This window comes from Triticum urartu, chromosome 5A, assembly GCF_056163025.1.
Source record: "Triticum urartu cultivar PI428250 chromosome 5A, HENAU_Tu73, whole genome shotgun sequence".
Classification (NCBI taxonomy): Eukaryota; Viridiplantae; Streptophyta; class Magnoliopsida; order Poales; family Poaceae; genus Triticum; species Triticum urartu.
Window position 1 is genome coordinate 682,665,355 of NC_141877.1, and position 68,270 is coordinate 682,733,624.

Genomic DNA, 68,270 nt, shown 5'->3' on the forward strand with positions numbered 1-68,270 from the left:
CACGAGCCTCAACATTCATCGGACCACATACATCTGTATGTATGATTTCCAACAAATCTGTTGCTCTCTCCATTGTACCGGAGAACGGTGTTTTAGTCATCTTGCCCATGAGGCACGGTTCGCAAGTACCAAGTGATTCATAATCAAGAGGTTCCAAAAGTCCATCGGTATGGAGTTTCTTCATGCGCTTTACACCGATATGACCTAAACGGCAGTGCCACAAATAAGTTACACTATTATTATCAACTCTGCATCTTTTGGCTTCAACATTATGAATATGTGTGTTACTACTATCGAGATTCATCAAAAATAGACCACTCTTCAAAGGTGCATGACCATAAAAGATATTACTCATATAAATAGAACAACCATTATTCTCTGATTTAAATGAATAACCGTCTCGCATTAAACAAGATCCAGATATAATGTTCATGCTCAACGCTGGCACCAAATAACAATTATTTAGGTCTAATATTAATCCCGAAGGTAGATGTAGAGGTAGCGTGCCGACCGCGATCACATCGACTTTAGAACCATTTCCCACGCGCATCGTCACCTCGTCCTTTGCCAGTGTTCGCTTAATCCATAGTCCCTGTTTCGAGTTGCAAATATTAGCAACAGAACCAATATCAAATACCCAGGTGCTACTGCGAGCTCTAGTAAGGTACACATCAATAACATGTATATCACATATACCTTTGTTCACCTTGTCATCCTTCTTATCTGCCAAATACTTGGGGCAGTTCCGCTTCCAGTGACCAGTCTGCTTGCAGTAGAAGCACTCAGTTTCAGGCTTAGGTCCAGACTTGGGTTTCTTCTCCTGATCAGCAACTTGCTTGCTTTTCTTCTTGAAGTTCCCCTTCTTCTTCCCTTTGCCCTTTTTCTTGAAACTAGTGGTCTTGTTGACCATCAATACTTGATGCTCCTTCTTGATTTCTACCTCCGCAGCTTTCAGCATTGCGAAGAGCTCGGGAATAGTCTTATTCATCCCTTGCATATTATAGTTCATCACAAAGCTCTTGTAGCTTGGTGGCAGTGATTGGAGAATTCTGTCAATGACGCAATCATCTGGAAGTCACTATGTGGCCGTCAAACGAATCTTTTGATATTTGGCTCATACCCCAAACTTTGGCTTATGGTACCCAAGAGGATCAAACTTCAAGCTTGTAGGGTACTCGGATTCCGATTGGGCGGGAGACAAAGTGGATAGGAAGTCCACTTCCGAAGGATGCCAATTCCTTGGTTGCTCGTTGGTAAGTTGGTCTTCCAAAAAGCAAAGTTGTGTGTCTCTCTCGTCCACCGAAGCGGAGTATGTTGCGGCCGGTAGTTGTTGTGCACAACTCTTATGGATGAGGCAAACTTTAGAGGATTACGGTGTCACTTGTGACAAAGTGCCTCTTTGGTGTGACAATGAAAGTGCCATCAAGATTTCTCTCAACCCGGTGCAACACCTCAAGACGAAGCATATTGAGATTCGGTATCACTTCATCCGGGATCACATTAGGCGAGGAGAGATCGAGCTCAACTATGTCAACACTCATGACAACCTTGCAGATATTTTCACGAAGCCCTTGGATGAAGCAGGATTTCGCGAGTTAAGGCATGAGCTAAATATCATTGATTCGAGCAATGTTGCTTGAACCCGTGCACACCCTACCACGCTCAATTTGTTGTCTAGTTTAGGTGTAGGCATGGACATAGGGGGAGTGTTGTTCTCTCAATGAACTCTCCCTCCCCCCATTATGCATAAATTGATCAAGTCTTTCACTTTAGCCATTGTTGATGGCACGTGTGCTTCAAAGACGAGTTTTGGTCATGGGCCCAAGGTTAAAATCTTCGCGGCGCCATACCTCTTGACTCAAACATAGGTGGCTTCGGCCACCGCCCTCTCTTGAAGAGAGGTTTCTTGGCCTCTTGCTGGTGTGTTCTTTTGCTTTTCGTTGCGGGTTTTCTTTTTTTTTAGCTAAGCCATGTAGTCTAGTTGTCGCGGTGTGCTGGGTGGTACTGCCGCTGCTGGCGAGCGGTACTACCGCTGATAAGCGGTACTACTGCTGGTGATGGACGGTACTACCGTGGTAAGCGGTACTACCGCCACACAAGTGTCGTACTACCGCTTATGAGCGGTACTACCGCTACCCAGCGCTGTACTACCGCTGCGGGGCGGGGCCAGGGTTTTTTTATCGGGGCAGGGGGAGGTTTTCTCTTCCCCATACCCATTCGCTCACCCCCTCGTGCCTCTCCCTCTCTCCAGCACCGTTCTGCCGCGGAAGGGCTCCGGTGGATCTCCTCCTCCGGGGCGTTCCTCTCCATTTCCTTCGGTGGAGTCAATCCCCACCTCGTCCTCTTGCCATGGATGCCGGTATTGCCCCCGTTCCCTCTTTCTTTTGGTCTTGCTTTTAGATCTTGTGCTTAGGGGCAATGGTGGTTGCATCTCTAGATTTTTGGCTAAATCTAGGCTTGAGTTGGTTGGAGAAGGCAACTAGATCATCTAGATTGATGTTTGGTAGGAATATTTTTGAATTTGGTAGCCCGGTAGTGCCGGATCTGTCCACGGTAGTAGGAAACCACTGTTTCACCGGCTCGCGCTTTGAAACTGCTGAGTATCCGCCTCAAGCCGTACTACCGCTCCTTTGGAGCGGTACTACCGCTTGGCCTAGAGCGGTACTACCGCTCCCTTTGGGGCGGTACTACCGCTTGGGGCGGTACTACCGCGGGCAGGTCACGGTACTACCGCTGCATGCCAATTTCCATCATTCTCCTACCTTCCCTTGATCTTTTTGTTGTGTTTGTTGGCTTATGCTCGTTTCTTCTGGTTGTTTTGCCTCCTTTTGTGTTTGGCTCCAGGTGATGACATTTCCGAGCATCAAGGTCGCCGTATCAACCCTGGGCGTGCCACCTCCAAGTGCTACCGGACCTCAGAGCCTGTCGGTGGTTCCTCGAGCACCCAACCGCCTCCAGCAAGTGCTTCTGCAAGTGTTCCTCCACCCCCTCAGCAATCGAAGCGAGCCGCCAACAAGCCAAAAGGGAAGGCTGTGACCGAGATGAACAGCAAGGAGTTTTGGGAGAAGCGTCGCCACAACCCCTATACGGTGGACCAAGAACCCACTTTGGTCAACCGTCCGTTCTGGAACCGTTTTCAATTTGCCATCTACTTTGATGTGATCAAGGCCAAGAAGAATCTCTATGTTGATGTTCGCTCCATTGACACCGATGCTATGGAGAAGGATCCAGAGTACTTTGGAGAAGCCTTTCAGATGTGCACTCAGCTGAACATTCTCAGGATCATGCAGTTCAACAAGGACTTTGATGCGGATTTGTTGGCTCAATTCTATGCCACCGTCCATCTTGGAATAGATAGCGACAGGACTCTGACTTGGATGACCAATGGCAAGCGGCTTTCTGTCACGTGGCGGGCATTCATGGAGTTACTTGATGTGGTGGATAACGGGCTTGAGACTCCTGTCGGTTTCCGTCCTCACCGCCATGTTACTTCCACCCACAAGCAAGCCCTTTGGCCCTACTGCACTGTGAAGGTTCACCCTGTCACTGAGAAGAAGACCTACGAGCTGTGTCCGTATCTGGACATTCTTCATCGCATATTCCGTGAGACTCTCTTCCCTCGCATTGGGAATCTGGATCAGGTTCACTCCTACCTCGTGGACATGCTCCTTTTCTGTCAGCATGAGAAGGAAGCAAACACTGGAGAGAGCCTGGATATCTCTCATGTCATGTGGTCTGAACTTGTATCTGCCGTGTCTGAGCGCAAGTGTCCTATCTATGGTCCCTTCATCATGAGGCTCATTGAGAGGGCCTGGGCACAGACTTATCCCAGAGTGCTGCTAGAAACTGGAGAGTTGGTGTCACATGAGATCAAGCGTCTGAGGAAGAAGGACAACTAGTCAGCGCCTCACACAGGGGGTCCTTCTGCTACTGCTGCCACAGGGGGCCCGTCTGCTGCTGCTGCTGCTGCTGCCATGGGAACTGAGGGTGAGGCTGCTCCTGATGCCCACGATGAGGACGTTAGCCACTCCAGTGCAGAACCATCTTGGGCCCAGAAGCTCAAGCGCAAGATGAAGAAGCTCTTCTGCATGGAGTCCCATGGTCAGTACATGACTCATGTGGCGGAGAAGAATGCCAGGACGCGCCACAAGGAGATCATGCGTCAGTTGGGAGCCACAGTTGTCAGTGGGTCTGAGGGACAGATCACTGAAGAGGAGGACTGGATTCATCAGAACTGTCACTGGACCGATTCCGATGCCAAGCACTTTTCAACCCACGATGAAGATGCAGAGATGTGATGTTCAGGACCTTCCTCGCCCATCACCTGGAGTTGTAGTGTCCCTCTCTGCCCTTTTTGGTGTCTCAATGCCAAAGGGGGAGAGAGTTTAGGGGTTTGTGTTTGCGAGTGTGTCTTTGTGTCGTTCGTTTGCTTTCTCGTTGTTGGTTTTGTGCTTGTGAGACCTAAGTTCCAGACATATGGTGTAAGACATATGCTACCTTTGTTATCTTATCTATGTGTTATGCACCTCGGTATCTTATAGCTTGCATGCTTATCCTATCATATATGTTGTTCTCATACATCTTGCTTAGGTTGTTGGTCTCTAAAATATAGGGGGAGCCGTGATCCTAGTATGTGTGCCGTGCAGTCCAAAGCACTTATCTAGTGTGCACAACATCTAGGGGGAGCCTGTCTATTTTTTAGAGGCGTGGGTTCTCTTGCATTCTATGTCATTACACTTTTCTGTGCAAATCCCGTATTGTCATCAATCCACCAAAAAGGGGGAGATTGTAAGGGCATATTTATCCCTACGGTGTTTTGGTGATTGATGACAATGCATTTGCAGACTAATCGGGTGCTTTGAGTTCTTTCAGATATTCATCCTTCGGCACGAAACGATTATTTCCCCTCGGCGCTCTACTCAAGACGGTGTAGCTTCCTTCGTGACTTTGTTGGTGGACTAAGTTTCGTAGTAGTCACCGTACTATCAAGAGGGGATCTGCTTTGGTATGGTTTGGGTGGAATCAACACGTACACGTTCTTCTCTCACCCGCCGTTTCTTTCCGTCTCTCTGGTGCTCCTCTTTTCTCCTTTGTGCGTGTTTTCCTGGACCCAGCGGTAGTACCGCGGGCCATAGCGGTAGTACCGCTGAGACTCACTAAGCGGCAGTACCGCTCCTCGGAGCAGTAGTACCGCTTTATGGCCTCAGCAGCAGTACCGCTGCGGCTCCGTGTTCCTACTGCCTCGACTCGAGTGCGCATTTTCTCGTGTCGGGTTTTACGGCACTAGCTGCAGTATAGCGGTAGTACGGCTGAAGCTCAGCAAGCGGTAGTACCGCTCCTCCGAGCGGTAGTACCGCTGGATGGCCTCAGCCGCAGTACCGCTGTGGCTCCGTGCTCCTACCGCCTCGACTCGAGTGCGCATTTTCTTGTGTCGGGTTTTACGGTACTAGCTGCAGTAGTAGTGGCGGTAGTGCTGCTTGGGAGCGGTAGTACCGCCCTGCCTCCGCGGTAGTACCGCTCTGGGTCCCAGCCCCAGCCTCCTCTCTTCTAGCGCGGCAGTACCGCTGAGGTGGAGCGGTAGTACCGCTTATGAGCGGTAGTACCGCCCTGCCCCCGCGGTAGTACCGCTCTCTGCGGGGCTGAGTGGGGGGTAACGGTTGGATTGTTCCCCCCACTATAAAAGGGTGTCTTCTTCCCCCCTTTGACCTACCTCTTCCACCATTAAAGCTCCATTATTGCTCCAAGCTCCATTTTCGCCCGATCTCACTCCCTAGCCAACCAAACTTGTTGATTTGCTCGGGAGTGGTTGAGAAGGCCCCGATCTACACTTCCACCGAGAGAGTTTTGATTCCCCCACTCATCCTTAGCGGATCTTGTTACTCTTGGGTGTTTGAGCACCCTAGACGGTTGAGGTCACCTCGGAGCCATATTCCATTGTGGTGAAGCTTCGTGGTCTTGTTGGGAGCCTCCGATTAAGTTGTGGAGTTTGCCCCAACCTTGTTTGTAAAGGTTCGGTCGCCGCCTTCAAGGGCACCAAGAGTGGAATCACGGCATCTCGCATTGTGTGAGGGCGTGAGGAGAATACGGTGGCCCTAGTGGCTTCTTGGGGAGCATTGTGCCTCCACACCGCTCCAACGGAGACGTACTTCCCCTCAAAAGGAAGGAACTTCGGTAACACATCCTCGTCTTCACCGGATCCACTCTTGGTTATCTCTTACCTTTACTTGTGCAAGCTCTTTAGTGTTTGTTCCCTTGCTTGCTTGTGTGCTTGTTGTTGTTGCATCATATAGCTTGTTCACCTAGTTGCACATCTAGACAACCTACTTTGATGCAAAGTTTAATTTGGTAAAGAAAAGCTAAAAATTGGTAGTTGCCTATTCAACCCCCCCCCTCTAGTCAACCATATCGATCCTTTCACCATCTCTGGCCACCTCTCCTCTCTTCCACTAAGGCCCACTAAGGCCCATATACCTCCCAGGGGGGTTCCGGTAACCTCCCGGTAATCCGGTAAAATCCCGATTTCACCCGGAACACTTCCGATATCCAAATATAGGCTTCCAATATATCAATCTTTATGTCTCGACCATTTTGAGACTCCTCGTCATGTCCGTGATCACATCCGGGACTCCGAACAAACTTTGGTACATCAAAATGCATAAACTCATAATATAACTGTCATCGAAACCTTAAGCGTGCGGACCCTACGGGTTCGAGAACAATGTAGACATGACCGAGACACGTCTCCGGTCAATAACCAATAGCGGAACCTGGATGCTCATATTGGCTCCTACATATTCTACGAAGATCTTATATCGGTCAGACCGCATAACAACATACGTTGTTCCCTTTGTCATCGGTATGTTACTTGCCCGAGATTCGATCGTCGGTATCCAATACCTAGTTCAATCTCGTTATCGGCAAGTCTCTTTACTCGTTCCGTAATCCATCATCCCGCAACTAACTCATTAGTCGCAATGCTTGCAAGGCTTATGTGATGTGCATTACCGAGAGGGCCCAGAGATACCTCTCCGACAATCGGAGTGACAAATCCTAATCTCGAAATACGCCAACCCAACATGTACCTTTGGAGACACCTGTAGAGCTCCTTTATAATCACCCAGTTACGTTGTGACGTTTGGTAGCACACAAAGTGTTCCTCCGGCAAACGGGAGTTGCATAATCTCATAGTCATAGGAACATGTATAAGTCATGAAGAAAGCAATAGCAACATACTAAACGATCGGATGCTAAGCTAATGGAATGGGTCATGTCAATCAGATCATTCATCTAATGATGTGATCCTGTTAATCAAATGACAACTCTTTGTCCATGGTTAGGAAACATAACCATCTTTGATTAACAAGCTAGTCTAGTAGAGGCATACTAGTAACACTCTGTTTGTCTATGTATTCACACATGTATTATGTTTCCGGTTAATACAATTCTAGCATGAATAATAAACTTTTATCATGATATATAAGGAAATAAATAATAACTTTATTATTGCCTCTAGGGCATATTTCCTTCACTCTCGCCTTCGCCCGCGTGCAGTACCCTCTATACAACTACTCGCCGCCCGCCTACGTTTCCTCCCCGACGCCCCAGCTACGCCGTGGCCCGCTGCCCTTCTCGCACCTCGGCGACACCGACGAGACCGAGGCCGACATGGACGACATCATCGCGGCAGGTTCGGCCGCGGCCGCCGCATCTCCCGGGTTCGTCACCCAGGACGAGGTGGTGGATCTCAGCGGCGGCATGGATGGCGAGCTCGGCTACGTCTACGGCGAGGACGAGCAGGAGGAGGACGACGAGGAGGAGTAGGAGGAGCCGACGCCGGCGACAGCGAAGGGGCGCAAGAAGAAGAAGCGAGCGGCCAGGACAGGCGAGCCGCACATCAAGTGGGCGTCCAAGGAGGAGGAATGCCTCGCCGAAGCATGGAAAGTCGCCTGCCTCGACCCGACGACCGGCACGAACCAGAGCATCGACACGTATTGGGACCGCATCAAGGCCGAGTTCGACGAGCGCAAACTCGTCGACCCCTACTTCAAAGGCGTCTACATGCAGTGCGGCTCCAAGGCGATGGCGAACCATTGGGGGCGTATCCAGGGGGCGTGCAACAAATGGCATGGGGTCGTCGAGGAGGTCGTGGCTCGCCCGGAGAGCGGCGCTAGTGTCGAGGATCAGGTATGCCACGCCAGCCTCCCGCCTCTCTTCGCCGTGTACGCGCGCCAACTGTTTGCCCCTCCGCGCAGTTGCTGCACATGTTCGCCCTGTACCGGCAGAGCAACAGCGATGCCGAATTCAAGTACATCCACGTCTACAAGCGCATTGACAAGTGCGAGATGTGGGCGGAAGTACGGCGTACCCTTGACAAGGCCAAGGAGACCTACAAGCCGGACGCGCCGACTCCTGACGCATCGGAAGGGCGGCCGGACGGCAACAAAGTTGCCAAGAAGGGGAAATACGTCGACGCGGCCACCGCTCGAGTGCAGGAGTCCATCGAGCACTGCCTCGCCGACGCGCAGGACTGGGCCGTCCTTCGTGAAGAGAAGACCGACGCGCGGTGGTCGGCGTTGATGTCGAGCAGCGCCGTCAAGCTCGACCTGCTCCGGACGAACGTCGTCGCGAAGAAGAGAAACACCGACCTGGCTTTCCTGTTGGGCGGGGCGGACATGCTCCAGAGCACCGACGAGGCGGTCAAGGCATGGTACTTGGCGGAGCGTGGCCTCATCCTAAACCAGCTTCCCTCGACAAGGCCGCCGACGCCGACGCACACGCCGACGCCGCTGCCAAGCCCGCGTGACGACGCTTCCACGACGCCCTGCACCACCGAAGCCGCGCCGACACCGCCCAGCGGAGAGGCTGCTCCGACACCGCCAAGCCCACGCACGCCAACTCTGCCGACGCCTGGGGCAGAGCCCGCCGAGTGATGCGCACGCGAACTTCTGCCGCTCTATTTTTTGTACGCCGAACTGTGGCTTGCGATCACCCGACTTGTGGCGTCTTTTGTGAGCGGGAATGACCAAGTTCAAATTTTTCGCGTCCTGGAGGCGGCTCCTGGGGGCATGACTGGGAGCTAGGTCACCCCCAGGGGCCGACCTAGCGTCGCTTCGCCCCCAGACCGCCCTTTTTTAGCGCCCTGGGGGGCCGAACGGCTAGAGATGCTCTTACTAACTTCATCTAACTACCCGGGTGAGATCCGTGGTCGGACACGCTCACGTACTGCCCAGTTGCACCGTGCCCTTAGTGCTACGACTACTGTAGGGTCCCGGGAGGACCCGTTAGGCGAACATCTTTGCGCATGGCACTGGCTGCCATCTAGTGGAGTGTCGGGTCATTATAGTGGCATCCTTCTAGGCGTGAAGGATGCGACCTTTGAGGTGGGATCCATGGACCGTGGATCCCACTTCGTTAGCATGGAGGTGTGGAAGCGTGATGTGAACTTCAAGTGGGAGATCATTGTGGTCTACGGCCCTGCCGACTATAGTCGCTCGGCCCCTTTCTTGGTCGAGCTCCAAACCAAGATCTCCTCCGCGACCCTTCTCGTGGTAGTAGGGGGAGATTTCAACCTCCTCCGCTCTCCAGAGGAAAAGAGCAACTCTCGTGTGGACCTTGCGGAGATTCATCGCTTCAACGACTAGGTTGCGGACCTGGGTCTCCTTGAGCTGGACAGGGTCGGGGCACGATTTACTTGGACCAATAGACAGGTTGCCCTAACTATAAGTGTGATGGACCGTGTGTTTGTCTCCCCCGATTGGGAGCTCCGATTCCCTTTGGCCTCTCTCCAGGCTATCACACGCATCAAGTCCGATCATGTCCCCATTCTCCTAAAATCTAGGGATGCGCGACCTCGCCTGCCTCCGCGGTTCCATTTCGAGGCTTTCTGGCTCCGGCAGTCAGGCTTTGTGGCTGCCGTCCAGGCTCACTGGGTCTCCGCGCTGGCCGAGTCCCATAGGCAGATGTCGATCCTGGACGAGTGGCATCACCTGTCCAAGCGCTCCAGGTAGTACATGAAAGGTTGGGGTGCTAATATAGGGAGGGACCTTCGGGTCCAGAAGGCCTCCCTCCTCGAGGAGATCCAGGCCCTGGACCTCCGTGCAAATATTGCTGGGATTTCCGTGGAGGAATGGGCCCATAGGTATAATTTGGAAGACTCTCTCATGGAGATCTACTCCAAGGAGGAGGAATTCTGGCATCAGTGTGGCTCTATGAACTGGGTGCTGTTTGGGGACGCCAACACTGCTTACTTCCAGGCCATCGCTAATGGTCGTAGGCGACGCTGATCCATTCCCCTCTTATGGGAGGGAGGGCAGTTGTTTTAGGACCCCAGGAAATCCGCTTGTTAGTTGACGACTTTTATAAGTTGCTATTTCAGGGGCGCCCTCGGAGTGGTATCGCCCTTGCTGACCACATTTGGTCGCCCGAACAACAGATTTCCCCGGATGAAAATGTCGCCTTGCTCGCCACTTTTGATGCAGCGGGAGTTGAGGCCTTTGTAAAAGCCATGAATCCGGCCTCAGCACCAGGCCCCGATGGATTGCTTGTCCGCTTTTTTCAGGCTTTCTGGCTAATGGTTAAGGAGATCATCCTTGAACTATTCCGGGAGTTCTCTAGGGGAACACTAGACATGTCCCGGCTTAACTACGGGATCATTTCCATGATCCCCAAGGTGCCGGGTGCGGCAGATATTAGGAAGTTCCGCCCTATCACAGTCCAAAATGTGATATTTAGGATTTTGGCAAAAGGGTACGCCACTAGGGCGGCCCTCATCGCTCCTCGGATTCATCATCCGAACCAATCTGCCTTCACGAAAGGCAGATATATTCTCGACGGGATCCTTGTACTTCATGAGATGATTCATGAGGTCAAGAGCAAGCACCTACGCGCGGTGTTCTTCAAGATTGACTTCCACAAAGCTTATGACACCGTTCACTGGTCCTTCCTGCGGGAAGTGTTGCTTAAACATGGATTTGATCACCACTGGGTAGCCCGCATGATGTAGTTGGTCACGAGCAGTCGGACGGCGGTAAACATAAATGGGGAGGTTGGACCATACTTCTTGACGGGCCAAGGGGTCCGACAGGGCGACCCGATATCCCCGTTTCTATTCAACCTTGTGGTTGATGCCCTCGCCTCGATCCTTGACTTGACAAAGCGCGCCGGCCACATTTGGGGGATTTGCCCCCACTTGGTGGCCAATGGAGGTCTGACCCACCTCCAATATGTTGACGACACAATTATGATGGTGGAAGGATCAGACGAGGATATTCAGAACCTCAAGTTCCTACTCCTTTGCTTTCAGGAAATGTCGGGCCACACAATTAACTTTGCCAAAAGTGAGGTGATGGTCCTGGGATACTCCCAGATGGAAGCTCAGCGAATTTCCAATCGCTTGAATTGTCGTTTGGGAACATTCCCAACCACCTACATGGGCATGCCACTTAGTGACATGCGTCTGCTAGAGAAGGACTTTCGTCCAATAATCGCCAAGCTCCAACCTAGGATGGAGCCCTGGCGGGGGAGATGGCTATCTAAAGTCTATTGATGTATGTCATGGGATTCTATAGTCTGCATGAATCCCTTCATCATGAGGTCACCAAACTCCTCTCCAGATTCTTCTGGGCTGGAGAAAACAATAAACAGAAGTACCACATGGTAAAATGGTCTGAGATCTGTAAGCCTAAAGACGATGGAGGTCTTGGGGTTATTTCTTCCAAGCGGATGAATATTGCCCTCCTCTCCAAATGGATGGCAAATTCAGACCGATGAGGGCGGCTTGTGGCTTGAGATTATTCGTGCGAAGTACCTGCGCGGGCGGCTACTTGCATTCGCTCCTAGAATGGGTGGGTCCCAATTCTGGCAATCGGTGATCCGTCTGATGCCAGTATTGCGCATTGGGACCTCCATTAAAGTAGGTACCGGAGCCGGCACCTTGTTCTGGCTAGATCGATAGGCAGGGACTCGTCCCTTTGTGGAGCGCTTTCGTGCGTTCTTCGCGATTTGCGTTCGTCCACAGCTCTCGGTGGATGTGGCCTTAGCTGACTTGGGCGCTATTGCCTTCCACCGTACCTTTGGGGCGATGGAACTCGAACAATGGGATGAATTGCTCAAATGTATTGCCCTTCACCCCCCCCTCCCTAGAGCCCGATTCGCTATCTTGGCATCTCGAGTCAAGTGGCAGATTCTCGACTAAACCCCTATATCAGGCGATTGTCCCCACTCCTGGCCCGGTGGAACTATCGATGCTCTCGGAGATCAAACTCCCCTTGAAAATCCGCATATTCCTCTGGCAATGGGTCCGCGGTCGCCTCCCTTCAGGTACGGAGTCCGCAAACGTAATGGTCCTGGGGATGGCCTCTGCCCCATTTGTTTGGTATCGGAAGACTGCAACCACATCTTCTTCCGGTGCCCTGCGGCGCAGTTCCTATGGAGCTACTTCCGGGAGGTGGTTGGTGGCAACTGGTGCCACGACAACCTCCCGGACTTATTTGGGGAGGTTCTTAGGCTCCCCGGCTCTAGTCGCCCCCCACGTGGGTGGCTTTGGGCACCCTAGCATGGACCCTTCGGTGTAACCGTAATAAACTAGTCATAGAACGTGTGATTCCATGATGTGTGACTGATGCGATCTACAAAATGTGTGACTTCTTACAGCTTTGGAGACTGCTTAGCAAGCGGCGAGATCGGGACGCCATCGACAACATCATAGCTGGTCTTCGTTCTTCGGCGTCGGCATTTGCTCCTCCTCCACCACCACCACCACCACCTCCTGAGCCGGATTAGCTTATGTTTTAGCTTTGTTTGGGGATTGTCTCGCTGTGCCCCCAGCGCGACTTTATGACTTGATTGTACTCTATACTGTGATGTTGGATGCTCGGTTCGTTGCTTTATAATATAGAGCGGGGGGAACCCTTTTTCGTAACTAGGATGAAAATGTAGTTAATTGTAGCATATGTGATATGCATGTGGTTGTAGTGTGGGTAACTACCCAGTGGAGTAATTTGTAGATGCTGGCATTCCAGTGGAGTAGTACAGAGTAATCTTGAGAAATACTCACTGGCAATGAACCGAAATGGCCTTTAGAGTAAGCAATTTAGAATTCCATGAAACAACTAGATCTAGAGAAAAATCTTCATCGCAATCTTATATTGCTCATGTCAGCCGAAAGGTGGCATCAAATATTCCAAGCTGCACATGCACCTAGAACAATGCGACAACATGATGAGTATCTAATCTAGTAGCTTAAAGCCCTAACCTCGTTGATGGGATTACTAATGCAAAACAAATATACAAGGCATTTGTCCTCTTCTCGTGCCCTCTTCAAGTTTCTACTTTCCAGCTGGTTGGTCCGGCCGGCACAGTTGTCTTGTATTTGCACTTTTGATTTGAAGCCACTTTCCTGGGATTTGCTTGCGTATCTAATCTAAAGCTTTTAGGCTCAGCATATAGAATACAGCGCCATGATCACATGGGCCTCCAAAACAATTGACAAGATGATATATATACACTATGGTATTAGTGTATGCACACTAGTGGAGTTCATAATTACTGTACTTAGTGACCCTCCAACAAAACTAAATTCATCCAGATATACTTACAAATTACAGGCGCTTTCGTCACGAGCCTTTTGCTATCAATCAGGACGGCTTTGCCCAGCGTGTGCGTGTTGTTCACCAGCCAGGAATCTATCAGCTAGCCAAAATTAAAGCACACCCGCCAGAATCGATCAACATCCACGAGTTAGGTCGGCCAACCCACGCCACTATATATATGTATGCTAAGCATGACAGGACGCTGGTCAAGAAACAAGAGCAGCAGAGAAGAGAACGCAGGTAAAATAACGGAATTAGAGGTTTCAGGTAGAGTATTCACCAGAAACTCTACTACTTCTCCATGCCCAATAAGCTTGGTGTTCTTGGGTCTGCGCTTGTATATATTTAGTGATCAAAAAACCTTCTTGTGCAGGCGGTTATGGAGCAACCAAACCAATGGCTTGCGCAGACGGTAGAATATAAGCACATGCATTTGTTTCAAATATAATTACTTTTGACATCTGAAAGTTTAGATGGTGCGAGTTAATGGTATTGCATTGGTATGTAATTTAGTATGAAGTAATTAACTCTTACTGCAATGGCTCATGTCATGTCAGCAAGAGGAGGAACTAGTTTACATATACCAGCAAGAAGGGGGTCCCGTACCTCTACCTCTACCCGGCATGGAGCAGCAGTTCGCAGAGCCACCGCCGCTGGCTGACCATCAAGAGCGGTACTACACGCCACCATTGCCGATCCCGTCGTCCAATCCATCTCGCAGCTCCAATTTCCCGAGCTTTGGGGCCTCATCGCCGTTGCCCAACCTACCGTTCGGACCGGCGCCGGTGGAGAACGAGCTAGGGCAGCTGTCTCAGCCGCCATCGTCCAACTTCCTCTCCTTCGGCAGCGCCCTCAACTTCTCCGAAGGAGCCTGCTGGCGGCACAACGGTGCCCAAGGGACGATGCAACAGCTGCAGGTGCCACAGAGGCGGGGCAGGGCGCCAGCGAACGCGCAAGAGCATGTCATTGCCGAGCGCAAGCGGCGGGAGAAGCTGCAGCAGCAGTTCGTGTCCTTGGCCACCATCATCCCCGGCATTAAGAAGGTGCGTTTATGTGAACACCAGGTACCTGCAGGCTGCAGCTTAAATAGTTAGCCATTGCCATTGTATTCAGACAGACAAGCTCTCTCTGCTGGGGAGCACCATCGACTATGTGAAGCAGCTAGAGGAGAAGGTGAAGGCCCTGGATGAGCAAGGCTCACGGAGATCGTCAGAGTCCATGGTGTTTCACAGCAAGTGCCGCATATCCGCTGCCGACAATGGTGCAGCAGGCCCCAGCGGGAGCGGCTCCGGGCACTCGAGCCCGGACATCGAGGCCAGCATCCTAGGGAACACAGCGCTCCTGAGTATCTGGTGCAGAGGGAGAAAAGGGGTGCTGGTGATGGCCCTCTCCGAGCTCGAGAACCAGGGCCTCTCAATCATAAACACCAACATCGTACCTTTTACCAACTCCTACCTCAACATCACCATCACAGCAAAGGCAATGGCCCCTCTACCTTCCTACATTGTGCAAATGCGTTATAACTTGTGAGAGAATATATAAACCGTGATTTGCGAGGAGAACTCTAATGCATGCATGATCAGAAGATTGACATTTTCAGCTTTGTGCAGATCGAAGAGGGGTTTTCGTCCACAGTTGAGCTGGTGAAGAACCTAAAAATGGCTCTCAGAAGTTTCAACTGAAAGTAGAATGCAAGCGATTTGTACAAATGACAAATGGTTAGGCCTTTCCCAACTTCTATCTATTATAACAAGAACAGTAGCTCCGGCCGTCTTGGGAAAACCATATTTAGTAGTATCTATTATAACGAGTGTTGTGTGAAGTCTGTAACCATTTCAGTTTACCATTAATGTTTTCTCTCTCCAAGCAACCTGCCGAAGCACTGCCTTTTCACTAAGAAAGTATAGGTATTTACCATATATTTGAATCAAATGTATTCTGTCGAGAAGCGCTGATTTTTTACTAAGAAGAAAATGGAGAGCCGTATATGAATGTTCTAATCCACTCCCTCCGTTTCTAAATATAAGCCTTTTTAGAGATTCCAATGCGGACTACACACGGAGCAAAATAAGTGAATCTACACTCTAAAATACGTATATATACATCTGTATATGTAGTCCATATTGAAATCTCTAAAAAGGCTTATATTTACAAATGGAGGGAATAGAAGAAAAGGAAGATAAATGTTCTGAAACTTTTTTGTCTCGTGCATGTCCTGGAGTACAGGTACAGGCCTTATTCATGATTTTTCCTAAATCAACCTGAACTGCAAAAGAGAGGAACAGAAATTCATCAATGAAGTTGAAACTACTGGGAGAATCGACCATACAAACACTGTCTGATCCGAAGTGCTCTTATTTATGGATTGATGCCTACAGATTCATAGGAGAAACTTGCTTCCAAGGCTAATTTGTACCCAAGTTTGTTTATGAAGTTCGGACAATAACTAGTCCCTTAGCAGAAGCTCTGTGCAAGAAAGAAGCCATTTGCAGAAGCAGAATAGTTCAAGGAAGAGAAGGGGTCAGGATTTATATACCTCAGCTGGTTAGGGCGGTGGTGACCGGCTGCAGTCGTTGCTACCGCCTTTCCCATGGAAGAAAGGAGAGGATGGGGGACGAGGAAAGTGAAATGATTCAAGAGCCCGCACCCACCGGCCGGCAATGGAGGCGCCGCCGCCGCCGTCGCCGTGGAGGGTCTGGAGCATGATGCCATTGTCACCGAAACATCCTCATCTCGACTTCCTCAGGCCCAACTACACGGCCCATGCATGTTGACTCCCATATTCCGTCAGTTCAAAACGGTCGTGGCCCAGGTCGACCTTGGCTCAGAAATCTTTAAACCATGATGAATTTGTTCGAGTATAGTTTTTTTAAAGCGTCAGGTCTATTATTAAAAATTAACTGAAAGTATAAAACATCTCAAACATAATAAAACTTACATTGACATTCCGAGACCCCCGAATGACCACTACTGCCGGCAGAATGTGGCGCCAATGCGCTGCTGTCGCCGCTCCCCTACGCGCCTTTGTGGCCAGAACAGTTTCCTATAGAAAGACGGATATTGCAGATTTTGAAATATAAGATATAGGTTGCTATAGAAATCAGAAAGTCATGGTAAAATGGTTAAAAAGAAGTGATCAATAAAACCATGATCTGAACTTAATAAGTGATCATATGATAAATAGTGGTACCCCGCAATTCAGTATCAGTTGTTTGAATTGTTTAAACGTTTGGATTTTTGCTTGAATAAACCTGTACTATAATGATGGTTTGGACCCCGAATGTTTCTGTTATATACTTTGAGGGATATAAACTTCATAAGACGATGTCTAATGAGTGTTATATCAACAACTGGCATACTACATCATGCAGTGGTATTGCTGAGTCGCCGCAATGATCTTGCGATTAAACATGGTGCTCACCCATTATTAGCATGCCATGAATGTGGCAAGCCAGACACCAATGCAAAAGCGGACGGTGATGTATCCAGTAGGACCGTCGATGACGGACATCTAGAAAACAGCTGGTACGGAAATCGTGACAAGGAAAGAGCAACCATAGACAGGGGCGTAGCTACGTACAGCTAGCCGGTGTCACTGGCACCGGGTCCAATCTACACTTGCTTAGGATAATCCATTGATTTAGTGTGTAGGTCATTGGTTTTTTGATGTGTTCTTCTATGTGGACATCGGGTAATTTTCAGTCTGGGTCCGCCCCTGACCATAGAGCATGTCAAGAAGGTCACAGATCATGCCATGGCTAGCCTCAAGAAGATGCCACCGAAAGCAGAGGCGACTCGGAATTGCCGATGTCGGCCTTGGTGAGGTTAAGTTGTCACAAATGATGGTGATGAGCGGCTGGGCAGCGAAGGTTGGGACAACGCTTGTGAAGGACATCCATCCGAGATGGAAAGCGAGCATGTGAGAATTGCCGATGGAGAACTAAAGATAGCGTTTCAGCTGTCTACTGCATTCAGCTTGGTCCTCCGCAACAGAAACACCAGGCATTAGTTAGTACTCCCTCTGTAAAGATAAGGCTCCAGGGCCGGATGGATTTCCGGCGGAATTCTATAAAAAGTGTTGGCATATTATTAAGGGGGATTTGTTACCGATGTTCCATGATCTATTTTCTGGACAGTTTCAGTTATTTCATTTAAATTTTGGAACAATAACACTGTTTCCTAAGAAAACGGAAGCTGTGAGAATTGAGTAGTTCAGGCCGATCTGCCTTCTTAATGTTAGTTTCAAAATCTTCACCAAGGTTGGGACTAATAGGCTCACATAGATTGCGCATTCTGTGGTGCAGCATTCCCAAACTGCTTTCATGCCAGACAGAAACATCCTAGAAGGGGTGGTGGTCCTTCATGAAACGCTCCACGAAATTCACACGAAAAAATTAGATGGAGTTGTTTTTAAGGTGGATTTCGAGAAAGCGTACGATAAAGTCAAATGGCCATTCCTTCAACAGGCTTTGCGTATGAAAGATTTTGATGAAGCCTGGCGACGTCAGGTAGAATCGTTCACGCAAAAAGGGAGTGTTGGAATTAAAGTGAATGACGACATAGGTCATTATTTCCAGACACATAAGGGCCTGAGACAAGGGGGTCCGATGTCTCCTATCCTGTTCAACATTGTAGTTGATATGTTGGCAATTTTGATAGGAATGGCTAAGGAGGCTGGTCAGGTGGGTGGCTTGGTACCTTATCTAGTTGATGGAGGTGTATCTATCCTTCAGTACGCCGATGATACGATCATCTTTATGGAGCATGACTTGGCCAAAGCGAGAAATATGAAGCTGGTGTTATGCTTATTTGAACAATTGAACGGGTTAAAGATTGACTTTCACAAAAGCGAATTGATCTGCTTTGGTAGAGCCAATGACGAACAAGAGGCATATAGGCAATTGTTCGGGTGCGAATTGGGGACTTTACCTTTTAAGTACTTAGGTATACCAAACCACCATTGTAAACTGACAAACAATGAATGGAAGTGCATCGAGAACCGATTTGAAAAGAAACTGAGTTGCTGGAAGGGCAAGCTCATGTCATACGGAGGCCGATTAATTCTGATTAACTCGGTTCTCACGAGTATGACTATGTTTCTTTTGTCGTTCTTAGAAGTCCCAGTTGGAGTTAGGAAAAGACTGGACTTCTATCAATCACGATTTTTCTGGCAGAGCGATGAATTAAAAAGAAAATACCGACTCGCCAAATGGGATATCATCTGTCGACCGAAAGACCAAGGGGGTCTTGGTATTGAGAATCTTGAGGTCAAGAACATATGTCTTCTCAGCAAGTGGTTGTGGAAGTTATCGATTGAGACGGATGCCACTTGGGCGCAGATCCTGCGTAGCAAGTATCTTCACTCCAAAACTTTGTCTCGAGTGAAAGCAAGGCCGACTGACTCACCTTTTTGGAAAAGGCTTGTATTGAGAAACCTCTAGAAATACAAACCGAGCATCGTCTCCCACCTTCCCTATATGCACATATAGGTGATCTTTCTTCCCCAAAATAGTACGCATCTCATGCAAATAGATGGTATCTACCAGCAGCCAGTTGCCCCCCTTGTGGAGCCATACACAAAGTTGAAATTCCTTGGGACGGACATGAATGAGATATACACCAGAAGCATCATTGGTCCGTGACAACATGATTTCTGAAGAGGCATACTCCACCCCATGTGGGAGGTGAATCATGGAGAAACTTAAGTCAGTCAAATCCAAGATAATAATGTCCTCACTTTGGGCGGCCGCCATATAGATTTTGTTGTGGACGAGCACAGGCTTTGGCCTTGGCCGCGGATGATGGAGCTGGTTTGTGACCAAGATAAGCATGCACCATGACCTTCTTTGTCTCCTTGGCAGGCTCCACCAACAAATAGAAATAGGACAGCCCATCGCCTTCTTCTCTGGGGAGGATTTCAGCGAGAATGTAGTAAATTCCGGTCTCGACACAAGGGAGTGGTGGGATGATGGGCATATCTCTATCAGGGCACAACAGGTGGTAGACTTGATACGTCCATACTCCCCCTCGTGGGCCGCTGGTTAAGATATTGCCGTTGCGGCAGTCCTCAATGTTGATGTAGTAGGCAAACCTGCAGCTCGCAAGGTGGCGGACGACGACAGCAAGCTCCGGGGGTTGAGGCTGCATTGGGATGAAGCGTGCACGCTCGAAAAAAGCGTAGAAGCCAAGGAGGCGGGGCAGGTGCAATGGCGGAGCTGGGGGTATTCCTGGGACTTCCCTGGAATACCAAAGAATTTTTTGCAAAAAAAATTACTACATGTATTATATACGGTATGAAGGCTGACTTGGTCTTGGCCCAGCCCAAACGCACCACGGCAGCGACGCGGGGCGCCAGACAAGAGCGAGCGAGCGTCTGGTCATGCGCGCGAGGAGCCGACCGCTCGAGCGGGCATCTCCCGATTCCAGATCGAACGAATCTGGCGCCCTATCCTTTTCCCCCAAACCTAGCGCTACCTGAAGGCTCTGGCGGCGGCGAGCGACTCTAGGTCCGGCGGCCGGCCTTCTCCTCCCTCAGTTACCCGCTTCCCCCAGTGCCGGCCATCTCCCTCGGTCCGTCCCAGTGGCGGAGCCAGAAATTTGCTGATGGGTATTCTTTTAAAAGAAAATTGTGCCAAAGCAGTGCAATAGAACAATAAATGTATAGCAAGATGATAACATCAATGACTCAATGACCATACATTGATAATAGTAGCAAAATATCATTGTGGCAATAACTCTAACAATTAAGAAGATTACAAATAGCGAAGGAAATTACAATATAACTTTACGATCCCTTTTTGGAAGAGATTGATGACATCCTCATCTTTCACTTGCCTGAAGAATTCTCTCTCAACGAATGTAACCAAGCAATCGTTCAAATATTCATCATCCATTTTGTTTCTTAGTGAATTTTTCACGTATTTCATCGAGGAAAATACCCTCTCAACGCTAGCAGTGGCTACCGGAAGAATGAGAACCAACTTAAGAAGTTTGTAAACAATATAATATTGTTCATTCTTTCTTGTCTCAACCATCAAAACTGAAAGCTCACATAGATTCTTCAACTTGCTAAACCTTTTATCCTTACGCACATGAGAAATGAACATGCTTAATTGCCATGGAAGTCTTGACAATTCATCGTTTGTGAAATCCTTAGCATAAAACTTTCAAGCAAGCCTAACCAACTTCTCTTTATCATAAGCAACAAATGAATCACGTGGACTGAATGCTGCCATGCAAGTAAGTAGTTCAGTGTTTACCTCATCAAATCTTGCATTCAGCTCTTGAAGTTGCCTATCAATGACACCCACAAACATTTCAACCTTGAAGCGTTGGTAATTCTTTGCGCCATTGAAGAACCCTCTTCTTGGTCTCCCAGCAGGATAGTAAGGAGCCTCCATGTCAACAACTTTGATCTTGTGCTTTACACAAAAAGAAGTGACATTCTGAAGAAAATCATTCCACCCTTCATCTTCTCGCAAGCATTGCAAGTGCAGCTTTGTGAGATCAACAATCTCCATAGCATTAACAATGTCTTGATCTTTCTTTTGCAAAGCTCTACTCAAGTCATCGGTGTATTCAAATATTTCTTGCATCAAGTGTGCCATGAAAACAAATTCAAATGTCCGAAATGATGTCAACATAGTCATTGCTTCTACCGCCTCTGTGCCGTTATACTCTTTTGCAATCTTGATGAGAACACGCCTTATTGCGGGATACATGGAGATAACATGGTTGATAGTCTTGTAATGAGAGCCCCAACGAGTATCACATGGTCTTCCAATACCCATTTCTTGATTCAAACCCGTCCCGGTTTCTACTTCTTCCAACTCTAAGGCAGCACTAAGTTCCTCAGCTTGAGCTATTCGAAGCATTCTCATCTTTTTACAAGAATAGCCTAGAACATTTAGCAAACATGCCAGCTGTTGAAAGAACCAATTACAATCACCACTCTCCTTTGCAACAGCAACAAGAGTTAATTGTAGTTGATGGGCAAAGCAATGGACATAATAGGCATAAGGAGACTCATCCATAATTAGTTTCTTCAGGCCATTAGCATTACCTTTCATATTACTAGCCCCATCATATCCTTGCCCACGGACCATTGCAAAGCTCAAATTGTATGTCATAAGCATGTCCTCAATTGCAGCTTTAAGTGTCAAAGAGGAAGTGTCTTCAACATGGGCAAGACCAAGAAATCTCACAACTGTCCTTCCTTTCTTATCCACATAACGCAAGCAAACAACTAGTTGTTCATTCTGGTACATATCACTTGACTCATCTACAAGTATTGCAAAATGTCCACCATCAAGATCTTCAATAAGTAGTTTAGTAGTCAGTTGGGCACAACACTTGATCAACTCTTGTTGTATATCATGGCAAGTCATCTTACAGTTTTGTGGAGCATTCTTTAGAACCACCCTATCAACCTCTTCAAAGTTTCATGCTAGCCAATTTAGAAGCTCAAGGAAATTTCCTTTATTTAGTGAGTCATCACTTTCATCATGCCCTCTAAATGCCAAACCTTGGTGCAATAGGAATCTCAAACACTTGACTCATCTTGATGCCTTTTCTAGAGGGCATGCCTTGCGGTCTTGTCCTCTCCTCAGGTTTTTTCCCCCGCAACTCCCGGAGCGCCTAACCTAGGCGATTAGGGTTTGCGGGTGGAACCCGGCGGCGCACGCTGAATCTCGGCGAGGCGATCAGACTGGAACCTGCTGATGGCTTCGTCGTCGATGCAGGACCAAGGGAAGGATCCCTTGTCGCCACGAACGGCGAGGGCAAAGTTAGCGGAGGCCTTGGGGAAACTCGACATCACCGAGGAGGAGGCTACGCCGCTGGTGCTAGATGATGCGGATGAGGGAGCGCCGGAGAAGTGGATGTTGGCCGGGAAAGTGCTTCACAGGAATATTCTCCACATCCAGACCATTACCAATGCGCTTCGACCAGCATGGGGAAACCCTAGAGGTTTGGACTTTAAATCTGTAGGGGAAAACACGTTTGTGGCTGAGTTTGCGAACTGGAGGGATCGTGATCGAGTATGGCAAGGGGCGCCATGGCACATTAGCAAGCATGCCGTCATCCTCTCAGATTTCGACGAGTGCATGCGCCCTTCTGAACTGCGGTTTGACAAACTTCAGATGTGGGCTAGGGTTGTCAATCTACCCTTCAATCTAGGCAATGAAAAGTGGTGCGCAGCGATCACTAAACAGATTGATGAAGACGCATCAGATGTGATCTTCGATCACACCAATGGCTATTTGAGAGCCAGAGTGACAGTGGATGTGAATAAGCCTTTAAGGCGCTGGATCCTGATCGAATCAGCGAGAAGGAAGAGCATGGATCCCTATGACATTCAGTATGAGAACATCCCGCACTTCTGCTTTTCGTGTGGTCGTTTAGGCCACTCGGACTTGTACTATCCAACCCCGGGGGCTAGAGATGCCAATGGTGAACTACCCTTTGGGAAGGGACTGCGAGCTTCGAATGAACGCAAAAAAGGTGGTTCTAGTGAGAACACGTCCAGAGAGCACCCTGTGAATCAGAACAACAAGGCTGAGACAAGAGGCTCGACCATTGATGCTGATAAAGGAGCCGAGGTAAACTCCCCAGTTAAAACCAGAAACCAGAACAAACGGAAGGGGGGGCCGCCGGCGAACAAACAGGTGTACAGGAGGGTCGTTGTACCCTTGCTGACTAATGAGGCATTTGAGGCTGCACCTGGTGACCAATCCGCTAATGCTGCAGAGGAGGATCCCAGCGCCTCTTCTGTCGATGAGGATGGGGAGAGAGTTCCCAAGAAGAAAAAACCAACTCCGGTCAACTCTGGGCATTCGGCAGAGGCTGCGGTGCAGCCCTGCCCTTCGTAATGAATTGTCTCAACTGGAACTGCCGCGGGCTTGGGAACCCGGAGGCAGTTCGAGAGCTTCGCAGCATCGTGAACTAGGAAGGACCCGGTCTCCTCTTTCTAATGGAGACGAAAATTTTGGCAAAAAGAGTTGAAAACTTGAAGACCACACTTGGTTTTGCAGGCTGTTTTGCTGTAAACAGTGAGGGATTGAGTGGAGGAGTTGCGCTATTCTGGGCAGCCGACGTCAAGGTTGAGCTCAAGAATTATAGTTCTGGCCATATAGATGTTATGGTGCAGACAAATGAACCGGACTCGAGTCCGTGGAGATTTACGGGATTCTACGGAGCCCCTAAAGTAGCAGATCGACACCATAGCTGGAGGTTTCTGTGTACGTTAAAAGCAGTACCACACGCACCTTGGCTGTGTGTGGGCGACTTTAATGAGACACTCTTTGCCTCGGAACACTTCTCGCGAGCTGTTCGTCCGGAGTGGCAGATGCGAGCTTTCCGAGAGGCTACTGATGATTGCCTGTTCCAGGATCTGGGATGGACTGGGGCAGAGTACACCTGGGATAATGGTCAAATGGGTGTTGATAATGTGAAAGCGAGGCTGGATGGAGCCTTTGGGAATCCAGACCTTCTTCACTTGTAAGGTTGCACACGAGTGAGACACATCAGTATGACCGAGTCAGATCATTGCTTTGTGCTCGTGGAGCTTAAGAAACATGTGTCCACGTACAGAATAAGAGGAGCGAAACCTTTTCGCTACAAGGATGTGTGGCAAACTCATGCAGACTACGACCAAATGGTTTTGGAAAATTGGCAACGGGGGTCGGGTCAGCAAGGTTTGGCCGGTGTGCTCACCGCACTGCAGAGCATGCAAGAGTCCTTATCTGCATGGGGTGCGAGAGAGTTTGGCAGTCTCACTGCCACCATCAAGAAACTGCGGGCCAAGTTGGACCGCCTGCGATGCCAGTCTGTTGGTCGAGGCCCATCCGATGAAGAGAAGGCCACAGTAAAAAAGTTGAGAGAGGCTCTTCGTCAGGAAGAGATATGGATGTGCCAGAGGTCGAGAGTACCCTGGCTGCGTCAAGGCGACCGCAACACAAAATTCTTTCATGCCCAAGCGGCCATGAGAAGACGCTTAAACAAGATCGAGAGACTTGTACGTGATGACGACTCTGTCTGTCAAACTTCGGAGGACGAACAGAGCGAAGTCCAACAGTTTTACCAAGCCCTCTACACGTCCCAGGGGTTCAATCCCATGGATGGGCTTTTGGACTTAGTTCCAACCCGGGTTTCTGATCAAATGAACGCACACATTGATATGGCCTATACTGAACAGGAGGTCAAAACAGCGATGTTCCAGATGGCGCCATCAAAAGCACCGGGAGTGGATGGCTTCACCGCGGGCTTCTTTCAGAGGCATTGGACAATCCTTAAGGATGACATTATTCCAGCGGTGCTTGGATTTCTAAATGGGGGTGAACTACCGGAGGGGATGAATGACACATCTATTACACTAATCCCTAAGGTACGGCATCCTCAAAGCATCAAGCAATATAGACCCATCTCCCTTTGTCCTGTTTTATACAAAATAGCAGCGAAGTGTATTGTCAACAGGATAAGAGGTTTTCTGAATGATATCGTCAGTGAGGAGCAAAGTGCCTTTGTACCGGGGCGACTCATCATTGATAACGTACTCATAGCACATGAAAGCATGCATGCAATGAAAAGGAGGAAAAAGGAAAGAATTTCGGTTGTGCTGTCAAACTGGACATGATGAAAGCATACGACCGCGTCGAATGGCACTTCCTGGAGGCCATCATGTCTAAGCTAGGCTTCAGTGCCCCCTTTGTTCGGCTGATTTTGAAGTGTGTTTCGTCAGTTCGATTTGCAGTTCGCGTGAACGGTGAGCTCTTGCCATTCTTCACCCCTTCCAGGGGGTTGCGACAAGGATGCCCAGTGTCACCCTACCTCTTTCTTCTTTGTGCAGAAGGCTTCACAACTCTACTCAACAGATTTGGTGGAGCTCAGGTAGACAGAGGAATTCGTGTCAGCATCCACTCACCTTGGATAAACCATGTGCTATTCGCAGATGACAGTCTCATCTTCATGAATGCAAAGGTGGAGAGTGCTGCTAGGTTAAACCATATACTGGATATTTATGGATTGTGTTCGGGCCAACGTGTGGACAGGGACAAAAGCTCCATATTATTCAGCCCAAACACGCCTGATCCGGTTAGAGCTGCCCTGAAAGCAACATTGGGTGTTTCGGTTGAGGCGTTTAGTGAGAGATACTTGGGCCTGCCGACTGCATTGGGTCAGATCACTTCCGGAACCTTTGCTTACATTGGCGAACGGGTGCGATCGAGGATGAATGGCGGGACTGAGCACTTGGTTTCTTGTGTGGCAAGGGAAGTCTTGCTCAAGTCAGTTGCCCAGTCCATTCCAACATTTACTATGACTTGTTTCAAGTTAACCAAGAAAGTCTACAAGAGCATCTCGTCGCCGATGGCAAAATATTGGTGGAGCAGTTCTATCGATCGAAGATCTCTCCACTGGATTGATTGGAAATCCTTGTCACTTCCTAAGACTAAAGGAGGAATGGGTTTCCGCGATTTGGAATGTTTCAATATTGCGCTTTTGGGCAAGCATGGCTGGAGAATGATGACAAACCCAGAGTCCTTGTGCTCTAGGGTGCTAAAAGGACGCTATTTCCCAAACTCTGATTTTATGAGTGCTTCTGTGCCACGAAATGCCTCCATGACATGGAAGGGTATCATAGCTGGGAGGAAGGCACTTGAAGCCGGCCTGCTATGGCGAATCTGTGATGGCACTTCTGTCAAAATTTGGACTGGTCGGTGGCTGCCTGGAAAACTATCTCTGAAACCCTCAGTTCAGATTGGGAGCGCCAACATTCACACCGTTTCAGACCTTATCGACACAGACAACTGGAGTTGGAAAGTTGATCTCATAAGGAGTAACTTCACCCCACCGGATGCCGGCGCAATCCTGAATCTACCTCTCCGGCAAGGTGGTGGCGACGATTTCTGGGCGTGGGCTCATGAGAGGTCGGGATCCTATACTGTAAAATCCGCGTATCGTGCTCTAATGACTCGTAACGAGCAGTTGGCTCTAGAGGAAGGGACGATTACTGAAACTTCTGAGAATGATAAACAGTTATGGACTCGGCTTTGGAAGCTCAAGGTGCTACCTAAAGTCCGTGTTTTTTGGTGGCGGGTCCTTCGCGGCATCTTGCCGGTCGAATCAACACTGAAATATAGGCACATTGCCACTATGGCCCAATGCACAATCTGCAAGGGTGCAGACGAAGACATGACACACGCTCTCATCAAGTGTTCTCATGCTCAAAGTTTCTGGACAGAAGCTAGGAAATGGCTCAATGTCAAGCTGCCACACTTACATCCGATCACCTGGTGCAAGTATATTTTGTGTGACTCACGCATCACTGAAGGGGATAGGCCGAAGATCATCACTGTCATGTGGGCTATATGGACTTCTCGCAATAATATAACACATGATAGAGAGAGCCTGAATCCAGGCCAGTCCCTGAAGCGTATCCGAGAAGCCCTAATGCTGTTGGAGCTTCCCGAAGAACATACCAGGATCCTGCCTGGTTATGGTTGGCGGCCACCTGATCCCGAGTGGCTAAAGATCAATACAGACGCCAGTGTCTCACTGACTGAAAACAGAAGCGGAGCGGGGGGACTTGCTCGCACCTCATCCGCTTTTGTTGCTGCCTGGAGCAAGCCATATCATCATGTTACGGATCCGCTCACCGCAGAAGCCATGGCTCTACGAGACGGAGTCATTTTTGGCAAGCTTCGAGGTGCTTCGCGAGTGGTGCTCGAAGTAGATTGTCTGGAGTTGGTACAACTCTGGAACTCGCGACAATTTCCGCGCTCTGTCATAGCGCCTATTCTTCTCGAAATTGAAGGGCTAGCCTCAACTTTTCTTAGTTTTGATGTTCATCATGTATCGAGACAAGCTAACAACTCAGCGCACCTCTGTGCAAAGCATGCAAGCACATTGGGAGTGACTGATTGTTGGATGGACTCTCCTCCCGGTTTTCTAGTGACGAGCCTGATGGCTGGTCGCGCTGGAGCCGTTTATGATTGAATAAAGCTCTATGTTTCCCGTAAAAAAAAAAGCGAGACGTCGCCCCCAGACATGAATGCCTGCTTCAAAACTGAAGTATGATTGTGTTAATTAAGACTGGGTGGAGCAGTTTACAGGAGATAATGCGCCATCATCGCCCACGTCCCCACACCTCCATACCTTGCAGGTGGATCAGCCCGGCTGGATCGACCGGCCCTCGGTTCACCTGCATCAGGCGTTTCTGCTCGATCCCCGCACGCTAGATTCACTCGTGAGCGAATCGTGGGCTGGATTTGCGCGCGTGTCGGCTCGATCCCACCGCAGGTCGCCTGCTTCGCCTGAATCGAGCAGCCGCCGCATCCGCTCTCGTTCGACCGCCCTTGATTCGTTCTTGTGTGGAGCAAGTTTTTTTTTTCCTTTACAGAAAGGGAATTGGCGAATCGCTTGTAGAGATGGCCTTCGATGCGTTGGGCCGAGCAGGAAATGATGGACCAATTAACCACAGGCCTCCAAAATAGCTATGGGAGTAGCTGCCCTTTCAACGATAGGCCCAGTTCACGGCAAACTTGGTGTTAACTTTAGATCGGACAGCTAGGACGTTTAAAAAACGAAATCTAACGGACAGAAATGCCTAATTCGTGAGGGGGCAGGAATTAGGCTCAGTTTTACTGTTCTTAATATGCTCCTCCTTGCAGCGATTCAAAAAAACAGTCGGTCATGGATAGATTAGAATTAATTAGAGTAGATTACCTTGGCGACAGTGCCGAGTGGTCGTTGAATCGTCGACAGGTCCCACATCATGGTGGCTGGATGAACAGATGACGAAATCTGAGGTCCCTCCTTTGCAAGAACTCTCGTCGGACGGCCACCGGAAACCAATCAGGGGACGGCAGCCGAAATAAATCAGCGTATGTTGGGCCGGCCCGGTAGTGTTAGGTTCGTTACTTTCATTTGTTTCCTTAGTTTCTTTTTTCCTTTTTTTTAGGTTTTGTTTACATTTCATAAATATTGTAAAAAATGTTCATACTATTACAAAAGACTTAACACTGCCTGAAAGTTTTTGGCACAATTTTTTTTAAAAATGTTGGTACTATACAAGACAAATGTTTCTGACATTTAAAAAATGCTTTATATTTTAAAAAATGTGTTCGTGACAGTTTTGAAAAATGTTATAAAATGTAAAAACAATTGTACTTCAGAACAAGATACTTCATTGATGTAAAATGTTCCAACGTGTGTTTCAAAAAAAATTATACTTGTATATCATACAATGTAAAAAATGTTTCGTACCATTTTTTAAAAATGGTGTGCATTTCATAAATATTTTTGTGACATTAAAAAAATGTTCAAAATGTATTTTAAAAATGTTTAATATCTATTCAAAAAAATGAAAACATGTCTTTTTCTAAAAAAATGCACATCATTGATTGCCAAAATGGTAGCGTGTGTCAATAAAATGTCCCTCGTGTATACAAAAATGTATAATATTTTTCGAGAAAGGGTCAATTTTATTAACTCAAAAAGTAAGCATCAGGTAGATGCAAATACAATGAGCACACACCTGACCTTTGCATAGAACCGTATTGCTCGTTCTAACGGCCGGCAACGTCAACCAGCCAGCCGGCTAAATACATCATGCCACCCCATCTTCTTGGTTCTTGGGCAATTATACCGTGATGAGTCGTGCTCAGTTTCGGGATGCATACCGTACGTACGTGGTTTCTTTGCTAGCTAGCTTATTCTTTTGACTCCCGGATGCATGGCTAGTGACTTTTCGATCTCTTGCTCTGGTTAATGCCCAACCATGGCTTTTTGTAAGCTACAAGCAGCTGGTGGTCTGGCAACGATGCTTTTCAATATGCAACAACCCCAGCGCCAGCGGTACTTTGCTTTACATTGCAAACAAAGGTGGCACCGACAATATCTCTTCTACATACTCTCTCGTTTCATTTTACTTTGCTTATATAAGTTTTATTTGGAGTCAAACTATGCAAAGTTTGATCAAATCTATATTAAATAATATCAACATCTACGATACAAAAGTTATATAGTATAAAAACTAATCTCGTGATGCATCTAATGATATTGATTTCATATTGTGAATATTGATGTTCTCTCCTGTAATGTTGATACTAAAGTTATATAGTATTTTGGGTCAATTTTTAAACATATATTTGACTAGCAAAATTATACTGTTGGATTGGTATTCGGAAGAAGTTTCTACCTGTACCATTTTTATTAATAAAATCTATGGTCAAAATTTAATTCAAAACAGCAGGAAACTTGTAAACCAGGATGGCCACACATGCATCGAAGGCGAAACCGTCCCGCCACGCCCACTAGAAGATGAAGATGGGTTTCCCCTCAAAACAAAGAAGAAGAAGAAGAAGAAGAAGAAGAAGAAGAAGAAGAAGAAGAAGAAGAAGAAGAAGAAGAAGATGGGTAGCATGGTGGAACTGATCGATGCTCCGGGATATAATTAAGACCGGTCCTTGGCGTACGATCGCAATTCGTAAACCCATCCCCGAAGTATAGGATAGAACCGGCCGGGGTCCTATACTCTCTCTCGTCTTCCGATTCACGCACGGCGGAGCCGATGCTTTTTCATGGCAGCCACACCCACGTGATCCGAAAGAGAAAGAAGAAGAAGAAGAATAAAAGCTAAAGGCACATCCATCGGGAGGAGCAGGCAACGCATGCGATGCCATGCGAGCAGTCCCCTGAACTCGCCGCGCGCCGACAAATCATACGTAGTGAGGAGCACTAGCTATTTTGAATCGAAAGACAGCCTCGTCGTGGCATCAGATAACAGACGATCCTGACTTTAGTCCCCTGAATGAATGAACTTTGGAGGGTGGCACCGACAATACTTTTGTCCTGACTTTAGTTGTCCCTACATCAGATAACAGACGATCCTACAAGGAAACTCAAGTGGCGTCAGTTAGTCATTCAGCCTCCTTCACTACAAGCAGTCGGCCTAAGTCGCTTCTTCACCGTTGAGAACTGTCACAACACATACACAGATCATGGGAGCGGACGAGAGGCCGGAAGCACTGATCAATTACTATGCCAAGAGCGCGGTGGCCGCACGGAATATTGCAAGCGCTATTGGGTTCTTTGCGTTGTTGTGGTCCACCGTGGTGCTCCTCGGCGGCTTCGTTAGCGTCCTGCACATCAAGGATTTCTGGTTTCTCTCGCTGCTCAGCTTTCTAATGGCATCCAAGTAAGTACATTTTGGATCTCTCTCTGGCAGTTACCAAATTGACCTTATTTCGAGGGGCTACTAAATTAATGTTTCTGTGTGAGATCGAGGCATACGATTATCGATCGCGCCAAGAAATTTATCACCATTTCTAGCGTTTTCTGATTTACTACCTTGCTTACAGTGCATGCTAAACCAATTTTGACCAAGGAAGACCTTTACTTCAAAAACCATACCCTCCTGGTCATACTCCACGCATTGTGGCTAATCATCTTAATTGCTCCTAGCTACCACCGCCATCCCCTCCTGCAGTACAATCCCTGGTGCCACCAGCCACTAGATCCAAGATTAAAAATGTCGATGAAAATTTTGAAAACTTTGGAGGGTTGCTAAATTTTGTACTACCTGTCAAGCTTGATCTTATAGAGTAGGCTAAGTCGTACATATCAACCCACTCTATAGTCCATACTTGTAGGCTATAGCAATATGGTAATATGCATTACTCGATTTGTTCCTGGCGCCGTAAAACTAAAACATAACGGCGACTTTGTTAAAAGCATGCATAGGGAATTTGCCACAGATATAGTTTTTAGTCATGTGCTCATGGAAATACTAAGAAACAACAACACACATATGAATGTGTAGTAACATGTTAACACTGAAGTGTCAACATAATTAAATCTCTAGAGTAGGGTACTCTGTTACTTGGCTAGCCTTTGCTTCTATGCATATGCATTCTCCTACGTCGTCACTAACATGACATAAAACAGGATATTGGAAATGGACACCAAACCTCTTGGAAATTATGCCGCAGATATACACATATTATATTTGAGTAAGAGACAAATTAAGTCAGCTTGAGGGGGCAAACCAAAAGTCTCACTGGATGACTATACCTATTGTGTCCACAGCGGTCGCCGTGAAGATAATTTTCACAGTCTGTATGATACCCATCATTTCGTTTACGCCATATGTGGTCCTACCACTCTCAGTGGTGCGTCTCGCACAACAGGATTACGGCGATGCGGGTGGAGATGCTGCAAACAAAGCAAAACTGAATGCGGCACTCACCATCTTCTATGTTCTAGTTATCTTTCAGAGCTTAGCTGTTTTTTACTATGCATTTCATACTACATTTGAGCCATGGATATTGCTGAGCAAACAATTAGGATTTGAGGTTTGGGGTCCCAAAATTGTTAAGAGATACCAGAGAGAAACCATTGCCATGTGTCTTAAGGATGGGGTATTGCCCAACAACTGGAACTTGATTACATTCAGTGTTGGCTTGCTAGAGTGTGCAACTCACGATAACCGTCTTTGGGGAGCAAGGGTCTTAGACACTTTCACTAGGAAAGGTATACCTATAAGACAGGAGCTACTATCTTCAAGCCAAGCAATTAAAAATCTGATCGACGTGGTTGGCCTGACAAGAATAGATAACCCTGAGACAAGAGAGCGTGCCACAAGGATTGTAGCAGATCTAGCCAGTGAGCTCCGTATAACCCAGTTTCCAGATGCGCTGAGATGCATATGCTATTTACTTGAAAGCTGCAATCATTATAGTGATCCAGAAGTTGCCCATCTATTGGGGAATTTTGAGCAAACTCTTGACAAAACTACCTGCAAGGTGTCAGTAGAAACCTTCGAGCATAGTCACCATCAAGAAGATGCCCACTTGTCTTTGCCGATCACCGAGAAAACTAACCAAAAACATCTACCATCAGATGAGTTTTCCAAGATAAAATCATGGATTCAAACAATGATCTATGGAATAAATAAGTTCATAACTCCCCAATGGGATAGATATTTTGGAGATAAGTATCGCTACTCCTATGTATCGAAAGGAACCAAATAACTGATCTCTCAAGGCCTGGTGATTCTTGAGAGGCTCACACAAGATGAAGACAACTGTACTGAGATAATCAGACACCAAAGGCTCCTCTCTAAGATCACGTTACCATTGTGCTACCAGGACCTCCTCGGCCATCGATGGGACCATACATGGGCTGAGATGCTAAGGAGGTCACTCACAGTTCTGAGCAGGCTTATCAGAGGTGGACCTAGAGTAGAGAGGACAGCACAAGGCTGCGCCATGATATGTCCCGCAACACGGTAGCAATCCGCAATTTGATGCGTATTTTGGAGGTTGACTGTGAAGGTGCCTTCTCGGAACTACGTGTACAAGCAATAGAAATTCTTACTGAGCTAGCCTTTGTTGATTCCTTTAGAAAGCTAGCTTTTGATCAATCTACAAGCATGACAGAAATGTTCGTCAAGACACTGTGGCGCATCTTCCTTGAGGATAGGGATGGCAAAACATGACGAAGACAAGGACACAAGAGTGAGGACAAAAGCAGGGGAAGCACTGGCCAGATTGCTTCGAGCCCCAAGTGCAAGAGATAACACTGATGCGCTGATTTCTGCCACAAATGTTGATGTTGTTGATTTACTTCCCATGCAAGATGTTGATGTTGTTGATCTACTTCCCAAGCAAGACGTGATCAATCTGTTGACCAAGGTAACTCTCTACCGAACTTCAATCTAATTCACATTTTTCTCATGTTCCATTGCAGTTCAAGCATGGGTTACTTTTGGCTCCTAGGCTTGAGTGATTCTAGGGCTAAAACAATAGGTGGTTTTGGCAGTATGGTGTTATGAGTTGCAAATACTTGCCGTTTTAATTTCTTGATGTAATTTTCTCTCTACGGTCCGCCTTAATTTTGGGAGTTATTATATTTATCTAAAGTGAATTGTATTCCGACTTTGGACTGATGGTGAGTAATCTGTCAATATGTTATTTCGTGATGATGGGTAATTCTTCAATATGCTATTCTTGTTGATGAGTAATTCTGCAGTACTCTGTTCTTGTTCTTGTATTTGCTTGTGAAGAATGCACCCTATTCTAATATATGATATGATTACAACATTGTTAATACTTATTTTCCTATGTTTTGTAAACACTCTTCCAGGTTGTTGGTCAAATACTATATACTAAAGCAAAAAACTCTGCACATGTGGCAGCACAGACTGGTGCAACGAATAGTAATTGTCATATACAAAGCCAGACTCAAAAAATTCCTGCTGCAAGACAGTCTTCCACTCAGGGATATGAAGAAGAGTCCGAGAGCAGAAACAAGTTAGCCACCATGCTATCTCTTACTGTGGCAATATGCAACAACAATGCAATCAGTGGAGATGATTTTACTCGTGCCATCTCTGACGAAGTGGCACTCCTGAAGAAGCTCATGGAGATAGTAGAAACAAACATGGATACCACGACTGACGGCTGGCGAATTCTCAAGGTTTCCTGCCAGTTGGTTATAGCAATGGTTCAGCTTACGCCTAGTTACATCAGAGAGTTCAACGAATATAGTTTGAAGGAAGCACTGTCCAAGGCTCGTGAGACCATGTTGGACATTGATAACTGCATGTTGTTTGTTTGCGATGATGATCGCGAGGTGCCTGCCAGGTCTCTTACTTCTCTTGTGGAAGAGGCAAATGAGCGCTTGGCACAAGAGCAGGGTGACATAATCTCTGACTGATGTTGCAGGGGACACTATTCAAGCATATTATTTGTCTGTATTTGTTGCAAAAGGTGTGCTTGTGGAGTTTTGCCTTTCTGAGTTTTGTTTGATGGTACAATCTTGTTCTAAAGGAATTATTCATCGATGTCAACGACTTCATTGAGGACCTTAATTTCATTATGCCTTTTATTTGTTCAAGGTTTAAACTGTTTGTCCGTTCAGACTTCAGAGTATACTCTTTTGCCGTACTATTTCTGTAACAACAAAGCTGACTGCAAATAAAACAGTTAGTGAATTGTATTTGCGATTATAAAGGTACACACGCGCATGTGCATGCAATAGGCATGCACAAAATCTACCTGAGTCCATGGCAGCGAAAGAATATTCAGGCAGAAAGTTACTCCCTCCATTCCAAAATAGATGACTAAACTTTGTACTAACTTTAGTACAAAGTTAGTACAAAGCTATATTGGAATGGAGGGAGTAGCTTGGAAAGAAGGAACAGCGAAGCTAGTTCTATCTTCTCTCTTTCGGCATCAACTTTAGGACTTTTATGCAGATCACCGAATTGGCTCAACAATAGGTGAAGACCTCGATATATAGATTGAATGAAAATGCCCTTTATCAGAAAAAAAAAAGGGCAAAGAACTCACAAAAACACAACATGTTTCAGTTTTAGCACAACACAACCAGCACTCTGCAGAAGAAGAAACAGAGAGATTGCCCAGCAAAAAATGTCTCTGAACCAAACAAGTTTATTGCACCCATGTGACATCAAAAGTCATGTAGTATAAAGTATAAACTCTCCAATACATTTTTGCCGTGGCAAGGAACCGTTGATTCGCTTGCAGACAGCAGATGCTGAAGAAATACACCACCACAAGGCATCACATCACACCTCCACTCTCGCAGATCTGCAAACTTGAGCCTGATGCTCTGCAGAGAGGATACTAGACACAAATCACCAATGAATTGTCTTCCCTTCACGCCGAAAGGACAGGCCAATCGAGAGCTATCAGACGAGTTAAAAAGATTAGCAGCCGCACCAGTCACCTATCACAACTGCTTCAGCAAGAATTTCTAGAACACATACGCAGGCCTTCACCACCGCTTGTCGCCGAGCATCGAGATGAAAGAACCTGCAGCAGTGGAAGAGGCAGGCCTCCTTTTCTTGCATGATTTGCTTGGCTGAGCAGCGGAATGAACCTCATCTTCAGGAAAGTTTTGACCAGAGACTTCTTCTGGAGAGAAGAAACGAAATACTTGTCAGATTAACAGCAAACATTGAATAACAGTTTCTGAACTTCTGTCAAAGTGAAGTCCCATTTAAAGAGCCACTCTACACAATTATGCATCAAACATGGAAGTCGACCAGATAGCCAATTCAGTTATAGCCACTTTATATGACAAACAATTCCATATAATCATTTACTGTTTCCACATATCTTGACAAATACGTGCAGTCTGGCATGCAAAATTACCTCATTCCTTGATCATAATTATTGGATTTATCGACTTACAACTCTTACGACATGATAATTATTTATCCTTTTTCTTAATCTACGTTTTTGAATTTATATGAAACTAAGAGCCAACACTGCATAACAGTTCTGAACTTCTGCCAAAACTGAACACAACATGTAGCAAGGAAAATCAACACTTCTGGATTCATATCAGGCTAACAGCCAACACTGCATAACAGTTCTGAACTTGTGCCAGAACTGAACACAACATTTACCAAGGAAAATCAACACTTATGAATTCATATCAGACTAACAGCCAACACTGCATAATAGTTTTCAACTTCTGCCAGAACTGGTCACAACATATACCAAGGAAATCGACACTTCTGAATTCATATCAGACTAACAGCAACTTCTGAATTCTAAACTCCTGTCAAACTGAACAAAACATACATTGAAGGAAACAATCAGCAAACAAGATGAAAAGTGTAACAACCTGAGGTTTTGTCAACAAGATTTCCTCCAACGCAACTGACCACTTCTCTTCCATGCTTCGGAACCGCCCCTTGAACCGTATCAGTACCCGATTCACCATCAGAAGCACCAACCCCATCACCACGACGATTCATAGCAGAATCGCGTGGCTTGAAACGCCTTGCCCACGGATCCTCAGGCAGGCCTCTTGCGCCCACATCACGCGAGCGAGAGACGTTCCTCTCGGCCCCGGCGTTATCTGAAGCTCCCTCTTGGTGTGGCTTGAGCCCATGGCCAGCACCCACATGGGTCATGTTCCTGTCAGGAGCGGCGTGGTGGTGGTGCTGCTGCTGGCCACGGAGCTGCTGCATGAAGGATGCCTCCATGGAGCTGATGTACATGTTGTGGGTGTCGTTGGTCCATCCGGCCGACACCAGCTCTCCAACCTGATCACCCTGCTGAAGAAGAAGAAGGTAGAATCAGTTTCCATTTTACAGGTGCAAAATCAACTCATCGGACAGCTGTAAAACTGGACAGACATCCAGATGTCCAGGATGATTATTGTACTACATGATGTGCCTGCTCTGCTTTGCACTACTTTTTGAGTCGAATTAACTGCTATCTACGGCGATTTGCAAAAGAAGAACACCGCAGAAGACCATGCTAATCAGCAATTTCATTCATTTATCAGAGACTAGAACTGAATACCTTCAGGCGGATCAAAATAACAGTTGGTCGTGGAACAGATTATTACCTTGGCGGCAGCGCCGGGCGGGCGTTGAATCGTGGACACGTCCCCCATGGATCCGGGCGGTTGGACGAACAGATGGAACCCGAGCTCCTCCTCCGCCCAAGAACTCTCGCCGGACGGCGCCGGAGATCAAAGCGAGGATATTTTTTTGCCGTCGATTTTCTCAGGGAGAAACGCAGATCGATGGAGAAGAGGGGAAAAGATCCGCTGGATTTGGTGGTCCGTCGTCTTCCTCCTGGAGACGATGGAGGGATAGGGATGCGGAGGCCGAGATGTATACTCTCATCGGAGGAAAAATATCTGCCAGGCCAGCAGAGAGAGAGAGAGAGGGGAAGAAGAGAAGGCGAAGAAAAGAAAAGCGCAGGCTGTGTGTGCAGGTGGCCCGGAGGCGTACTTTAATTTTTTCCCCTGGGGAAGGAGGCGTACTTTACGTTGACGTGGCCGCGCGGGGGAGCGCAAAATATCGGGCGCAGATATTTTTCCGCGCGATGGATTTTTCTCTTTTTTCTTTTTTTCCTTCTCCGCATGCAAGATGGATTTGCCGACTGGTGAAGCCAAGAGGCCGTGCTGCCGGTCTGACATGTGGGGCCCTGGGCCGGTTTTGAGGACTCCCAAGGGGAAAAAAATATCTTCTTCTTTTTTTCTTAGGGTGGAGAAAATATCTTCTTGTGTCTCGGTGTCGCCATGCATGGTGATGATGGCCGGTGGCACCGCCCAACTTCTTTGTGATGCACTTTAATTTGTGCCTCTTGGTGAAAATAAAGTATGTACTTTGCTCTATGAAACGATTTTTTTTAAATATGGTATAAACATAGATGTTCACATACACTCTACTCCAATGAGGGGTGAGTTGGCCCACGCGAAAAAAAAGGGTGAGTTGGCACATTTTAAGTTTGATGAGGTCTCTCCAGTTGTCTCATAGTCGATGAAAACATCTCCTGTCACTAAATAAACCTTTTTTACATGCTCACTGGAGTCTAGTGACATTTTGTTGAAACTATGCTCAGTAAATAATTTACTATAATATACTACATCCGTCTCAAAATAAATGACTTAATTTTGTACAAAGTTGAGTCACTTTTTTTGAGACGGATGGAGTAATATATAAGGCACAGACGTAGCTGCCTTGTATGCATTGGGGTCAATTGACCCCAATGAATTTAGTAAAGCCTTCACTTATTTAGTACTAATCACTATTTATTTAAAAAAGATGACCCCATTGTCATAGGCATGATCCCGTCAAACTTTTTTTTCTAGCTTCATCCCTGATATAAGGGAACACAGTCTCATCATTCTCGCCTTAGTTTTGCCCATCAATACCACTCATCAAGCAACACGTAGAGGCGTCAGGGTTTTTTGTTGTTGTTATTTTTGAGAAATCGTAGAGGTGACAAGTGGGGGCTCAGGGCCGGTTGTTGGGCTGTTTGGGCTCGCCAAGAGAAGATCCATGGCTTGGTGACTTCGTAAATCTCAAGATGATATGCCGGCTCAGTCTCTCGGAGGTGCTCATAGGGGTAGGGTGTGCGTGTGTGCGTTCATAGGGGTGAGTGTATGCGCGTGTATATGAGCGCTTGTTTTTGTACTGATACTCAAAAAAAAATATGGGTGGCAAGCAGCTGGAACGTGCCACGACGCAAGTTCTTTAAGAAGCACTTTGTGCACCCGTCAAAAAAAAAAGATGCACTTTGTGCTGTGAAAAGCTAAAAGATACACTTTGTTTCATGAGAAGGGAAGCAAGTTATACACTTTTTTTTACAGGCAAGTTATTATACACTTGTTTGCAAGCCTATTGGGGGGTCTAGCGGTGTTTAGGTGAAGCTTTGTCGGGCAAACTACTATTGTATACAAGAACGTCGGCATTTTCGACGTTTTAAAATATCTAACAGACCACTTGTCCAACTAGTGGCAAGAGCATCAGATTCTGTTAGTGGCAAAAGTAATTACGTACAAGTAATAAAGATCAGAACAATATTGAGATAAGTCAAACATGCATGTGTCCACTGGTTTTGAGATGGCCAATGGAGACGGACGCGCGCTCACGACGTCTTGTCGACGTCGAGTAGTGGTCGTCTGCTCGACCGGTGGCGCTCGCCAAGGACGGCCACGTACGTAGTACGTAAGTAGGCATGCATAGGGGTAGCGCCATGATCGCACCTGGACCACGGCCACGACGCACCAACCAGCTAGCTTTCGCCTGAGCATGCATGGCCATTTGCACGCCATACATATCCACAGGTGGCTCGACCGAAATGGCTCCTACGTATCCTTGTTCCCGCGTCCGTGCTTGTCTCGTACGTCCATCCTTGATTCGCAGGATTACCAAGATATTTATTTTAAAGAAAGGGTCTGTTTAGGACACATCTAGATGTGACATTGTTATCTCACATTTAACCTAATGTTCATTATGTTTGTTGTTTATTTTTTTTGTTTCTTATTGCTGCGTTATTTGTGGGAGCTTGGATGTGACATCCTTAAAAAACATTTAGATGTGAATTAGACAAACTGTTAGAGAAAAGCTGCATATGCCCGACTAGAGGATGGAGAGGAGAGAATTTCACATGGCTTCTCTATTATACTTGGATCTAGAGAAATTAGAGAGAACAGACCCCCCCCCCCCCCCCGCTCTCTCGTGCGACCGCATCCGCATCCATCCTTTTCCCCAGCGCTCCCCTCCATCCTCCCTCTCCCCGCCGTGTCGGGCGTGCATCGCCAGGCTCGTCCCGGGGCGGCGCCGGCGGCCCGCGGCTTTTTCCCTCGTGCGGTGGATCCTGCGCGGGGCGGCGCTGCTTCAGGGGGTGCTTCCAGGCGGCGATGGTGCGGTGCGGCGGCGGGCTGGCTCACCGCTGGCGTCGGTGGTCGGAGGCGTGGGGCGCGGCCATTGGCGGCGGAGCTCTGCGACGGCGCGGGCAGGTGGCACCCGCTCGGCCCAGATCTGGGCCTGAAGGGGCCCCATCTGGGCCGGGGCAGGCCGGTGGCTCTGATCTGTGGCGTAGCTTCCTGGAGGTGGCGATGGGGCGTCGGGATCTTTGGGTGCTGGTGGCGCCGTTGTTAGCTTGCTGCAGCGTGGCGGCGGAGTCTTTGCGGGCTCGATCTGAGCCTGGCCGGGCCCAGGTGGCCTGGTTTTCCTCCTGTCGCGGCGTCCAGCCGGCTACCACGATGGCGTTGGAGGAACTGGCCTCTGGTGCAACGGCGGTGGAGGTTGTCCCCTCCCGCTTGGCCGTGGTGCTGCTGCCCCCGGCTCCATGCGTTCTCATTTTCTGTCCTCTAGGCCTCGCGGTGGTGGACTCAGTGAGACGGTGTGGGTGGCTTCAAGACCGTGGTGGCGCAGGCAGGCGGGTGGCGTGCTGGGTGGAAGACTTCGGAGGGATTGGGTAGTGGTGTTCTGGGAGTGGGAGAAATCCATGTTGGCTCGTCCGACTCCGACGTAGTGACGCCTGCGGGTGCCGCCACCTCTCCTTGGAGGGCGTCAGGTGACCCCTTTTAGCTTCTTCCTCCGCGTGCCGGGGGAATCCCTAGACAAGTCCGGGCAACAGCATCGTTGTCGTCGCTCTCCTTCCTGAAGGTGTTGCTTGGTACACGGCGCTCCAGAGTGTTGGGTGCGTGGTGGGACGACTTCGGAGGGCGCAGCGGTGGCGGGTCATTCACATGTCGTCAAGCTGCCATTGTTGGCATTTGTTTCTCTCTTCTTCTTGTTTTATCTTTGGGCTTGATTGTTGTTCCGCCCTAGCAATGCGGTGATAATTGCTTTGTAATACAAAGCGGGGGAAACCCTATTTCAAGAAATTAGAGAGAACTAGAGATGGCGTGCTCGTATGGAACTTGTGTGTCTCTAGGGGCGCCACCCTTTAATATATGTGGGTGGAGGGGAGGGGAGGCAACCGACTTAAGATCCCTCCTTGGCACACCGTTCATGAGAAGAAGTCCTTTTCTAAGTCCAATTCGCACCCTAGATTGTCCAACAAGCTATGGAGGGCGCCTCCATCTTACTGGGACTTCTAAATCCATTAATTCTTCCCTAATAGGACTTTAGCATATTAGGGAGTAGGCAAAGAAAAGAAAAGCGTAGGCTGGCCGGAGGCATACGTTTTTTTTCTCTTTGAGGGAGGAGGCGTACTTTTACGTCGACGTGGCCGTGCGATGTGGGGGTGGGGGCATATCGGGCGCAAATTTGAGCCTTTGATTTCTGCTTCAAGATTCGTGTTCATAGAGTAGACAGATTAGAAATTCCTAAAATATGACCGGGTCGAACGCCTAGGGCTACCTTAACCAAGACACACTAATCAAAAGTTTATTTTAGAGCTAAGCTATATTTAAGATGCCTGGAAAATGAATTTGGACCAGTGTATTTTTTAGCCTCTGGTTTCTGCTTCAAGATTCATGCTGTTTTTTTTTCCTCTATTGTGTCTGCTTTCATATTTTGGGCTGAAAATTCCGACTAACCACTCCTTTGGGTCAGTTGATTCCTTATTGAGCTGAAGCCCATTTCGTGTTTCCTTATGCTGTCTGTTTATAAGCCGACGATGCTTTCCTCTTTTCCTTCTGTTTGTATGCCTTTTTAGCTTTCTTCTCTGAGCCGATTTTTATGGACATTTTTGGAATGTTGGGTGAGTTTAAAATATATACATGCAAGTACTAGATAACATGTGTATAAAAAATACTCTCTCCGATCCAAAATAAGTGTCGTGGTTTTAGTTGAAAAAACCATGACACTTATTTTGGATCGAAGGGAGTATTAGAGTGTGAAAAATGCACTAATATAAGTTTATTTCGGAGTGTGGCATTTCTGCTCCCGGGCTCAGCTGCACCCGTGCTGACGAAAAAATCAAAACAAATAATAGAAAAATTCAAAAAAAATCCAATTTTTTGTGGTAGATAATTTGATGCGTGAGGTTCGCTGCAAATTTCAACGCATTTGGACATTTGAGCAGCTCTCTGTAAAAAAGACAAAATCAGGGTATGTAAAATTGTTTACTGTTCATGCACTGTATTGACCCGATTTGTCTTTTTGCCGAGAGTTGAAATTTGGAGCGGACCTCACGCATCAAATTATCTACCACAAAAAAAATTGGATGTTTTTGAATTTTTCTAGTATTTGTTATGAATTTTTTTCTGACCGGGAGCAGATGAGCCTCGGCACCGATTTGGATTTTCGTTTATTTCGTACATACTAAAAAAGTGCAAAGTTGTATGCAATTTTTTTTATTTCTTCCTAAAGGATAATACCAATATCCTTTATTATTTTGATTATATTTTAGTTTTTATTTCATTTATTCTCCATTAAGGTTGATACCAATCCCCCTAATTTGTTCCTTGTAATTTTCTTTCGAAATTCCACTATCATACTTGTTTTTGCATAATACAAATAAAGCACAATTTGTATGTAAATTCTATGCAAATTCTGTCATTATTTGCTTTAAATTTTTCTAAATTATCTTTCTTTTTAAAGGGTAATATCAATGCCAGTAATTTCATATTTCTGAGAAAACTTCATTATTTTGTTTTGTTTGCTTCATTTTATTTCATCTTTAAGGATAATATGAATGACACCAAATTCGTTCTTTCTTAGATTTATTTCTTCAAAATTTCACTATTATTTGCTTATTCGTGCATATTATAAAAACTCATAATTCCTGTGTAATTATTTGCAATTTTTGTCATTATTTGTTTTTATTCCCTTTCTTGTTAAATAGTAACGCCAATCCCATTAATTTATTATTTCTTAGAAAATATTGTTGTTGTTGTTGATATAATAATAATAATAATAGTAATAATAATAATTTTAAATCTCATTTTTCCTTTAAGGGAAATAGTAATGCTACTTATAAAAAGAAACGTTTCTTCCTAGAATTCCACAACTGTATGTTTATTTTGCATATTAACAAGAGTATTTTATGTCTAAATTGTGCGCAATTGTTTCGTTATTTTCACTAATTCGGTACTTAGGAAACTTCTTTTCAACAAAATTCCACTACTATAGGCTTATTCTTGCATATTATTAAAAAATGTAATTTTTGTTTAAACTACGTGCAAATTTTGTCAATATTTGTTCTAGTTTTGTTGATTATTTTCTTAAAAGGGTAGTATCAATGCCACTAATTCATTCTTACTTGAATTACTTCACTTTTTGTTTTATTTTTGTTCATTTATTCAATACAATGACACCACCTCAAGTATTCGAATTTCAGGTGAGTGTCACTTTTTCTTCTTTTGGTTATCGGGTTAACAACTCACAATAAATTTATACCATGGTTATTAAAAAACTGTGATCTTTTGAAAATACCTCGAACATCAATAGTAAAATGTGAATTCCCCTAATAATTGACAAAAAAGTAGTATGGTATTTTCTTAATGAGGGTGTATTCCAATAATTTATTTCCCAATAGTATCTCGTGAGGCATGAAGTTAAAATCCTTGGTCCTATAGAAGTACACTCTTTTCTGGATAAATGTTGAAGCTAGATGTACACTCTTCACCGGAGCAAGGAAGTACAGTACAATGACTAGCTTACCTTTATCTAAAAAACAGTAATTAGTGTGCGTAGAGAGCACAGCTGGTCGACTGATCTATCACATCAATGACACAGTCACATAGGCTGGGCCTGCCTTCTATCGCTAGCTCCATCGCCAATTCTTTTGGTGGCTTTTTGGGCTTATAGAATAAGCTGTCCCCTGCCTAGTTTATTTTAAAAGCCCAATCGATTTTTTGGCCTAATAGGCTTTTAAATAAAATTGATTGGATTTCTAGAATAAGCTGGGTAGAAGGCAGTTTATTTTGGAAGCCAACAAAAAAAACTGACCATCGCCAATGTTTTGGTAAATGGGCCAAAGCTTGCGCTCTTTGCAATGCTTGTTTTACTGTCTTTACTTGTGTCCATCCCTGAGCATGTAGTAGCAATCTAGCAAATCCCTCCGTCCGGAAATATTTGTCGGAGAAATGGATGTATGTAGATATATTTTAGTTCTAGGTGCATCTATTTTTATCCATTTCACCGACGAGTATTTTCGGACGGAGGGAGTATTATATAAAAAAAGCAAATTAGCAAATTATTAGACTAAAAAAAGGCAATCTAGCACATTGCCCTTAAAAAAATTATGGTCGCTTAGTTGACCCAAATTTTGTTTTCAGCCAATTAATCTCTAGCTGGTCCCTTATTTTTATAGTATACTCCACCGTCCCGAAAAATGGTGCGATCAAATCAAATTCAATGAATGTCTATGTTGGGCTTGCCGTTGACATCTCCATGAGCAGGCTCATCCTCTCCACTCACCACATGCATGTAATCGAACCAAGGCACAGTTCATATTTGATAAAGTATCGTTCATCCAGGAAAGTAGACTGAAACCAGCAGAACGATAACAAAAAAACAAGAATATAATTCGATGGTACTCCACCCTTGTTTATACTATTCAGCAAAGGAAAGTAAACGGATCTCGACCAGTAGCCAGTAGCCGCCCATGCATCACGAATGGTTAATTCATGGCATCTCTCGCATGGTCAGCGTTTCCGTCTCCGTCAACGCAACGGCGGGATGCTCTGCTCGTTGCTGAAGTAGTCGGTGGGATCCACGGCCGCCTTCACCGCCGCCAGCCGCCGGTAGTTGCCCACGAAGTAGCGCTCGCCCCACACCTCGCCGCTCTCCGGCGTGCCATCGTTCTGGCCGATGTCCAGGTCCCGGAAGTTGACGTACGCCCGCCTAGGGTTCTTGCTCACGTGCTGTCCCATGAAGTCGTACAGGCCGCCGATCCAGGCCGTCGCCGCCGTGCCGTCGCCTCCCTGCTGCCAGAACGCGATGTACTGGATGACGTACAGCACGCCGTGCCGGTGCGGGTAGGGCGTCGCCGCGGCGGGGACGCTGCCCATGAACCCGCCGTGGGGCTCCAGCAAGATGAACCCGGCGCCGTCCATGGTGAACCAGGAGAAGATCTCCTCCCACGCGGCCTTGGGGATGGCGCGCTGGACGTAGTCGGACTTGATCTTCCCAGCGCTGCTCTGCCCGGCGGTCCTGCTCAGCAGCGCCTCCTCCAGCGTGCCGTTCCTGCCGAAGCTGATGAAGGGTGTGGCCGCCGACTGCAGCCAGGTCATCGGCTGGCAGTCGGCGCTCGTCATGCCCAGCTCCGGGAACTGGTCGCCCATCGTCGCCACCAGCGAGTCGCATGCCCCGAGGTACAGGGCCTGGAACATGGCCTGCTGCCCTTGCACGATCACCCTTATGGTGAGGTCGCTGGGGAGAACCGGCGCGACGTGCTGCCATCTGGCGAGGATGCCCACGGCGCCCTCGTCGACCGTCTTCGCGATGTTGAACACCGCCACCGTCGGTGGGACCTGCACCAGCTGGATCTTCCACGAGAGCACGATGCCGAAGTTCCCGCCGCCGCCGCCCCGGATGGCCCAGAAGAGGTCCTCCCCCATGTCAGCCCTGTCAAGCAGATCGCCGTCGGCGTTGACCAGCTTGGCATCGAGGACCTTGTCCGCAGAGAGGCCGTGCTTGCGCATCATCATGCCGATGGCGCCGCCGCTGAAGTGGCCGCCCACGCCGATGGTGGCGCACTCGCCGGCCGGGAACGCGATCCGGGAGTCGTTCTTGGCGATGGCGTAGTAGAGCTCCCCGATGGTGGCGCCGGAGTCGACCCAGGCCGTGGACTCGAGCCGGTTGACGCGCACGGCCCAGAGGTTGGCGCCGAGGTCGACCACCGCGAACACCTCGGAAGGCCGCACGGACCGGTACGAGAGGCCCTCGTAGTCGTGCCCGCCGCTGCGTACGCGGAGGCGCACGCCATGCCCGCGGCCGCAGAGCACGGCGGCCTGGACGTGGGAGGCGTCGGCGGGCGTGACGATGCAGAGCGGCCTCGCCGTGGCGTTGGTGAGGAACTTGGTGTTCCTGATGGTGGAGGCCAGCACATCGGTGAAGTTGGTGGAGCTCTGCGTGTACACGAGCTCGCTGGGTATCTTGGCGCTCAGCAGGCACCGGAGGAAGCCATCAGCTGGAGAAGCAACGGAGCACGAGAAGAAGAAGCTCAGAGAGAAGGCGAGTGCTAAGCAGCCTCCGACTCGTAGCATGCCCATCTTGTTTTTGCTGGTTGTATCGCAGCAAGCAAGAGTAGGCGTATATATGCTGTGCTTAGACTACCTGCCGTATCAAGCACTTATATACTATGCCGTAGCAAGAAAGTCCTCCTCAATTGTTTAGGTCTTAGTGGATCAAGTCATGGTCAAAGTGATATAACATGTACTCCCTCTGTTTCATATTATAAAAGCACACTAGTGTCAGCAACGCTCTTATATTATGAAACGGAATGCGTAAGAACGAAAAAAAACTAAAACAAGAAACTTATACGGACCTCAATGTAAGATATCATGACTATTAGACGGTGGATCTGATGTGTTTCCTTTTTATTTTCTTGAGAGCACACATTTCATAATATGACTTGGCCGAGGACACCAGCGTTTATGCCGCTTGATTTTACTCATGTCATCTATAATCATTGTAATTTTCTCTTTCGAATATCTGGATGGACATCGCCCGGGATGTGGTTATTTCTCTTAGAGTACTCTTTCTCTTATTACAAGTGATGCTATGATCCTTGTGAATGAATAAAGGAGGAAATAATTGTCAGGAAGAATAAGACACACTACACGACTATGCTGGGTTTATCGTTGACATCTGAATGAACATGTGGCCATGTGCACCACAGGTCCACATGCATGTCACGATCGAACAAAAGCAAAATATGACTTGGCCGAGGACTAAGCGCTAGTGGAAAGTAAATGGATCCCAAACAGTGGGTAGCATGAGAGGAATAGTAAGAGCATCTACATCCGCATATACCACAAAATTGACCTATGGTATATCCACAGAGAGCATTTCCGTCCCCTGCAACCACATATTTAAATTTCACACTCTAAATTCATATAACAGAGACGATGATCAGGATGACGGCCCCGTCACGTTTCCTTGGCGACTCGCTAGGCGACTCCGCACCATGGCGGTGGCCGGCGTGGTTCGCCGCCAATTTATGGACGGCGACGACTCCCAGGCTGCACCGCGGGGAGGTCGTGCTCGGCCCGCACCTGGCGACGGTGGATCTCGTCGATGAGTGGGGGTGCACGGTGGACACGCGGACCAGGAGAGGGCTCGTGTTGGCCCCTGGCACCACGATCGTTTTCCTTGTCATGTTGTGCACATCGAGGAGAAGGACCCGGGCGGGAGCGACGTCTCGGGAGCCGGCGAGGGAGGAATTGCGGCCGGTGGGAGAGGAATCGCAGCCGGTGGGGGATTAAATTCGGGCAATACTTATGGTGAGTTCGCCCCGTTCCCTCTCGGTCCTTCACTTCCTTCCCCAGCTCCCTCGTCCCCCTCTCTCCTGGTTGGCGACTGCGGCGGCGATGGTGGAGATCAGCGAGGAGAAGATGAGGAGATTTGCAGGCAGGGATGCGCGCCTGCGCGCTCGCCTGCGGGAGATCGGTTCGTGGTACACCAGCAAAAAGGAGATGTATGCGGAGGCGGAGGAAACCTTCGAGAGTCTGACGGCAGTGGAGGAGAGATCTCTGTTCGGGCGGGGTTGACGCAAGCACCCGCTCCAGGTGCTGCTGTGGGCGATGGATCAGGCGGACTCGCCGGTGAGGGCTGTGGCAAGGAAGTGGGTCGTGTTCACCTCCTTCGAGACAACAAACCTCGCCCGGCCATGACGGAATCGGCACTCAGATCCCGCGAGGGGGTTCTGGCCCTCCCTGCCCCAGGCTCGGCCATGGCGCCGATCGAGATTCGCGAAGATCCGGTGGTCCAGCCACTGCAGGAGGAGGCGCGGACCCCACGTCGCTATGCTCGACTCGCCCCAACTCTGACACCCCGACTCCACGCTGCTCGGCACGCCTCACCGAAAACGATGCTTGAAGCCTTCGCTAGCCCACAACCGCTTCTGGAGGTTGGCTAGCGAAGATTCAGGTACCGATTCCGATGAGGATGAAGATGCAGGTAATGACTGCAAACCCATCCCTTCATGTGTTTCTTTTGCCTGCAAATATAGAGAGAAATCTTATGATATTGATATGCAAAGCCGAATCAAGCGAGTCAATCGAAAAATGAAAAAAAAATGAATCAATATGTTCAGAGTTTGCTTCTGAAACATGAGGGTGATGCTGATAAGAAGAAATTTGATAGGATCCAAACTGAGTGTAGTAGGGACCTGATTCAGACTGATTCTCCTAGCTGGGGAAACTATGATTGTGGTAATATAAATATGGCACTTGTTAAAATGAAACCTAAAAATCCAATAATCTGGGGTTATACCAGATTCCCTGAGTTTTTAAGTGATATTGAGCCTGATGATTTTAACCCTCCCCAAAGAGTTGATGTCTCTAGTTTTGTGGAGAATGAGAGGCTGGACATGATTGATAAGGAAGCTTTCAATCTAGATATTCCTGAAAATCATATGCTTGAGGAAGTGGTTGATGAAATTCAGAGGAGGGGGGGGGGGGGAATTCAGATTACTGGAAAAAGAACAGAGAAGACATCAGAGGAGGAAAGTGGGAACATGTGAGCTTTGGTAAAGTGGGCTTTATGGGCACCTGGCCCAATAAGGTGGACAACATTGGGTGCCTAGGAAGGGGCGTGGAGGGGATGGACATATATAACAGAGGCATTCCACCTCTCGTTCCAGAACCAGACTTCCTCCACCCCCCCAAACCCAAAAAAATCCAAGGCGACGGCGAACAGAGAGACCGGGCTTGAGGAAGAAGAGATTGCCTGGGGAGAAGAAGAGAACATGGCTAATAGACAGGAGAATTGGCGTCCAAGGCTAGGCAGGGGAACAGGCTTCGGAGGAAGAGGTAATTATTATAGCAAGCCTAACAATTCTGAGAGAGGTTTCAATAGACAAGATGGGAGAGATCATGATAGTTTTGACTAGAGGAACAGAGATGGAAATTACAGAGGGGGATCTGGGACCAACAGCAGTGGTTCTGGGGGGAGAAGGTATCTCTATGGGAAATGGTAGAGATCTTGATGGCAAGACAGGAAATTTCGGCCCAGGCAGAGTGGGGGGCAACAATAAAGTGTTCATGGTGGGATTGAAGAGATTGGATCTGGCAGTAGTTTTGCTACAGTCAATCCTAATGTTCAACAGGTGGGTATGCAAAGGGGACAAATGCAGGTGGCAGGTGGTTTCCCTATGATGAACAAACCTAGCTTCCCTCAGCTGGTACCTATTGGAATAGGTCTGGGACAATTTGGCTTCATGCATGCCACAGGAACAAATGCCGCAACAATACCAGTATGTGCTTTCTAACATGCCAAAACAGGAGACTCTGAAGCTACAGGGGCAACAGAAAGATGAAGGGGAAAAAGATGTGCCAAAGAAGAAAGAACCAGCTAACAACAACAAGGAATTGTTCTGTGTCAAATGCAAAGAACAGGGACATCTTAAGAGTGACTGCAAAAATAAACTTTCTTGTGTGGTGTGCCAGAGAGTATCACACAATACTGATGAATGCACAGTTCTAAAGCAAGCCAAACCTGTAGCTAAGTATGTGGAATATGGAGCTAGGGGTTTGGGATGTTTATTGGTGCAGCACACTAAAGACATTGTAGCTGCTGAGCATACAAACCCAATGGCATTGGTAAAGGTTCAATCTGGGCAGCTGAATGAAACCACAGTAGCTTATGGATTCTCCAAGATGTTTGAATGGGGATGGACCTGGAGAGCCAAATTTCAAAGTCCTACAACCTTTCTGATAAGATTTCCTACAAAGCTAAACTGGTGGAATTAAAGAACATTGGAAAATTCACTTTACTGGGGACATGAGCAATGGTTGAGGTTGACTTCTGGTGTCCAGATGATAAAGCCAAGGGGAAGTTACATTCTGTGTGGATAAAAATGTGGGGAGTGCCTGACACCCTGAGACATTACTTGGGGGTGTGTGAGATTGGCTCTGCTTTGGGGCGAGTAGTGGAGGTTGATGTAGAGCACATACATTCCAAGGAAGAGATAAAAATGAAAGTTGGGTTGAGAGACATACACAAGATTCCAGTAGGGACTGAGATAGCCACTAAAGACTTGCTTTTGTATGACATAAACTTTGAGTTTGACTCAGTTGCTGAACAGGGTTGCTACAAGTTTGAGGAGGGAAATAAAAGGAAGGTGTTGGAATATTTAGATCTAGAAAATTTTGAGACACAAAGAGAGAATGACATGCAGAAGAAAAGCAAACAAGCAGACACTGGGAAACAGAACATGAGCCTGGGGAGTTTGGGTCTGAAACAGTATGAACAATTGGTTTTGAAGACTGGGGAGATTTGCCAAACCAATGAAATTCCTAAAGAGAACAGAGGCAGATGTAGTTGTAGAGTCACATGGGAGAGAGGAAACCCTGATGCTTAGGTTGCAAAAAGCAGAGGAATTGGCTGCTAGACAGACTGCACAGCCGATGCTGGAAGAAAAAAAGGAGAAAGGAAATGTAGATTGTTAGGAAAACACTTGAAAAGGAGGTCAAGAGGCAACATGAGCTGCTTCAGATTAATCTGAAAGGGTGTGAGAATGTGAAAAGGTCACAATCTGGAGATAAAAACACTGCTGAGGGAGAGGAAGTGGAAGCTTTTGATGAAGATATGGTGCTTGAGAACAAACAGGATGAGGGTGGGGATATGACAGATCAAGAACTAATGGCACAAGCTATTGGGCTGGGATATGTAGAGCCGGTGGACTATATAGCTAGCCAGGAGACGGACTCTTTTGAGACCAAGATTATGAAGGCTGGTAAAGGAGATGCTGATCCTAAAGATGAAGAGGAAGAGTTTAGAAGGTGCATTAGATTAAAAGGAAAAGAAGATCGCAATATCATAGAGCTAGCCAAGGAGAGGGCAGCAAAGAAGGACAACTATGGTGAGTTGACCTGTATTGGGAATTTTCCAAATTCTGGCAGTTTCTTTCAAAAGGTTGCTGAGGGGGTTGGAGTTAAATTGGAAAATAATCCTGATATGATTAAACACAATTTAGAATTGATAAAAAATGTGGAACAGGCTAGAATTGATTTGTGGTTGTCTGACTTTAATAAAAAACAAAAGCAGCCTAATGTGCCTGAGGGGGATGAGATTATTGACACTCGGGAACATACCCTAGAAGATCTTTTAGATCAGGGCGAAGATGGAGAGGATGGAAGGGAAGATGAGGATTGGGAAATAGTCAGAGGGCTTTTCTCATCAAAAAAGGGAAAAGGAAAAAATAAAACCACCAGAGGTTCTGGGGTTAAAACTGCCTATACTGTAAATTTTTTAGAATCTTCTGCTAAGAAAAAGAAAAAAGAAAGAAATGAGAGGTATTTTGTGAAATATGAGAGGTTTTGAGGGAGACATTAAAAAAGATTCCTTAGAGAAATGATTATGAATATGAAAGTTGATTTTCTGGGATTACAAGAGACCATGAAACAACAGTTTTCTAGAAATGAATTACAACAAATTTGTGCTGGTAGAGACTTCCATTGGCATTTCACTCCAGCTAGGGGGAAATCTGGTGGACTTTTATTAGGAGTCAATTATACTACTCTTGATGTGATCTCACAAGATGAAGGGGATTACCATATAAAAATGACAGTGCAGAATTTAAAAACTAGGTTTATTTGGGACCTAGTGGTGATTTATGAAGATGCCCAACCAGAGAGGAAAGCTAAATTTTTAGCTGAGCTCTCTAGAACTTTCTAGACGAGTATTGACCCCATTTTGATTGGAGGGGACTTTAATATTATTAGAAAAGCAAGTGAAAAAATAAACCTGGTACTCCTAGACATTGGAGCTTTTTATTCAATGCTATCTTGGAACAAGCTGGAGTCAGAGAGCTTGAAATGAATGGCAGAAATTTACATGGGGAAATAATTTACCTGTTCCCACATTTGAAAAGTTTGATAGGATTTTATGTAGCACAAAATGGGAGGAGGTATACCCCTTGACCCAGATTACAGCTCTAACTAGAGAAAAGTCTGATCATACCAAACTCCTCTTGGATTCTGGTGACATTCAAAAATCTGATCCCATTTTCAGATTTGAAAATGCCTGGTTCTTGAGGGAGGGGATTAATAAGATTATCCATGATGTTTGTAATGACAACAGCATCACTGGGGACAGTGTGGACAGATTACTGGGAAAATTTAGATTGCTTAGGCCCAAATTGAAAGGGTGGAATATAAATATGAATGCTTGGTATATTAAATTAAAGAAAGACATTTTACTCAAGTTAGATAATATTGATAAACATTGTGAAATTAATGGGCTCACTACTGCTGACAGAAAAGAGCAAATGGAACTCAGAGCACAACTTGATAGGCTTTTGCAACAGGAAGAAGCTAAATGGAAACAAAAAGCTAAGGTTGATGAACTACTAGGAGACAGTAATACAAAATTCTTCCATGCCAAGGCAAATGGAAGACTTAGGAGAAACAAGATTAATAGACTTGAGCAAGATGAGGGGGAGATTGAAGGGGAAAAATTTGATGGATTATATCACAACACTACTAGGGAAAACCCTAGTAGTAGCGCGGGCTGCCGCGCTACTAATAAGGCACTACAACTATTACTTAGCAGTAGCGCATGCGACACGCGCTACTGCTAAGACACATAACGGTAGCGCTTGTTCTCTCCCGCGCTGCTGCTAATCTAGCTAGTTGCAGCGTGTTTACTATCCATCGCTACTAGTATTCTTTTTTTTATTTTTTTATTTTTAGTGTATTTATACGCCGTTATACAAATTTTGGTACAATACCAATTATGAGGTTTATATCATTATCTCCATAAAAGTGTGTCAAATGAAGGTGGATTAGGTTCAAGTGGAGGCAATATATGGTGCATGTCAAAAGTATACTACTAATGCAAACTTGATCTAGTTTGGACTAGTAGTACTTTCGATGTGCACCACATGTTGCCTCCACTTGAATCTAATCCGCTAGCACAAGCTATTTAATCATCATCATAGTCATTACCACCAACAGTATTTATTTAATCACCATAGTCATAGTGTAGCACATCATCATCCGATCAAACTCATTCTAGCTAGCTAATCACCACCAACACTAGATGCGGTAGCTATCTAATCACCACCAACATTAGCTAATAATAATCATCATAGTCATTACCATCAACACTAGCTATTTAATCATCATAGTAATAGTGTAGCACATCATCATCTTCAAACTCATTTGTAGCTAGCTAATCGCTCCTGCTGCTCTCTCTTAGGTAAAATAACATAAAACATGTGTAGCTCTCCTCCTTCATCAAGTTGGAGCATGCAGATGAACCTGTCTCCTAATCGTGTGCTGCGCTTCTGATTGCTGCCCCTAGTACTTCTCTGCACTCCTCCATCACAAATTTGGTCCAGTCTTTCACTATTAAGCATTGCTCGCTATTAGAAATCCTGAATGCACTAAAGTGCATTGTAGGATATCTTGGTCGTAAGCTAACAATACTCATGGTACCTTTAGTCTCGATCCCATGAGGCACAACATTCATCGGGAGTCCCTGTTGAAGAACATCGTATAGTAACATACTTAGCAATGAAGTTTAGCTTTAAAAAATGTATGCAAAAGATGCACTGAGGACAAATAGTAAAAATATTACCATCTTTCCTAAATAGATGTGACCGTAGTTCATTACGAACACTATTGGTCACACGTTTTCAGTACTAACATTTCTAAGTGCAGGAAGAAAATTTGTCTTGATAGAGTACGACTGAAACCTATCTTATCCAAGACAAAAACTCTTGCATGGCAGGGGATACACTAGTAGAATAGCAAAAAATTAAATTATAAGTTGAAGCAAATGAAGTAGATGTCATGCTTAATTACGAAAAAAGACTTGTCGTTGTGACTTACTATATCCACTTCGAAGTTCACGTCCAGCTTGATGCTGAAGCGCCTATCATCATCTAGGAAGATTCCATCGCACAGGCCGCACTCGTCTTCGCAGTATTTGCAAATACCGAAATCCTTTTCGTTGTCAGACATTTCCTATATTCATAGTTGAAACATTAATTGAAAATTGATCGAAGACAACTACCAGGATACTCAAGATATCTTATAGGACTCATATTGACATGAGCATTCAATAAGCAAAACCAAATCATAAAATAAATAAGTATTCAAATTAGCATGCATTCAATAAGCAAAAGTAAATCATCTCATGCATCCGTACATCGTCGAATATTATCACTAATACACCCCAAATAGTATCATACATATAACATCACTAATACAACTAAAACCCTAGCACACGACGGGTATCAGCGCGGGCGGTGGACACGCAACGAGAAGGAACAATCACAAGATCATGATACGTCTCCAACGTATCTATAATTTTTGATTGCTCCATGCTATATTATCTACTGTTTTAGACATTATTAGGCTTTATTATCCACTTTTATATTATTTTTGGGACTAACCTATTAACCAGAGGCCCAGCCCAGAATTGTTGTTTTTGCCTGTTTTAGGGTTTCGAAGAAAAGGAATATCAAACGGAGTCCAAACGGAATGAAACCTTCAGAAATGTGATTTTCTCATCAGATAAGATCCAGGAGACATGGACCCTCCGTCAAGAAAGCCACGAGGCGGTCACGAGGGTGGAGGCCCCCCTAGGGCGCGCCCCGCCTCGTGGGCCCCTCGAAGCTCCACCAACGTACTTCTTCCTCCTATATATACCTACGTACCCCCAAACGATCGGGGACGGAGCCAAAAACCTAATTCCACCGCCGCAACTTTCTGTATCCACGAGATCCCATCTTGGGGCCTGTTCCGGAGCTCCGCCGGAGGGGGCATCGATCACGGAGGGCTTCTACATCATCATCCAAGCCTCTCCGATGAAGTGTGAGTAGTTTAATTCAGAACTACGGGTCCATAGTTAGTATCTAGATGGCTTCTTCTCTCTTTTTGGATCTCAATACAATGTTCTCCCCCTCTCTCGTGGAGATCTATTCGTTGTAATCTTCTTTTTGTGGTGTGTTTGTTGAGACCGATGAATTGTGGGTTTATGATTAAGTCTATCTATGAATAATATTTGAATCTTCTCTGAATTATTTTATGTATGATTGGTTATCTTTGCAAGTCTCTTCCAATTATCAGTTTGGTTTGGCCTGCTAGATTGGTTTTTCTTGCCATGGGAGAAGTGCTTAGCTTTGGGTTCGATCTTGCGGTGTCCTTTCCCAGTGACAGAAGGGGCAGCAAGGCACGTATTGTATCATTGCCATCGAGGATAACAAGATGGGGTTTTATCATATTGCATGAAACTATCCCTCTACATCATGTCATATTGCTTAAGGCGTTACTCTGTTTTTAACTTAATACTCTAGATGCATGTTGGATAGCGGTCGATGAGTGGAGTAATAGTAGTAGATGCAGAATCGTTTCGGTCTACTTGTCTCGGACTTGATGCCTATATACATGATCATACCTAGATATTCTCATAACTATGCTCAATTCTGTCAATTGCTCAACAGTAATTTGTTCACCCACCGTAGAATACTTATGCTCTTGAGAGAAGCCACTAGTGAAACCTATGGCCCCCGGGTCTCTTTCTCATCATATCAATCTCCATCACTTTATTATTGCTTTTCTTTTACTTTTTACTTTGCATCTCTATACCAAAAATACCAAAAATATTATTTATCATCTCTATCAGATCTCACTTTCGTAAGTGACCGTGAAGGGATTGACAACCCCTAAGCGTGTTGGTTGCGTTGAGCTATTGTTTTTGTGTAGGTACGAGGGACTTGTGCGTGGCCTCCTACTGGATTGATACCTTGGTTCTCAAAAACTAAGGGAAATACTTACGCTACTTTGCTGCATCATCCTCTCCTCTTCGGGGAAATCCAACGCAGTGCTCAAGAGGTAGCAAGAAGAATTTCTGGCGCCGTTGCAGGGGAGTCTGCGCAAAAGTCAACATACCAAGTACCCATCACAATCCCTATCTCCCGCACTACATTATTTGCCATTTGCCTCTTGTTTTCCTCTCCCCCACTTCACCCTTGCCGTTTTATTCGCCCTCTCTCTCTATCCTCCCTCTCTATTTGCCTCTTTTTCCCGTTTGCTTTTTGTTCGCTTGTGTGTTAGTTTGCTTGCTTGTCGTTATGGCTAGTCTCTTATCTTCTCCGTTGTCTCCCGGGAATGAAGTTCTAAATTTTAAACAAAGGGAGGGAGAAAATCTAAAAGATGCTTTGTATAGAATTTGCAATGCTCAAAATAGATCTACTAGGAAGCAATCTACTTCAGTTCTTCTCCGCCATTTTTATGTAGGTGCTAGTCCTTGGTATAGATATATCCTTGATACCATTACCGGAGGGAATTTCTTGGGTAGCCATACTTTTTATTCTTATAATTCTATGTTAGATTTATTTGGCTCACCACCTCTTTTGGTTAATGGAACTATGTTAACTTTGGAGCATGTTATGCAAAGACTTGAAATTACTGAAAATAAAGTTGCTACCATTGAATTAATTGAAAACCTAGATAAAAAGATACACAATCAAATTACCCAATATGGATCTAAGGTAGGAATGACTGTGAAAAATATTAAGGAAAAAGAACCCATAGTTAATGAGAAAATAAATCTAGATTCCACTAGAATTGATAAACTTGAGGGTATCATTACGAACCTGGGAACCGCTTTTTCTTCCGTAAAGAATACTCCAAGTCCTCCTACTAAAATTGCCAAGCTTATGTATGTTCCTAAAAATAAAGGTGAATCATCTAGTAAGGAAACTGCGGATCTTAAATCTATAAGTATTCATCCCAATCTTTTTGCTATCATTAAGGAACCAATTGTTACAAATGAATTTTTTGATCTTGTGCCTAAGAGTTTGATAATCACTAGAAAGAAAGAAATTACTAAGGGAGATAGATGCCTCATTGAAGAATTGCCTGCCAAAGATGGCAATACCTAGATCTATTCTTGCTTGTTATGCCTAGCTAGGGGCGTTAAACGATAGCGCTTGTTGGGAGGCAACCCAATTTTATTTTTATTCCTTGCTTTTTTCTCCTGATTAGTAATAAATAAATTATTTATCCTTTGTTTTGGTTGTGTTTTTTTGTTTAATTAGTGTTTGTGCCAAGTAGAACCGTTGGGAAGACTTGGGGAAAGTCTTGTTGAACTTGCTGTAAAAAACAGAAACTTTAGTGCTCACGAGAAATGCTGTCATTTTTATTTTGAGAGTGATATTTAGTTAATTAGTTTTGCAGATGATTAATAGATAAATTCCTCACGGTCAGAAATTTATTTTAGAATTTTTGGGGTTCCAGATCTTGCGCTAGCTACAGATTAGTACAGACTGTTCTGTTTTTGACAGATTCTGTTTTTCGTGTGTTGTTTGCTTATTTTGATGAATCTATGGCTAGTAAAATAGTTTATAATCCATAGAGAAGTTGGAATACAGTAGGTTTAACACCAATATAAATAAATAATGAGTTCATTACAGTACCTTGAAGTGGTCTTTTGTTTTCTTTCGCTAACGGAGCTCACGAGTTTTCTACTTTAAGTTTTGTGTTGTGAAGTTTTCAAGTTTTGGGTAAAGATTTGATGGACTATGGAACAAGGAGTGGAAAGAGCCTAAGCTTGGGGATTCCCATGGCACCCCCAAGATAATCTAAGGACACCCAAAATCCAAAGCTTGGGGATGCCCCGGAAGGCATCCCCTCTTTCGTCTACTTCTATCGATAACTTTACTTGGAGCTATATTTTTATTCACCACATGATATGTGTTTTGCTTGGAGCGTCTTTTATGATTTGAGTTTTTGCTTGTTAGTTTACCACAATCATCCTTGCTGTACACACCTTTTGAGAGAGCCATACATGATTTGGAATTTGATAGAATACTATATGTGCTACACTTATATCTTTTGAGCTTTATAATTTTGCTCTAGTGCTTCACTTATATCTTTTAGAGTACGGTGGTGGATTTGTTTTATAGAAACTATTATTTTGAGAGTCTTAATAGCATAGTAATTTGCTTAAAATCCTAATATGCTTGGTATGCAAGGTTAATAATAAAACTTTCATATGAGTGTATTGACTACTAAGAAAAGTTTGATGCTTGATGATTGTTTTGAGATATGGAGGTAATAATATCAAAGTCATGCTAGTTGAGTAGTTGTGAAATTGAGAAATACTTGTGTCGAGGTTTGCATGTCCCATAGCATGCACGTATGGTAAACATTATGCAACCAATTTGAAACATGAGGTGTTATTTGATTGTCTTCCCTATGAGTGGCGGTCGGGGACGAGCGATGGTCCTTTCCTACCAATCTATCCCCCTAGGAGCATGCAGGCAGTGCCGAGGTTTTTGATGACTTGTAGATTTTTGCAATAAGTATGTGAGTTCTTTATGACTAATGTTGAGTCCATGGACACTCTCACCTTTCCATCCTTGCTAGCCTCTTCGGTACCGTGCATTGCCCTTTCTCACATTGAGAGTTGGCGCAAACTTTGCCAGTGCATCCAAACCCCGTGATATGATACACTCTTTCACACATAAACCTCCTTATATCTTCCTCAAAACAGCCACCATGCCTACCTATTATGGCATTTCCATAGCCATTCCGAGATATATTGCCATGCAACTTTCCATCATTCCGTCCATCATGACACATTCATCATTGTCATATTGCTTAGCATGACCATGTAGTTGACATAGTATTTGCGGCAAAGACACCGTTCATAATTCTTTCATACATGTCACTCTTGGTTCAATGCATATCCCGGTACACCGCCGGAGGCATTCATATAGAGTCATCTTTGTTCTAGTATCGAGTTGTAATCATTGAGTTGTAAATAAATAGAAGTGTGATGATCATCATTATTAGAGCATTGTCCCAAGTGAGGAATAAAAAAAGAGAAAGGCCATAAAAAAGAGAAGGCCCCCCAAAAAAGAAAGGCCATAAAAAAAAGAAAAGGCCCAAAAAATGAGAGAAAAAGAGAGAAGGGACAATGTTACTATCCTTACCACACTTGTGCTTCAAAGTAGCACCATGATCTTCATAGTAGAGAGTCTCTCATGTTATCACTTTCATATACTAGTGGGAATTTTTCATTATAGAACTTGGCTTGTATATTCCAACAATGGGCCTCCTCAAGTGCCCTAGGTCTTCATGAGCAAGCAAGTTGGATGCACACCCACTAGTTTGTTTTGTTGAGCTTTCATACATTTATAGCTCTAGTGCATCCGTTGCATGGCAATCCCTACTCCTTGCATTAACATCAATCGGTGGTCATCTCCATAGCCCATTGATTAGCCTCGTTGATGTGAGACTTTCTCCTTTTTTGTCTTCTCCACATAACCCCCCTCATTATATTCTATTCCACCCATAGTGCTATGTCCATGGATCGCGCTCATATATTGCATGAAAGTTTATAGGTTTGAGATTACTAAAGTATGAAACAATTGCTTGGCTTTTCATCGGGGTTGTGCATGATGAGAGCATTCTTGTGTGACGAAAATAAAACATGGCTAAACTATATGATTTTGTAGGGATGAACTTTCTTTGGCCATGTTATTTTGAGAAGACATAATTACATAGTTAGTATGCTTGAAGTACTATCATTTTTATGTCAATATGAACTTTTGTCTTGAATCTTTCGGATCTGAATATTCATACCACAATTAAGAAGAATTACATTAAAAGTATGCCAAGTAGCACTCCGCGTCAAAAATTCTCTTTTTATCATTTACCTACTCGAGGACGAGCATGAATTAAGCTTGGGGATGCTTGATACGTCTCCAACGTATCTATAATTTTTGATTGCTCCATGCTATATTATCTACTGTTTTAGACATTATTGGACTTTATTATCCACTTTTATATTATTTTGGGACTAACCTATTAACCGGAGGCCCAGCCTAGAATTGTTGTTTTTTGCCTGTTTTAGGGTTTCGAAGAAAAGGAATATCAAACGGAGTCCAAACGGAACGAAACCTTCGGAAACGTGTTTTTCTCATCAGATAAGATCCAGGAGACTTGGACCCTCCATCAAGAAAGCCATGAGGCGGTCACAAGGGTGGAGGGCGCCCCCCTAGGGCGCGCCCCCTGCCTCGTGGGCCCCTCGAAGCTCCACCGACGTACTTCTTCCTCCTATATATACCTACGTACCCCCAAACGACCGGGGATGGAGCCAAAAACCTAATTCCACCGCCGCAACTTTTTGTATCCATGAGATCCCATCTTGGGGCCTGTTCCGGAGCTCCGCCGGAGGGGGCATCGATCGCGGAGGGCTTCTACATCATCATCCAAGCCTCTCCGATGAAGTGTGAGTAGTTTAATTCAGAACTACGGGTCCATAGTTAGTATCTAGATGGCTTCTTCTCTCTTTTTGGATCTCAATACAATGTTCTCCCCCTCTCTCGTGGAGATCTATTCGTTGTAATCTTCTTTTTGTGGTGTGTTTGTTGAGACCGATGAATTGTGGGTTTATGATTAAGTCTATCTATGAATAATATTTGAATCTTCTCTGAATTATTTTATGTATGATTGGTTATCTTTGCAAGTCTCTTCCAATTATCAGTTTGGTTTGGCCTGCTAGATTGGTTTTTCTTGCCATGGGAGAAGTGCTTAGCTTTGGGTTCGATCTTGCGGTGTCCTTTCCCAGTGACAGAAGGGGCAGCAAGGCACGTATTGTATCATTGCCATCGAGGATAACAAGATGGGGTTTTATCATATTGCATGAAACTATCCCTCTACATCATGTCATATTGCTTAAGGCGTTACTCTGTTTTTAACTTAATACTCTAGATGCATGTTGGATAGCGGTCGATGAGTGGAGTAATAGTAGTAGATGCAGAATCGTTTCGGTCTACTTGTCTCGGACTTGATGCCTATATACATGATCATACCTAGATATTCTCATAACTATGCTCAATTCTGTCAATTGCTCAACAGTAATTTGTTCACCCACCGTAGAATACTTATGCTCTTGAGAGAAGCCACTAGTGAAACCTATGGCCCCCGGGTCTCTTTCTCATCATATCAATCTCCATCACTTTATTATTGCTTTGCTTTTACTTTTTACTTTGCATCTCTATACCAAAAATACCAAAAATATTATTTATCATCTCTATCAGATCTCACTTTCGTAAGTGACCGTGAAGGGATTGACAACCCCTAAGCGCGTTGGTTGCGTTGAGCTATTGTTTTTGTGTAGGTACGAGGGACTTGTGTGTGTGGCCTCCTACTGGATTGATACCTTGGTTCTCAAAAACTGAGGGAAATACTTACGCTACTTTGGTGCATCATCCTCTCCTCTTCAGGGAAATCGAACACAGTGCTCAAGAGGTAGCAGATCATAGCTCAAGTGAGATCCCTGGCGAACCTGCCAGGTATTGGAGAACATGTGCTCCAACGCAAACAAGTAGCGGCGGACGTGCGCGTCCTCCTCACTGACACGGTGACGCACCACCTCCGCGGGGTCCTCAAGCCTCTGGACCGTCAATGGCCACGCAACCGCCACCAAAAAAGGTTCGGGTCAATGACAGGATGGCTCCTCACAAACCTGCACCCCCCGGTAGGTAGCACCTCCCAGTACTACCCCGGCGGAGCCCAGTCCTGGACATGGCTCATCTGGTGACGCAGGTGTCCTCCGCCGACTCGACGACGAGGATGCGGGATAGGCATCGTCAACGTCGATGCAGGAAAAATTGCTTTAACTAAAAAAATAACAACAAATATGACATGTTCAACTACTTCTATTAATTCAACTAGTTCTTACGATTAAATCTAGTCAATTAATTCTATACCTAATAAAATGAATAATGACATAAAAAAGGCCTATGCTTTGCAGGAATGTTGACTCCTTCCCGGTGCGGCAAATCCTGGGCACTCGATATGTCCTAGTTTGTAGCACAAGTCATGCCGAAATTCATGGAAAATTTCGGCATGACTTTTACTAAAAAGTGGACAAATCGAGAAGCTGAAATTTGCCGGAACGGAAATGAATCAACATTCCGGCAAAACATAGGCCACTCGACTTCTTTCCCTAGAAACAACAAAGCCACTTGGGCACAATCGAACCACTTCAATAATGGAATATGCAAATGAACATCAATGACATATATCATAAAACAACAATCTTGTTTTTTGTTTACATACCAACAATTAGTTTAACCAAGTTTTTTAAAGAAAAACAATTCTGTTTTTTGTTTTTGAATGAAATTACTGTTTAGGCATTTTCATAAAAATTTGCCCTATTTAATTTCCTAAAAAAATTGCTAATCATTTTTCCTAAATGCTATAAAATGCCTACTGCCCTAAACAAATCTAGGGTTCATATGAACATCAACACAACATCAACACATATATGAATTGCCCTAGCAGAGAGAGAGAGAGGAGGGTAGGGGAGAGGAGAGGCAGAGCCTTACGGTGACTGCGGCGAGGGAGGGGCAGGCGGCGGCGAGGACGGGGTCGGGGCTCGGGCGCGCGGTGGAGGGCGGCATCGATGTCGGGGTCGGGGGCGGCATCGAGGTCGGGGCGACGTCGAGGTCGGGGTCGGGGGCGGCGCCGGTGGTGAGGTTGAGGGCGGCGGCGGGCGGCGGCGGTGAGGTCGAGAGCGGCAGGGCGACGGCGGCGATGGAGCAGTTGGGGGAGAGGGGGAAGTGGAGGGGAAGGACTTAGCGAAATTTTGAGCCCGTGCGGCCGAGGGTTAAGTCAAACTAGCAGCAACGCGTTTTGCCGGAACGCGCTATAGCTAAGTTAGCTATAGCGTGTCAAGCGAAACACGCTACAACTATTCCTTTCTGTTTTATAATATCAGTAGCGCTTTGCCCTGAAAAAATGCTACTGCTAAGTCTAAGCATGTAAAAACTTCAAGAATATACATTGGTCATCATTGATCTTTTTGTGTAGAATCTAAATAGTCAACATGAATCCTCACAGTACCTGTATAGGCACAGGTGAAGATTCATATTGCAGCCACAAAGCCTACACATATAGTTCAATGAAGACCAAGTGCTCGAGATAGTTTGAGAAGTAACATATTTAAGGTGGTAAACACCTTGTTCGCTTAGCAGTATGGGACTAAACTTAATTAGGTGCAATACTTAGCAGTAGCGTGTTTTGAAGAAAAATGTTGCTACTAAGTACTTTAGCAGTAGCGCGTCCTCGGAAGGGCTCTACTACTATATCTAGCCTAGGGGCAACGTCGTGGCAATTATAGTAGTAGCGCTTGTTTCACCTAGACCGCTACTGCTACTGTGCTATTAGTAGCGCGGTTTTCTGAAGCTCGCTACTGCTAATTAGCAGTAGCGTTTGTTTTTGGACCGCGCTGCTGCTAAGATTCTATGTATAAGGTTTTCCCTAGTAGTGCAAGTTTCTATAAAAATCTGTTTGGCCACCCTGATGACTCTACAATTTCTTTAAATATTGAAAATCCACAAATGATTCAGGATCAGTACAGAGACATGCTGATCAATGATTTTTCCTTAGAGGAAATTAAGAATGTGGTCTTTAAAATGGCTCATAACAAATCACATGGTCCTGATGGATTGACAACTGAATTTTATTAGCATTATTGGGATTTGGTTAAACATGACCTCAAGGCATTACTAGATGATTTTGCTAGTAGAAAAATTGATATTAGTAGGTTGAATTATGGGATTATTACTTTGGTTCCAAAAAGTAAGGATGCTAATAAAATACAAAATTTTAGACCTATTTTCTTGCTGAATGTTTGTTTCAAAATCATCACAAAAGTCCTGATGAACAGGCTAAATTTGGTGGCAGCTAATGTCATTTCTTCTGTGCAGACTGCTTTCATTAAAGGTAGATATATTATGGAGGGTGTTTTGATCTTACATGAAGCCTTAAATAGTATAAAAAAAGAAAAACAAGGTGCTTTGCTTTTGAAGATAGATTTTGAAAAGGCATATGATAAGATCAAATGGTCCTTTCTTTTCCAAATGCTCAAAATTAAAGGCTTTCCAGATAAATGGATATATTGGGTAATGGAAACCATTAGAGGTGGAAAGGTATGTGTGAAGGTCAATGAAAATCTAGGGAAATATTTCCCTACTCATAAAGGGTTGAGACAAGGAGACTCTTTGTTAACCCTTAATTTTGACCTGGCAACTGATGCCTTGGCCATCATGCTGGATAATGCCAGGAAAAATGGGTTAGTTAAAGGTGTTTTTGAGGAATATGTTGTTGATGGGATTAACATGCTACAGTATGCAGATGATACCATTTTCCTTTTACAAGATGACATGGATAGTGCTCAAAACCTCAAGTATATATTATGCCTTTTTGAGCAAATGTCTGGTTTGAAAATTAATTTTCATAAAAGTGAACTTTTTCTTTTTAGGGAGGATGAGGAAAAAAAGGATGAATATGCTAAGATATTCACTTGTCCAATAGGAGCCCTACCTATGAAATATTTAGGACTTCTAGTTGATAAAGGAAGAATCAGTAATAAACACTTGAAACCTCTAGAGAGTAAAATGGAAAAGAAATGTGAAACCTGGCAAGGGAGGCTTCTTGCTAGTGCTGGGAGGCTCACATTAATCCAATCCTCTCTGACAGGCATTCCTTATTTTATGATGTCCTTTTATGGATTACCTGTTGGGGTAAATAAGCGTATGGATTTTTATAGAGCTAGATTATTGTGGCAGGAAGATGATAAAAAGAAAAGGTATCATCTTGTCAAATGGTCCGATGTTTCCAGACCTAAAGACATGGGTGGACTGGGTATTCAAAATTTAGCACTTATGAATAAGGCTTTATTGAGCAAATGGTGGTGGAAAATCTACAACACAGAGGGGTTGTGGCAGGAAGTCATTTTGAAAAAATATCAGGGGATTAAGGCTGTTGGGAGTCTTACTGCTAAATAGGGAGACTCCCAATTCTGGAAGGAGTTACTAAAATATAGAGATCATTTTACCTCCCTATGTAAATTCATCATAGGAGATGGAGAGAATACTAGGTTTTGGGAGGACTGGTGGATTGGATCTGCACCTTTATGCAAAAACTTCCCTAGATTATATAACATCTGTTTTGATAAAAAAAAGCAGTTAAGGAGATTGTTGAGGGGGGGGATTGATAATATACATTTTAGGAGGACTCTGACAGGGGATTCAAGAGAATTGTGGGATCATATAAAAGAAGCTTGCAATTCGATGGTGTTGAGGGATGAAAAAGATAAGGTGAAGTGGACTCTGACCGAAAAGGGGACTTATACGGTTAAATCCTTCTATAGACATGTAATAGAGAATGGGATCAAATATCCACACTTATATATGTGGAATATCAAAATGCCACCTAGAGTTAAAGTTTTCATGTGGCTGGCTCTTAGAAACAACATCCTCACTAAAGATAACTTGCTGCGTAGGGGCTGGAAAGGTGATGATAAATGCCCATTCTGTGGGCAAACAGAGAGTATCAATCACTTGTTTCTGACCTGTTCAGTAGCTAGGCTTTTGTGGAATATTCTGAAATGTGCTTTTAATCTAACTGATATACCAGATGAATTAGATCTGGTGATGGGAAATTGGGTGAAAACTTTTGGAAAAGAATAAAGGGGTTTAGTTTTGATAGGAATTTCGGCTATATGTTGGACTATTTGGAAATTGAGAAATAGTATTGTTTTTGATAATAACAGGGTAAATGACCCCTGCATACATGTAACCTGTTTCTTAAGAACTTCCATGATTAGAATATTTTGCAGAAAAACCCCGCAAGAAATAATATGGAGGCAGGAGTAAAGCAGATCAGTGAAGTGGCTGAAGAGGTGTTCAAAGCAGTGCATGGATGGCGCCTGGAGACTAGAAGAATCATGGGATGAAGCTTCAAGCCTTCTTGGATCTGTGTCGCTGCGACGGACGCTTCAAGCTACAAGAAACTTTGTTGTTTCTGCTTTCCCTATCCTACTTTTGAGATCGTTATGTGAGACTTTGAAACGTATCTTAGCTTTCTCTTATCTGCCATTAAGACTTTGTAATGCTGGTGCTGGGACCGATCTTTTGAGCCCAGGCCTTAGATCTCTCCCTGGGAAGTTTCTTCTTTTGAGGATTGGTAGGAAGAGGGAGGGATGGCTCCCCCTTCTCCCTCAATAGTCAGTACTGACCTGGGGGGATAGTTATGCTAGTCACTATTTTTTTCAGTTGTAAGACTTGGTGATTTCTATTAATGGAAATCGGAGAGGGAAGCTGTCTTTTATCAAAAAAAATCCATATAACATCATGCATCACTAAAAGCTACGTACTGGTAGCTAGAAACTAGTCTACTACTGCTTGTCATTGGAGATGTAGGCGACCTCTGTGTCAAACGGACTGGCCTCTCGATCGTTGGTCGCTATCGACAGCTCCTGCTCCTCGTCAGACTATATGTATGTGAAGAGTTTGTTCCTCTCTGCCTGCGCCTCGCAGAGGAAGCAGCGGTTTGATGTCTACTACACAAACTTCTTCTTGTAGACGTTGTTGGGCCTCCAAGTGAAGAGATTTGTACGACAGTAGCAAATTTCCCTCAAGTGGATGACCTAAGGTTTATCAATCCGTAGGAGGCGTAGGATGAAGATGGTCTCTCTCAAGCAACCCTGCAACCAAATAACAAAGAGTCTCTTGTGTCCCCAACACACCCAATACAATGGTAAATTGTATAGGTGCACTAGTTCGGCGAAGAGAGGGTGATACAAGTGGTATATGGATAGTAGATAAAGGTATTTGTAATCTGAAATTATAAAAACAGCAAGGTAACTAATGATAAAAGTGAGCGTAAACGGTATTTCATTGCGTTGAGACAAGGCCTAGGGTTCATACTTTCGCTAGTGTAAGTTCCCTCAACAATATTAACATAATTGGATCATAAAACTATCCCTCAACATGCAACAAAGAGTCACTCCAAAGTCACTAATAGCGGAGAATGAACGAAGAGATTATGGTAGGGTACGAAACCACCTCAAAGTTATTCTTTCCAATCAATCCGGTGGGCTATTCCTATAAGTGTCACAAACAGCCCTAGAGTTCGTACTAGAATAACACCTTAAGATACAAATCAACCAAAAGCCTAATGTCACCTAGATACTCCAATGTCACCTCAAGTATCCGTGGGTATGATTATACGATATGCATCACACAATCTCAGATTCATCTATTCAACCAACACAAAGGATCTCAAAGAGTGCCCCAAAGTTCTACCAGAGAATCACGACGAAAACGCGTGCCAACCCCTATGCATAGGTTCATGGGCGGAACCCGCAACTTGATCACCAAAACATACATCAAGTGAATCACGTGATATCCATTGTCACCACAGATATCCACGGCAAGACATACATCAAGTGTTCTCAAATCTTTAAAGACTCAATCCGATAAGATTACTTAAAAGGGGAAACTCGATTCATTACAAGAGAGAAGAGGGGGAATAAAACATCATAGGGTCCAACTATAATAGCAAAGCTCGCGATACATCAAGATCGTATCACCTCAAGAACACGAGAGAGAGAGAGATCAAACACATAGCTACTGGTACATACCCTCAGCCCCGAGGAAGAACTACTCCCTCCTCATCATGGAGAGCACCGGGATGATGAAGATGGCCACCGGAGAGGGATTGCCCCCTCCGGCAGGGTGCCGGAATGGGTCTAGATTGGCTTTCGGTGGCTACGGAGGCTTCTGGCGGCGGAACTCCCGATCTATTCACTATTCTGGAAGTTTTAGGGTATATGGAGTAATATAGGCAGAAGAAGCACGTTAGGGGAGCCACGAGGGCCCCACGAGGCAGGGGGCGCGCCCCAAGGGGGTGGGCGCGCCCCGTACCCTCGTGAGCTCCTCCTTCCTTCCTTGACGTGGGGCCAAGTCCATCGGGTGGCTTTCGTTCGAAAAATAACTTCTCTAGTTGATTTCGTTCGTTTCGACTCTGTATGATATTCCTTTTCTTCAAAACACTGAAATAGGCATAAAACAACAAATCTGGGCAGGGCCTCCGGTTAATAGGTTAGTCCCAAAAGTAATATATAAGTGGATAATAAAGCCCAATATTGCCCAAAACAGTAGATAATATAGCATGGAGCAATCAAAAATTATAGATACGTTGGAGACGTATCAAGCATCCCCAAGCTTAATTCCTGCTCGTCCTCGAGTAGGTAAATGATAAAAAGATAATTTTTGATGTGGAATGCTAGTTGGCATAATTTCAATGTAATTCTTCTTACTTGTGATATGAATATTCAGATCCGAAAGATTCAAGACAAAAATTCATATTGACATAAAAATAATAATACTTAAAGCATACTAACTAAGCAATTATGTCTCTTCAAAATAACATGGCCAAAGAAAGTTATCCCTACAAAATCATATA

General features: G+C 45.6%; 3 protein-coding genes and 3 pseudogenes across 4 annotated transcripts; 2 read left to right on the forward strand and 4 right to left on the reverse strand.

Moving 5' to 3' along the window:
• The first annotated feature begins 13,968 nt into the window (after positions 1 to 13,968).
• Positions 13,969 to 15,271, forward strand: LOC125507670 (transcription factor bHLH18-like). Its single transcript, XM_087525184.1, has 4 exons — positions 13,969 to 14,001; positions 14,147 to 14,632; positions 14,703 to 15,068; positions 15,200 to 15,271. The coding sequence occupies exons 1-4, from the start codon at positions 13,969 to 13,971 to the stop codon at positions 15,269 to 15,271; spliced, it is 957 nt and encodes a 318-aa protein (XP_087381310.1).
• Positions 15,272 to 18,991: 3,720 nt separating this feature from the next.
• LOC125507668 (uncharacterized) lies at positions 18,992 to 19,970 on the reverse strand (annotated as a pseudogene).
• Positions 19,971 to 20,360: 390 nt separating this feature from the next.
• LOC147974128 (uncharacterized) lies at positions 20,361 to 21,976 on the reverse strand (annotated as a pseudogene).
• Positions 21,977 to 22,309: 333 nt separating this feature from the next.
• On the forward strand, positions 22,310 to 23,458 carry LOC147974129 (uncharacterized). The gene has a single exon (XM_087524923.1). It carries the CDS (start codon positions 22,310 to 22,312, stop codon positions 23,456 to 23,458), a length of 1,149 nt encoding a protein of 382 aa, XP_087381049.1.
• Positions 23,459 to 35,006: 11,548 nt separating this feature from the next.
• LOC125511677 (uncharacterized) lies at positions 35,007 to 37,352 on the reverse strand. Of its 2 annotated transcripts, none has more exons than XM_048677102.2 (3): positions 36,978 to 37,352; positions 36,246 to 36,678; positions 35,007 to 35,527 (listed from the first exon to the last, which is right to left on the reverse strand). In XM_048677102.2, the coding sequence occupies exons 1-3, from the start codon at positions 37,023 to 37,025 to the stop codon at positions 35,388 to 35,390; spliced, it is 621 nt and encodes a 206-aa protein (XP_048533059.1). In that variant the 5' UTR covers positions 37,026 to 37,352; the 3' UTR covers positions 35,007 to 35,387. The 2 variants fall into 2 exon arrangements, with proteins under 2 accessions (XP_048533059.1, XP_048533057.1); XM_048677100.2 differs by having other exon boundaries at positions 36,246 to 36,681; positions 36,978 to 37,351.
• Positions 37,353 to 44,274: 6,922 nt separating this feature from the next.
• Positions 44,275 to 46,076, reverse strand: LOC125506570 (berberine bridge enzyme-like Cyn d 4 pseudogene; annotated as a pseudogene).
• Between the last annotated feature and the right edge of the window lie 22,194 nt (positions 46,077 to 68,270).

Bases quoted from the DNA above. Each gene is read 5' to 3' on its own strand.
- LOC125511677 (XM_048677100.2), bottom strand. From the start codon at position 37,025: ATGGGGGACGTGTCCACGATTCAACGCCCGCCCGGCGCTGCCGCCAAG. The intron at 36,682-36,977 runs GTAATAATCTGT...CTTCTTCTTCAG, and splicing joins CGCCCGGCGCTGCCGCCAAG to CAGGGTGATCAGGTTGGAGA. The intron at 35,528-36,245 runs GTTGTTACACTT...TCTTCTCTCCAG, and splicing joins TCTTGTTGACAAAACCTCAG to AAGAAGTCTCTGGTCAAAAC.
- LOC147974129 (XM_087524923.1), top strand. From the start codon at position 22,310: ATGGCTTCGTCGTCGATGCAGGACCAAGGGAAGGATCCCTTGTCGCCA.
- LOC125507670 (XM_087525184.1), top strand. From the start codon at position 13,969: ATGGAGCAACCAAACCAATGGCTTGCGCAGACG. The intron at 14,633-14,702 runs GTGCGTTTATGT...CATTGTATTCAG, and splicing joins TCATCCCCGGCATTAAGAAG to ACAGACAAGCTCTCTCTGCT. The intron at 15,069-15,199 runs GCAATGGCCCCT...AGCTTTGTGCAG, and splicing joins ACATCACCATCACAGCAAAG to ATCGAAGAGGGGTTTTCGTC.